The sequence below is a fragment of the Salmo salar genome, unplaced genomic scaffold, assembly GCF_905237065.1.
Source record: "Salmo salar unplaced genomic scaffold, Ssal_v3.1, whole genome shotgun sequence".
In the NCBI taxonomy this organism is placed as follows: Eukaryota; Metazoa; Chordata; class Actinopteri; order Salmoniformes; family Salmonidae; genus Salmo; species Salmo salar.
In genome coordinates, this window is record NW_025549666.1 from 461474 (window position 1) to 533562 (window position 72089).

Consider the following 72089-nt stretch of genomic DNA (forward strand, 5'->3'; position numbering starts at 1 on the left):
ATAGTTTTGATATGTCTTTATACATCAACATGTAGTTTATGTGGCCTGCTGTAATGAACCACTCTGGAAACTGTCTCTAGGCAACGCTGGTGATGTCAATGCAGATCAGACATGTCACCATGTTTAAATAGTAGATGATTGTGTGGGTTTTGGTTGGTAATCACCATCTCTGTCGGTATTGGATACGTCTTGTTTCTGTCAACTTCAACTAACAACTTTTAAAGCCTCCATTGATGTACAGTACTAATTTCCTGGAAGTTAATTTGGTAACACCCTACATAGCGCTCTCCTTCTGTAGTTCCCTCTGGGGCAGTTGAGATCTTTGTCTCTGATTGCATTCCAAATGGGACCCTATTCCCTACATATAGTGCACTACTTTAGACCAGGGCTGGCACCATATTCCCTACATATAGTGCACTACTTTAGACCAGGGCTGGCTCCCTATTCCCTACATATGGTGCACTACTTTTGACAGAGCCCTATGGGTAATAGGGCACCAATTTGGAACGTAGACTTGGTCTTAATTCATTACATTCAGCAACAAATTAGTTTGTCCCTCTAATCAAGAGCAGGAAGTAGTGATGTACTGTACTCTGGTTCCCCAGGAATGACATCTTTTCATCTTTTCCAGAACTTCTCACCATCCGTTTGTCGCCAAGATTACTGGTGACATTTGTTGAGCTGAGTTTCCTTCTTCCACCTCTTACTTTTCCACCGAATTGTTGATTCTACTCAATTTAAAGAATTGTGTCAGCCTTCAGCCCGCCTCACGAATGGTCTAGGTCACATCCAAACGGCGTCCTATTCCCTGTGTAGTGTACTACATTTGACGAGGACCAATAAGAAATAGGGTTCATTTTGGGATACACACCAGTCTGCTCATAGGGCCTACGGACATACCAGCATATTGGAAAAATATGGATGTAATTTTTCTGTCTCTGAAGTCCCTCTCCTTCCTCCATCCCTCCTACTCCTCTATGTGCTCAGTTTAGAAGGCATTAGCTCACTAACCAGGCATTTCAGTAGAAGCACATTTGAACAAACAAACGGCATGTCAAATGGCATGAGGTAACAAGCTCCGTTCTGGTTCTGCTGTGTTTATTTAACCAGTCTGTTTGGTATAGGAGTGGAGCGCTAGGCTAGCTATACGGCTAGCTACACTGTACTGAGAGAGGAGGGTTAGGTCATTGATTATTTAACCAGTCTGTTTGGTATAGGAGCAGAGCACTAGGCTAGCTATATGGCTAGCTATACTGTACTGACAGAGAGAAGGGTTAAGTAATATATTATTTAACCAGTCTGTTTTGTATAGGAGCAGAGCGCTAGGCTATCACAGCACAGAATCGTTTCACTCAAATTGAGTTTCTGTATTGAAAAAAATGTATAACTACCTTAGACAAACATCAACAAATGTGGGAGCCTGTTGACCTGGCTGAAAAATAAATAGTTGTTTTGGACAGTGTACTTAGGGGTCCTCAAGAGGGTCAGCAGGAAATGTGCTTTTACAGCTTGATTTCTGCTAATGCTGTTCTAGCAAGGCTGCTACTTCACAACCAGTCAGACCAAAGCTGCTACTTCACAATCAGTCAGACCAAAGCTGCTACTTCACAATCAGTCAGACCAAGGCTGCTACTTCACAATCAGTCAGACCAAGGCTGTTACTTCACAATCAGTCAGACCAAGGCTGCTACTTCACAATCAGTCAGACCAAGTCTGCTACTTCACAATCAGTCAGACCAAGGCTGTTACTTCACAATCAGTCAGACCAAGGCTGCTACTTCACAATCAGTCAGACCAAGGCTGCTACTTCACAATCAGTCAGACCAAGGCTGCTACTTCACAATCAGCCAGACCAAGGCTGCTACTTCACAATCAGTCAGACCAAGTCTGTTACTTCACAATCAGTCAGACCAAGGCTGTTACTGCACAATCAGTCAGACCAAGGCTGTTACTGCACAATCAGTCAGACCAAGGCTGCTACTTCACAATCAGTCAGACCAAGTCTGCTACTTCACAATCAGTCAGACCAAGGCTGCTACTTCACAATCAGTCAGACCAAGGCTGTTACTTCACAATCAGTCAGACCAAGGCTGTTACTTCACAATCAGTCAGACCAAGGCTGCTACTTCACAATCAGTCAGACCAAGGCTGCTACTTCACAATCAGTCAGACCAAGTCTGCTACTTCACAATCAGCCAGACCAAGGCTGCTACTTCACAATCAGTCAGACCAAGGCTGCTACTTCACAATCAGTCAGACCAAGGCTGCTACTTCACAATCAGTCAGACCAAGGCTGCTACTTCACAATCAGTCAGACCAAGGCTGCTACTTCACAATCAGTCAGACCAAGGCTGTTACTGCACAATCAGTCAGACCAAGGCTGCTACTTCACAATCAGTCAGACCAAGTCTGCTACTTCACAATCAGTCAGACCAAGGCTACTACTTCACAATTGAAATGTACTCCTCACTTAATCCAAATAACTTAGACTTAACGTTTGTTATGATATCGAGTTTAACGTTACTATTGTGCAGGATGCGAACAGGTGACTACAATGGATTAAAGTGAGCAAAAAATAAATCATTCTCAGATTTTTTTGTTGTTGAGTGCTCCAATTAGTTTTTACCTCAAATTAGTTATTTTTAACTTTTTTCTTGGTAAGCCATTTTCATGATTTTTGTCATTGTTGTTGAGCACCCCACCTTTCCTTAGTTTGCTGAAGCGTGAAGGACCACCTGAACTCTAATATCACTACTTAACACTGATATATGTGACCACATTGCTGGTGGATCTAATGGGTGTCCACAAGATCACAGTTGCAATGACTGATGGAAGGAGAGAGAGAGTGAGATGGAGAAAGAAAGAAGGAGAGAGACATACAGAGGAGAGACACACACAGAGAAAGACACATAGAGAGAGAGTGAGAGAGAGCGAGAGGGAGTGAAAGAGAGAGAGGGTGAGTGAAATAGAGAGAGTGAGTGAAATAGAGAGAGAGAGTGAATGTGTGAGAGAGAGAGCAAGTGAAAGAGAGTGAGAGAGAGTCAGAGAGTGAGTGAAAAAGAGAGTAAAAGATAGAGAGAGAGCAAGTGAAAGAGACAGTAAAAGAGAGAGACTCCGAGAGAGTGAGTGAAAGAGAGAGTAAAAGAGAGAGAGAGAGTGAAAGAGAGAGAGAGAGTGAAAGAGAGAGAGTAAAAGAGAAACAGAGCAGAGTCCCTGGGAGGTTTACACTTGCACACCAAACATTCCACACATTCATTTTGTGCCACCTTCTACTCACCTTGCCCTGTGAGGATGCCCAGATTAATCATGTTAAGAGTTAGACTTCGCCTTCCCTCATCGAGCTGCAACAGATAAATTACAGGCTGGCTTCAGACCCTGACTGACTGACAGGCCTAGACCAGAGGAGTCCTTCCATTCTTTATTTTATTTTTCCTTTATTCTTCCTGTGTTTCTGTCTCATCCTCTCCCCTTTCTTTACAGTTTACTTACACACTGTCCTCTCTCTCTTTCTCTTTCTCTCTCTCTCTCTCTCTCTCTCTCTCTCTCTCTCTCTCTCTCTCTCTCTCTCTCTCTCTCTCTCTCTTTATCTCCCTCTTTATCTCCCTCTCTCCCTCTGTCTCTCTCTGTCTCTCTGTCTCTCTCCCGCTCTCAATTCAAGGGGATTTATTGGCATGGGAAACATATGTTAACATTGTCAAAGCAAGTGAGGTAGATAATATACAAAAGTGAGTTAAACAATAAAAATTAACAGTAAACATTACACTCACAGAAGTTTCAAAAGAATAAAGACATTACAAATGTCATATTATGTATATATACAGTGTTGTAACGATGTACAAACGGTTAAAGTACAAAAGGGAAAATAAATAAGCATAAATATGGGTTGTATTTACAATGGTGTTTGTTCTTCACTGGTTTACCTTTTCTTGTGGCAACAGGTCACAAATCTTGCTGCAGTGATGGCTGTCACGTCCTGACCATAGTAAGTTGTTATTTTCTATGGTAGAGTAGGTCAGGGCGTGACAGGGGGGTGTTTGTCTGTTTTTGTATTTCTATGTTTAGTTTCTAGTTTTGTATTTCTAGGTTGGGTTTTGTTTGGCATGACCTCCAATTAGAGGCAGCCGGTTGTCATTGTCTCTAATTGGAGGCCATATATAAGTTGATGTTTGTCCCACTTGTGTTTTGTGGGTGATTATATTTTGTGAGTGTGTTTGTGCCTCCTGTGTCACGGTTTGTTTTGTTCCTTCAGTTTATTTTTGTATTGCATTAAGTTTCACTGTCCAATAAATATGTGGAACGAAACCGACGCTGCATTTTGGTCCGATCATTCGAACAGCCGTGACAATGGCGCACTGTGGGGTTTGTTTTCAAATTCTTTGTGGATTTGTGCAATCTGAGGGAAATATGTGTCTCTAATATGGTCATACATTGGGCAGGAGGTTAGGAAGTGCAGCTCAGTTTCCACCTCATTTTGTGGGCAATGGCGCACAATCGGGTTTGTTTTCAAATTCTTTGTGGATTTGTGCAATCTGAGGGAAATATGTGTCTCTAATATGGTCATACATTGGGCAGGAGGTTAGGAAGTGCAGCTCAGTTTCCACCTCATTTTGTGGGCAGTGTGCACATAGCCTGTCTTATCTTGAGAGCCAGCTCTGCCTACGCCGGCCTTTCTTAATAGCGAGGCTATGCTCACTGAGTCTGTACATAGTCAAAGCTTTCCTTAAGTTGGGGTCAGTCACAGTGGTCAGGTATCCTGCCACTGTGTACTCTCTGTTTAGGGACAAATAGCATTCTAGTTTGCTCTGTTTTTTTGTTAATTCTTTCCAATGTGTCAAGTAATTACCTTTTTGTTTTCTAATGATTTGGTTGGGTCTAAATGTGTTGCTGTCCTGGGGCTCTGTGTGTTTGTGTTTGTGAACAGAGCCCCAGGACCAGCTTGATTAGGGGACTCTTCTCCAGGTTCATCTCTCTGTAGGTGATGGCTTTGTTATGGAAGGTTTGGGAATCGCTTCCTTTTATGTGGTTGTAGAATTTAACGGCTCTTTTCTGGAGTTTGATAATTAGCGGTTATCGGCCTAATTCTGCTTTGCATGCATTATTTGGTGTTCTATGTTGTACACTGAGGATTTTTTGCAGAATTCTGCATGCAGAGTCTCAATTTGGTGTTTGTCCCATTTTGTGCATTCTTGGTTGGTGAGCGGACCCCAGACCTCACTGCCATAAAGGGCAATGGGTTCTATAACTGATTCAAGTATTTTTTGCCAGATCCTAATTGGTATGTTGAATTTTGTTCCTTTTGATGGCATAGAATGCCCTTCTTGCCTTGTCCCTCAGATCGTTCACAGCTTTGTGGAAGTTACCTGTGGTGCTGATGTTAAGGCCAAGGTATGTATAGTTTTTTATGTGCTCTAGGGCAACGGTGTCTAGATGGAATTTGTATTTGTGGTCCTGGCGACTGGACCTTTTTTGGCCACCATTATTTTGGTCTTACTGAGATTTACTGTCAAGGCCCAGGTCTGGCAGAATCTGTGCAGAATATCTAGGTGCTGCTGTAGGCCCTCCTTGGTTGGTGACAGAAGCACCAGATCATCAGCAAACAGTTGACATTTGACTTCAGATTCTAGTAGGGTGAGGCCTGGTGCTGCAGACTTTTCTAGTGCCAGCGCCAATTCGTTGATATATATGTTGAAGAGGGTGGGGCTTAAGCTGCATCCCTGTCTCACCCCATGGCCCTGTGGGAAGAAATTTGTGCTTTTTGCCTCTTTTAACCACACACTTGTTGTTTGTGTACATGGATTTTATAATGTCGTATGTTTTTCCCCCAACACCACTTTCCATCAATTTGTATAGCAAACCCTCATGCCAAATTGAGTCGAAGGCTTTTTTTTTTTAAATCAACAAAGCATGAGAAGACTTTGCCTTTGTTTTGGACTGTTTGTTTGCCAATTAGGGCATGCAGGGTGAGTACGTGGTCTGTTGTACGGTAATTTGGTAAAAAGCCAATTTGACATTTGCTCAGTACATTGTTTTCAGTGAGGAAATGTACGAGTCTGCTGTTAATGATAATGCAGAGGATTTCCCCAAGGTTGCTGTTGATGCATATCCCAAGGTAGTTATTGGGGTCAAATTTGTCTCCACTTTTGTGGATTGGGGTGATCAGTCCTTGGTTCCAAATATTGGGGAAGATGCCAGAGCTAAGGATGATGTTAGAGTTTTAGTATAGCCAATTTGAATTTGTTGTCTGTATATTTGATAATTTCATTGAGGATACCATCAACACCAAATGCCTTTTTGGGTTGGAGGGTTTTTATTTTGTCCTGTAGCTCATTCAAGGTAATTGGAGAATCCAGTGGGTTCTGGTAGTCTTTAATATTTGATTCTAAGATGTGTATTTGATCATGTATATGTTTTTGCTGTTTGTTCTTTGTTATAGAGCCAAAAAGATTGGAGAAGTGGTTTACCCATACATCTCTCTCTCTGTCTCTCTCTGATGTGCTGAAAGCATGTACCCAGGGTTTCCCAACACCGTCCATGTGACCCACTCACATCATTTTGCTTTCTATCCTTTACAACATACTGTAGAGGCATCACCAATCCATATACACACTCTGATCTAGGATCAGCTCACCCTTTCCTGATTCTAAACAATATGGAAAAATATGAACTGTCCTTAGATCAGCCGTTAGTAGAGTCAACTTTATCCAGTAATTTACCATAATGTGCACCAGCCGTATAATGATGTTATGCTGTAATTCTACAGAACAGCCAACTCTGAGGGTGTGTCACAAATAGCACGCTATCTGGTCAAACGAAGTGCACTACAAACTGTGAGGAAGTGTCCCAAATAGCATGCCATCTGGTCAAAAGAAGTGCACTTCATAGGGATTAGGGTGCCATTTGGGATGCATATGTAGACTGTTGATTGATGTTTACCTCTGACTTGGCCCTGACCTAGCCTAATCCCCAAGCCCATATGGGTGCAACATGAAATCAGGGCTTTTCCAGCTTAAAGCGTGGACTTCCTCAACACATAAAGACTTGATCAGCTCGCTCCGTGGTTGGGGAACGCATTTACTCTCTGTTCAAAGAGAGGAGTGGAGAGACTACTCTTAAATCCTTCAATGATAGACGCATACACACTCTGATCTAGTTGAGGTGTATAATGGACTTGATCCTCATAATTCCTGGGACAGTTGTGTATTCTCTGTCTGTACAAACACACACACTCACTCACACAGTGGTGCATTCTCTGTCCGTACAAGCAGATGAGGCCACAGCTGTTGAGACATAAATTTCCAAATTAATTCTCCAACCTCTAAACTGAAAGCCGTGAGTGTGGAATTCTGCCCGAATGACAGATGATTGTTCTTAAGGAGTGTGTGTGTGTGTGTGTGTGTGTGTGTGTGTGTGTGTGTGTGTGTGTGTGTGTGTGTGTATATACACGGCTCTATGGGCCTGCTGAGAGAGAACAGAAGTTTGCATACACTCAATTAGTATTTAGTAGCACTGCCTTTAAGTTGTTTAACTTGGGTCAAACATTTCAGTAGCCTTTCACAACCTTCACCCAAGTTTTGGCCTATTCTTCCTGACAGAGCTGGTGTAACTGAGTCAGGTTTGTAGGCCTCCTTGCTCACACACACTTTAACAGTTCTGCCCTCAAATTTTTCATAGGATTGAGTTCAGGGCTTTGTGATTGCCACTGCAATACCTTGACCTTGTTGTCCTTAAGCCATTTTGCCACAACTTTGGAAGTATGCTTGGGGTCATTGTCCATTTGGAAGACCCATTTGCGACCAAGCTTTAACTTCCTGACTGATGTCTTGAGATGTTGCTTCAATATATCCTCATAATTTTCCTGCCTCATGATGCCATCTATTTTGTGAAGTGCGTCAGTCCCTCCTGCAGCAAAGCACCCACACAACATCATGCTGCCAAGCCGTGCTTCACGGTTGGGATGGTGTTCTTCGGCTTGCAAGCATCCCCCTTTTTCCTCCAAACATAACGATGGTCATTATGGCCAAACAGTTCTATTTTTGTTTCAATCAGACCAGAGGACATTTCTCCAAAAAGTACAATCTTTGTCCCATGTGCAGTTGCAAACCGTAGTCTGCTATTTTATGGCAGTTTTGGAGCAGTGACTTCTTTCTTGCTGATCGGCCTTTCAGGTTATGTCGATATAGGACTCGTTTTACTGTGGATAAAGATACTTTTCTACCTGTTTCATCCAGCATCTTCACAAGGTCCTTTGCTGTTGTTCTGAAAGTACGTTCATCTCTAGGAGACAGAACACGTCTCCATCCTGAGCGGTATGACAGCTGCGTGGTCCCATGGTGTTTATACTTGCATACTATTGTTTGTACAGATGAACGTGGTACCTTCAGGTGTTTGGAAATTGCTCCCAAGGATGAACCATACTTGTGGAGGTCTACGATTTTTTTCTGAGGTCTTGGCTGATTGCTTGACGTCATGGGAAAATCAAAAGAAAAGAGGCACTGAGTTTGAAGGTAGGCCTTAAAAAACATCCACAGGTACACCTCCAATTGACTCAAATGATCAGAAGCTTCTAAAGCCATGACATCATTGTCTGGAATTTTCCAAGCTGTTTAAAGTCACAGTCAGCTTAGCGTATGTAAACTTCTGACCCACTAGAATTGTGATACAGTGAATTATAAGTGAAATAATCTGTCTGTAAACAATTGTTGGAAAAATGACTTGTGTCATGCACAAAGAAGATAGATGGCCTAACCGACTTGCCAAAACAATAGCTTGTTAACAAGACATTTGTGGAGTGGTTGAAAAACTAGTTTAATGACTCCAACTTAAGTGTATGTAAACTTCCAACTTCAACTGTACATGTACACCTCCTGGACAGGACGCTAGAGCCCACAGATGGGTTGGTTGTTTAGCAACAAAACCGACACAGGAGCAACTATGGGGAAAACAGATGTGGTTGGCTCAGATTGTAGACAACATGTAAACTTTATTTAATCTCCGATGTTTATTGAAAACCTAAATACATTTGTACAATGAGCACTTATTGTCTCTCAAATACATTGTTATAGTTGTTGGTTATTTAGCTAGCGAATTTTAGCCATATTAGCATTGACATGAAATCAGTCAATATACATCGAAACTAGACATTGTATCAAGAACAAGAACAAACTAGCTAGAACGAGCCACAGCTAACCCGTCTATAGAGGTCTGGTCAAAAGAAGTGCCCTTTAGAGCGGATAGGGTGCCATTTGGTACACAGCCCATTGGTAGTGTATCAGGAACACAGTGCATGCAGTATTCTGTAATAGCATGATTATTAGCCGACACACACCTGTGAGGTGATATGTTGTAAACAAAGCATTCTCTTGTAACACTAATAGAATACAATAGAATAAAATAGAATACAATAGAATAAAATAGAATACAATACAATACAATACAATATAATAAAATATAATATAATATAATACAATACAAAATAATATAATATAATGCAATATAATACACTACAGTATAATACAATACACTTGAATCCAATACTATACAATACAATATAATCAAATGAAATAGAATAGAATACAATACAATGCAATAGAATAGAATACAATAGGATATAATACAATACAATAAAATAGAATAGAATACAATAAAATACAATTAAATATAATATAATACAATAAAATATAATAAAATAAAATACAATACAATACAATAAAATACAATACAGTACAATAGAATATAATACAATCTAATATAAAACAGTACAATACAATAGAATACAATAGAATATAATATAATACAGTAGAATGCAATATAATAGAATAGAATAGAAACTATTCTGTAATACATGTGATAACCCAGTGCAGTGTATGAGTGTTCTGTAGTGTTCAACTCTGTATTGGATGACTTGAGGCATGTGAGGCTTTTTCTTCTTCTTTTTTGCCGAGCGGAACATTTACTGTAAAGACAGACTGATAAACAGAGAGGCCTCCTTCTCCTCCAGTAAATAATGGGTTTACAGCATGTCAATAACTCCACTCATCCTTCTTCCATCTCTCTCTTACTTAACCCCCCCTTTTTCTCTCTCTCACGCTGTGGTTTACTGCTGATGCAGGGGTGCACTCAGCCCTTGATGGGGAGGCTAGCTAGTAGCTAGGCTAATGGTAGCATGGGGGACAGTAAAGTGAGGAGGCCCTTGATGGGGAGGCTAGCTAGTAGCTAAGCTAACGGTAGTATGGGGGACAGTAAAGTGAGGAGGCCATTGATGGGGAGGCTAGCTAGTAGCTAAGCTAACGGTAGCATGGGGGACAGTAAAATGAGGAGGCCCTTGCTTTTACGATGATGTGAATGATGTAGCCGGGAGAGTAAAATGGAGAGAGAACAGCTTGTGTCTGTGTACAGCACTACAGTACATTCAGGGCGGGTGCATATACATTGGAACAAAGAGTAAAATCACTCTGGTGTAATTAAATGATATTGTGAGATTGACTGTGATTAGCAGCTGTGGAAGATGTAGTTTCCTCAAGTGTTTCACTGAGAGAAGGATCAGACAGAGTGAGAAACATGAAGAGGATTCCTGCCAGTTGAAATCGCTGCAGTACCTCAGATACACCAGGAGATGACAGTCAGAGACAGCTGTACTGGCCAGACCGCTTCAATCCGAGTTGAGGGAGAAGGACAGAGCGATATGGGCAGGTTAGTCCCGTTTGGCTGATAATCCCCTTATCGCGCAGAGGAAACAACAACAACACTAATAGTTAATGATAGCGGTGGGAATTATTTAGGAAAGAATGTGCTACGCTTCAGAACTAATGTGATAACACAACTCTGTGTGATAAATGGGTAGGGCAATGTATTGCTTTGCAAGGAGATTGGGGGGATCAAAGACTTTATTCAAAAACACATTCATCAACTTACTTTCTCCTCTAGTTAGTTTGACTTATAATTGACTTCAAAAAGGATAAAATAAAAGTGTTTTAGCTCGTTTTACTTCAGCCAGTGAAGTCCATTTTTGGCTTGTAGGTGAGGTTGGCACAATGGAATGGGGGGTCACCATGCTAAAGATACTAGATTACTACTTGTTGTACCCCCCAGCAATGTTCCCTCTAAACTCTGCGCATGCATGGGCGTGCAGTTGCTCCAGACTGCCAAGCAGAAATATCATCCCACAGAGAGATGCACAAGATTGAATTTCACTCAACTTTCTAAAGCAGTGGTCACCAATCAGTCATCGCGATCTCCAAGGCATTCCTAGGAGATCACCAAACATTTCTGTAAAAAACCCAACTATAAAGCCTTGTGTTCCTATTTTTCTATTTTATTTGTCTCTGTTGGAGGTAGGTGAACACCATGCACTGTAGGTTTACCACTGGCTAACAGCATGGCTCAGATTACCGTGTCTGCAGTAATGTAGCAGGCGTAAAACAAAGCAATGGCAAAACTGATATTTCAAAATGTTTAAAACCATGACTAGAGAGAGACTAGTCAATGAATCCAGCAAAGAGCTGAGTTCATGTTCTTACTCAGCACTGTCAACACTTTGTATTCAACACTTTTATAAGCCATAAAATGCGCGTTCTTCTATTTCCACTCAGCGCTACAACAAGCACTACAGCAGTAATGAATGAGTAGGAACCTGTTTATATGGGCCTGCGTTGTTGTTATTATTAGCAGCTTGGGTCTTTTTTTAATGTAGAGGAATATTTCACTTTCTCTGTTCATAGGAGTAACAACATGAATGTGTGCATGAGGCAGAAATAATGTGGTGCGACTCGAGTTTCACCATCAGCTGGAAGACGGTGTCCCTTTTTGGTCAGTGTCAGCGGAGGAAAGGGAGAGTGGAGAGATGTTGAGAGGAGTACTCTCAGTCTGCTGCTCTCTCTATCTGCTGAGACTGACCAGGAGATGCAGGCACCACCAGCCCAGTAAAATAAAAACCAAATTACTTAAAAGTATGCTCACTCAGCTGTGCCTGAGAAGTAATATAAAAACTGATCTATTACCGGTGTGATTATATAGCCTACCTCAAATTTAGAAATATCATTTTTAATTATATGTCCCAAACAACAATGCATTGGCAGATGTATTGGGCCTATAGCCTACTGCATAAACCTCATTGCTACAGTACTGTTTTAATTGGTTAATGTTGCATAGTTTTACGTTTTTTACGTCATGTTAAAAAAACTACGGCTTGCATTTTGACTCAGAAAGTGATCTTGACTCAGAAAAGGTTGGTGACCACTGTTCTAGAGTTTTCCCTGTTCCCTATCAATGTTTTCCTTTACTGTGGCAGTTTTGATCAAATCAACGCAATATTAGCCACTTTCAATGCAACATACTGAAACAAAACTAACGATGCGAGAGATTTTGTTGTAAGCAGGACGCATCGGAGTAGTATTCTATTGCATTGACATGCAAGACCGTACCGTACACAGACCGGTGTGGCATAAACAATCAGAGCCTATTTAAGCAATAAGGCCCGAGGGCATGTGGTATATTACCAATATACCACAGCTAAGGGCTGTTCTTAAGCACGACACAACGCGGAGTGCCTGGATACTACTGTTAGCCTTGGTATATTGGCCACATACCATAAATCCCAGAGGTGCCTTATTGCTATTATAAACTGGTTACCAATGTAAAAATAAATGTTTTGTCATTCCTGTGGTATACGTTCTAATATATCATGGCTGTCAGCCAATCTGCATCCAGGGCTCAAACCACCCAGTATATAAATGCAAATAGACCATTGCCATGGATCTGTGCCATTCACTTTGAACTGGACTGTGTTTACAGCATGAGTGGTCTTCAGTAGATGAGCTTGTTTTCAGATCAAAGCCAGAGCTGCATGTAGCCACGTTTGCACATTTGTTCATATCCTTTAATAGTTAGTGATTTATTAGTCCAGTTATAGATCATTTATAGTTAACAATAGGGGAGTGATTACTAGTTAGTTAGTTATTAGCCCAGTTATATATCATTAGTAGTCAACAATAGGAGAGTGATTGTTTCCTATAAGAGCACAAAACATGTACATTTCTAGACATCTCTGGAAAGCAAGTCAAGTAAATAGCTTTTTTTTGTCTTAAAGGGGCAGTGTTGTATTTTGAGACAGGATTGAATGGGCAGAGGGTAGCATAATTAATTTGTCTTATTCTTTGTAATAATGGTATGGGAATAATAATGCATTTGATTTTGTAAAGTGGTTTCTTGCATCAAACAACACAAGCAACACTTTCAGTCACCTCCATGTCTGAAGGACAACTGGATAAACAGGTTCATGTCAAGCCCTCTCTGTCTAATGGAATGTAGTCCTACATTGAACACCACACATTGGCTGCTTTTGTAGTCTGAATTTTAGAACAGCTATTTCCATGTTAAAATGTTATGGGATGCATTTTCTCCATTGTTCTTGATGGTAGGCCACTCTGATAGGTCTACATTATGATCAAATAGCCACACAAACTTGGCCTCTATTGTAACTGTATCTTAAAGCAGGTACAGCCTCAGTGTTCACAGTAAACACTCGCTGGAAGTTGTACAGAATTTTCACAACGTTTCTGCTCAGCAGACCTGAAATTTGCTCAGTGGCGAAAACAAATGAGAGGGAAGATTGCCCCCCAGATGCCATATAACCAAACTAGTTAACATGTTTTAAAACCACCAGGTACCAGGTACCCACCGGGCACAGACGTCAGTTCAATGTCTGGTTTTGACTTACATTTGGTTGAGTTGTCAACTAACATGGATTCAACGTGAAATCAACAAAAACATTTCACCATATCTTTGGATTTAGGTTAAAAGTAGGGTAAAAAAAAAAGATGAAATGCCCTTTACATTGATGACCTTTTTGCAAATCCAATCCAATTTCCAAGTTGATTCAGCGTTATCACATTGTTTTTGGGGGGTTGAAATGACGTGGAAACAACACTGATGCAACCAGTTTTTGCCCAGTGGGTACCCCCTTTTTCTGACAACCATTTAATGATCATTTTCTCCAGTGTATTATGTAAAGGGTTAACTCATTCCTTTCCCAGTCTTCTAACCACTATGTCTACGCAACAAATGTTGACTTTAACCCTCAATGAACTGTCCTTTGACTTTGTAAAATAAGTTGTCAGCAAATGTATCTGTCTTGCAGGCAGGTTTATCAGTTTTCAGTACTGACATCTATGTTTATGGCCCTGGAGCGAAAGCGGTACGCGAGAATGACAGTCTAGACTCTGCAGCTGTCTCAGGGTGAAGTCTTCTAAAAACTTCACTAAAACATGGCTGCCCTTCCTCTGGAGAAAACAAGCCATTGATGTCAATCCAAGTGTAAAGGCTGCATATCAGATTATACTTAACTCTTAGCTAGTGGGCCTGTGGTGTATCGTTTGTATGCAAGTTATCAGATCCCAGATTGATGTCTTTTCATGCATATAAACCTTCTGAATCCGTTGTAAGGTGTAATATTAACCGCCAATCAAGACTTACATTGCGAATCGTGCTCAAAAATGTTGACGGCATTGCATTCTCTATGCAGATTAAACATTTTGAATAGGAAACTTTAGACGTGATAAGTGATGCTGCAAAGACTGAGATACCGCAGAGAGATAAATATAGATGAACGCTACATTGTGTGGGTTGTGTGAATGTACATTCTCCAAGTAGTGTCTTGACAGGTCGGCTTAATCAATGTTGATGAAGACATGCGATGCACATCCATAGAACTTTCTATGAGGCTGATATAGGGTAGATATTTATTCATTATTCAACTCTTATATGTCTCTATTTGTCTCCATTTGTCTCATATTGGCTAAAGTGTGAGAAAGGTGGAGGGAGTCTTCCCGTTGCTAGTGTAGGGAGTCTTCCCATTGCTAGTGTAGGGAGTCTTCCCATTGCTAGTGTAGGGAGTCTTCCCATTGCTAGTGTAGGGAGTCTTCCCATTGCTAGTGTAGGGAGTCTTCCCATTGCTAGTGTAGGGAGTCTTCCCATTGCTAGTGTAGGGAGTCTTCCCATTGCTAGTGTAGGGAGTCTTCCCATTGCTAGTGTAGGGAGTCTTCCCATTGCTAGTGTAGGGAGTCTTCCCATTGCTAGTGTAGGGAGTCTTCCCATTGCTAGTGTAGGGAGTCTTCCCATTGCTAGTGTAGGGAGTCTTCCCATTGCTAGTGTAGGGAGTCTTCCCATTGCTAGTGTAGGGAGTCTTCCCATTGCTAGTGTAGGGAGTCTTCCCATTGCTAGTGTAGGGAGTCTTCCCATTGCTAGTGTAGGGAGTCTTCCCATTGCTAGTGTAGGGAGTCTTCCCATTGCTAGTGTAGGGAGTCTTCCCATTGCTAGTGTAGGGAGTCTTCCTATTGCTAGTGTAGGGAGTATTTCCATCACCTAGAAGCATATTATAGTAACTAAAAGAGTCAATAGCACCCCAACTTTCAGTGTTTTTTTTCACATGCTTTCTTTGCATGACCAGCAAAAAAAAAAAGCCTGAATCTCTCTCCATCTCTGTAGGAAATACCAGGCCTAAAGTCTGTTCCGAGACCTGGCCTGTTCCTCTCTCTGTAGGAAATACCAGGCCTAAAGTCTGTTCTGAGGCCTGGCCTGTTCCTCTCTCTGTAGGAAATACCAGGCCTAAAGTCTGTTCCGAGACCTGGCCTGTTCCTCTCTCTGTAGGAAATACCAGGCCTAATGTCTGTTCTGAGGCCTGTTCGCTCCTATTATGTCTAATTGAAGCAGAATGTGTCATTAGCTAATCAAGGGGGCATTTTCTCCCCGTTCAAAACATCCCAGGGCCTAGCAGACTCTCTTCAAAGAGCCCCATTTAACTTCAGTGGAAGGTAAACAGCGGCTCCCAAAAATGACGGTCTCCAAAGTTTAAAGCAACATCGTTTATCAATCTGCCAGGCCCTGCAGGTGTGACCTTGTTCCCACACTCTAATTGACAACCCTAGGCCATGTGTGTGTGTGTGTGTCTGTGTGTGTTTGTGTGGGGGGGACGCAATGTAAATGTCAACGCTATTGGCTTCTAGGAATGTGGGCATTCAAGGCAGAGTACAGTGGAGAGAGGACTATGTGGTGGAGGGTGAGAGAAGGGGGTGGAGAGAGAGGAACAGAGGGTATGAAAGAGAGAGAGAGAGTTTGAGAGGGATAGAGATGGTGGAGAGAAAGAGAGAGTGAGGAAGAGACAGAGAGAGAGGGAGAAAGAGCGCGCGAGAAGGATAGAGATGGGGAGAGAGAGACAGAGAGAGAGAGATGGAGAGAGAGATGGAGAGAGAGAGGGAGGGAGGGAGGGAGAGAATGAGAGAGAGAGAGAGAGAGAGAGAGAGAGAGAGAGAGGTTGGACAAACAGTGTTGAATTAGAGCTTGTGTTCTGGCATGGGTTAGTTACCAGGGTGACCTGCCATGGCAAAGATGGAAGCAAGAGGGTCTTCTGACTGTGTGTGTGTGTGTGTCAATTGACCACCCCAACCCCTCATCCACTTTTCGTTGTTTGTGTGTGTGAGAGTGTGTGTCAAAGTTCAAGGACGACACCCTGTCACAGGTGTGATGAACACCAAGGCCAAACATCCTTCTGGTACTGTTGACATTTTGATAAGAGGACAGGAAGTGAGGAGGGGATTGCTATACAAAGACTGCTACAACACTTGTTCTCTGTTACAATATTGGGTGTACTGCACCACACTACTCCACCCAGTCAATCCCACAACTATTGGATAACTGGAGAAAAAAAACATTATCCCTTCTTATAATCCTATCTGTATGGCAATATGGGGAGACCATGTCAATACCTCAGTCTCAATATGGTGAGATCATGTCAATACCCCAGTCTCAATATGGTGAGACCATGTCAATACCCCGGTCTCAATATGGTGAGACCATGTCAATACCCCAGTCTCAATATGGTGAGACCATGTCAATACCCCGGTCTCAATATGGTGAGACCATGTCAATACCCCAGTCTCAATATGGTGAGACCATGTCAATACCTCGGTCTCAATATGGTGAGACCATGTCAATACCCCAGTCTCAATATGGTGAGACCATGTCAATACCTCAGTCTCAATATGGTGAGACCATGTCAATACCCCAGTCTCAATATGGTGAGACCATGTCAATACCCCAGTCTCAATATGGTGAGACCATGTCAATACCCCAGTCTCAATATGGTGAGACCATGTCAATACCCCAGTCTCAATATGGTGAGACCATGTCAATACCTCAGTCTCAATATGGTGAGACCATGTCAATACCCCAGTCTCAATATGGTGAGACCATGTCAATACCCCAGTCTCAATATGGTGAGACCATGTCAATACCCCAGTCTCAATATGGTGAGACCATGTCAATACCCCAGTCTCAATATGGTGAGACCATGTCAATACCTCAGTCTCAATATGGTGAGATCATGTCAATACCCCAGTCTCAATATGGTGAGACCATGTCAATACCCCAGTCTCAATATGGTGAGACCATGTCAATACCCCAGTCTCAATATGGTGAGACCATGTCAATACCCCAGTCTCAATATGGTGAGACCATGTCAATACCCCAGTCTCAATATGGTGAGACCATGTCAATACCTCAGTCTCAATATGGTGAGACCATGTCAATACCTCAGTCTCAATATGGTGAGACCATGTCAATACCCCAGTCTCAATATGGTGAGACCATGTCAATACCTCAGTCTCAATATGGTGTGTTGACCCAGAGGGTGTGTTGACCCAGTACGTCACCGGCGCCAAGCTTCCTGCCATCCAGGACCTCTATACCAGGCGGTGTCAGAGGAAGGCCCTGAAAATTGTCAAAGACTCCAGCCACCCTAGTCATAGACTGCTTTCTCTGCTACCGCATGGCAAGCGGTACTGGAGTGGCAAGTCTAGGTCCAAGAGGCTTCTGAACAGCTTCTACCCCCAAGCCATAAGACTCCCGAACATCTAATCAAATGGCTACCCAGACTATTTGCACCCACAACCCCCTCCCCCCCACGCTGTTGCTACTCTCTGTTATTATCTATGCATAGCCACTTTAATAACCCAACTTGCATGTACATATTACCTCAATTACCTCGACACCAGCGCCCCTGCACATTGCCACATTGACTCTGTACCAGTACCCCCTGTATATAGCCTCCACATTGACTCTGTACTGGTACCCCCTGTATATAGCCTCCACATTGACTCTGTACCGGTTCTCCCTGTATATAGCCTCCACATTGACTCTGTACCTGTACCCCCTGTATATAGCCTCCACATTGACTCTGTACCTGTTCTCCCTGTATATAGCCTCCACATTGACTCTGTACCTGTTCTCCCTGTATATAGCCTCCACATTGACTCTGTACCGGTTCTCCCTGTGTATAGCCTCCACATTGACTCTGTACCGGTACCCCCTGTATATAGCCTCCACATTGACTCTGTACCGGTACCCCCCTGTATATAGCCTCCACATTGACTCTGTACCGGTTCTCCCTGTGTATAGCCTCCACATTGACTCTGTACCGGTACCCTCTCTATATAGCCTCCACATTGACTCTGTACCGGTACCCCTGTATATAGCCTCCACATTGACTCTGTACCGGTACCCCCTGTATATACCCTCCACATTGACTCTGTACCAGTACCCCTGTATATAGCCTCCACATTGACTCTGTACCGGTACCCCTGTATATAGCCCCGCTATTGTTATTTACTGCTGCTCTTTAATTATTTGTTGTTCTTATCGCTTAATTTTTTGTTGTTGGTATTTTCTTAATACTGTATTGTTGGTTCAGGGCTTGTTGGTAAGCATTTCACTGATAGGTCTACACCTGTTGTATTCAGCATTTCACTGATAGGTCTACTACACCTGTTGTATTCGGCGCATGTGACAAATACATTTAATTTGATTTGAATACAGTCAGACCATCTCAATACCTTGGTCTCTGTTTACATTCCTTGTGAGTGGCTGTACACATTAACTACTCTGTTAAACACACTTTCCCGACAAACACTATGTCAATCAATAGTGTCAGTGTGTGTGTGTGTGTGTGTGTGTGTGTGTGTGTGTGTGTTGTGTGTGTGTGTGTGTGTGTGTGTGTGTGTGTGTGTGTGTGTGTGTGTGTGTGTGTGTGTGTGTGTGTGTGTGTGTGTGGTCCATATATACTATATGAGACAGCAGCATTGTAATTTACCCTCGACCTGCTCTGCTGTTTCCATCCATCACCTTGGGTGGTGTTCACATGGCCTCATTAATCACACACACACACACACACACACACACACACACACCTTTACCCAAGGATTGCCAGGCTGATGAAACAGCATAAATGGAACGTTAATGACTAACCCTCCCATCCTGTGATGCCTCCTCAACATGAACCCCCCTTACTCCCCCATTAACTCCCCCTAATCCCCCATTAACTCCCCCTTACTCCCCCATTAACTCCCCTTACTCCCCCATTAACAACTCCCTACTCCCCTTACTCCCCATTAACAACTCCCTACTCCCCCTTACTCCCCCATTAACAACTCCATACTCCCCCTTACTCCCCCATTAACAACTCCCTACTCCCCCTTACTCCCTCATTAACTCCCCCTTACTCCCCCATTAACTCCTCCCTACTCCCTCTTACTCCCCCATTAACAACTCCCTACTCCCCCTTACTCCCCCATTAATTCCCCCTTACTCCCCCATTAACTCCCCCCTACTCCCCCATGAACTCCAACTTACTTCCCCTATTCCCCCTTACTCCCCCCATTAACAACTCCCTACTCCCCCTTACTCCCCCATTAACTCCCCCTTACTCCCCTATTAACTCCCCCTTACTCCCCCATTAACTCCTCCCTACTCCCTCTTACTCCCCCATTAACAACTCCATACTCCCCCTTACTCCCCATTAACTCCCCCTTACTCCCCCATTAGCTCCTCCCTACTCCCTCTTACTCCCCCATTAACAACTCCCTACTCACCCTTACTCCCCCATTAACAACACGCTACTCCCCATTACTCCCCCATTAACAACTCCCAACTCACCCTTACTCCCCCATTAACTCCCCCCTACTCTCCATGAACAGCTCCTCTCATCATCTACTACATACTGTACATAAACCTTCCAGGATGAGAAGAAGGCACCATTTATCATAATGTTCACTTGATCTCCACATTAGACAGGTTCTCTTAGAAAACTCATAGAACACAATTAGCTCCACTGAATCCTACTGTATTAGTCCTCTGGTCTCTGGCTCAGTGGACGGGGTCACTGGGTAGAGGAGAGGCTGTATTAGTCCTCTGGACTCTGGCTCAGTGGACGGGGTCACTAGGTAGAGGAGAGGCTGTATTAGTCCTCTGGACTCTGGCTCAGTGGACGGGGTCACTAGGTAGAGGAGAGGCTGTATTAGTCCTCTGGTCTCTGGCTCAGTGGACGGGGTCACTAGGTAGAGGAGAGGCTGTATTAGTCCTCTGGTCTCTGGCTCAGTGGACGGGGTCACTAGGTAGAGGAGAGGCTGTATTAGTCCTCTGGTCTCTGGCTCAGTGGACGGGGTCACTAGGTAGAGGAGAGGCTGTGTTAGTCCTCTGGTCTCTGGCTCAGTGGACGGGGTCACTAGGAAGAGGAGAGGCTGTGTTAGTCCTCTGGTCTCTGGCTCAGTGGACGGGGTCACTAGCTGGAGGAGAGGAGAGAAGGGAGAGAGCCTTGCCAGAACATGGGGTAGAATTAATGGACCTTGCTAACCCACAGACGTAAACCATGTGAAAACACTAGCTAATTACTAAGAAAACAATGAGAGTAAAGCGCAGCGACGTGCCAACGCACACTGGCCCTGGTCGATGTGTTTAATTGAACCAGAAGTGTTGGTACCAGAAGTGTTTTGTCGGGGTGGGGTGGGGGGACAACTTGATTTAGTCCTCTTCATTATTCAACAACGCTAGCGAACGAGCCACATCTGGGCCTGACTGTGAATGGGTTTGTAAATAAGCAAAAGTGGAAGAGATTTCTCCTCTCCTCTCCATGTATAATGAATAAGTTGTTTTATGAAGTTTGAAGAAATACATTATTTTCTGGTAACTAAGAGTCACAGGTCCAAACACCCATTTAGACTGTTAAAGTCCAGCTCTGAACACTGCCTGCATCCCTATTTCCTATGTAGTGCACTACTACCCACAGAGGCCTGGTCAAAAATAGTGCACTATGTAGGGAATTGGGTGCCATTTGGTAAGTAACCATTGCTAGCATTCTCCAATGTCTTTGGCATGCAGACATGCTAATAGCTAGCTGTACTGTAGCAGAGGTCACACGACTACAAGCACTGACCTCACCATAAAGGGATCGTATCGTTAGCGTCAGGGGACACATCTTATAAAAGCTTGGCTCAACCACAATGCAATTGCTCTCAAATGAGCCTCCAACAACGCTGTCTATTAAAACCAGTGTTTTTGATTCAGTGTTTTTTGATTCAGTGTTTTTGATTCAGTGTTTTTTGATTCAGTGTTTTTGATTCAGTGTTTTTTGATTCAGTGTTTTTTGATTCAGTGTTTTTGATTCAGTGTTTTTTGATTCAGTGTTTTTGATTCAGTGTTTTTTGATTCAGTGTTTTTTGATTCAGTGTTTTTGATTCAGTGTTTTTGATTCAGTGTTTTTGATTCAGTGTTTTTGATTCAGTGTTTTTGAATTGGGGATGGAAAGTTTATGTTTTGCTTCTTCCATGTATGATGAAGTTAACAATCTGAGAAGGAACTTGTACGTCCCCTGTGCTTTAAGCTCTTTACAGAATCAAAAAGCACTTTGTTGGAAATGACAAAGCCCATTGCCTGCAATCTCACTCAGTGATTATCTGAAAGTGTAGTGATTGGAATATGATTCTGTTGAACAGCACAGTCAATGTGTTGGTCCAGAACCATGTAGGTATTAGAATATGATTCTGTTGAACAGCACAGTCAATGTGTTGGTCCAGAACCATGTAGGTATTAGAATATGATTCTGTTGAACAGCACAGTCAATGTGTTGGTCCAGAACCATGTAGGTATTAGAATATGATTCTGTTGAACAGCACAGTCAATGTGTTGGTCCAGAACCATGTAGGTATTAGAATATGATTCTGTTGAACAGCACAGTCAATGTGTTGGTCCAGAACCATGTAGGTATTAGAATATGATTCTGTTGAACAGCACAGTCAATGTGTTGGTCCAGAACCATGTAGGTATTAGAATATGATTCTGTTGAACAGCACAGTCAATGTGTTGGTCCAGAACCATGTAGGTATTAGAATATGATTCTGTTGAACAGCACAGTCAATGTGTTGGTCCAGAACCATGTAGGTATTAGAATATGATTCTGTTGAACTGCACAGTCAATGTGTTGGTCCAGAACCATGTAGGTATTAGAATATGATTCTGTTGAACAGCACAGTCAATGTGTTGGTCCAGAACCATGTAGGTATTAGAATATGATTCTGTTGAACAGCACAGTCAATGTGTTGGTCCAGAACCATGTAGGTATTAGAATATGATTCTGTTGAACAGCACAGTCAATGTGTTGGTCCAGAACCATGTAGGTATTAGAATATGATTCTGTTGAACAGCACAGTCTATGTGTTGGCCCAGAGGGATCCATGTTATATGAGTCTGGGCTGAAGAGCAGCATGAACTTTATATCTCAAAGAGCTGACGTCATGGACAGGTCTCATTCCATTTGTCATAACAATGTGGTGTCAGGTCTTCATGACAAATCACTGACTATTGTTTCTCTTGACCTGCAGGGGTTTTCAGATGAGTTTTCATGACAGTTGAATTTACATCTGTGTTGTAATGGTTATGACTAGACTATATATGGTGTAATGGTTATGACTATGACTAGACTATATATGTTGTAATGGTTATGACTAGACTATATATGTTGTAATGGTTATGACTAGACTATATATGGTGTAATGGTTATGACTAGACTATATACGGTGTAATGGTTATGACTATGACTAGACTATATATGTTGTAATGGTTATGACTAGACTATATATGTTGTAATGGTTATGACTAGACTATATATGTCGTAATGGTTATGACTAGACTATATATGTTGTAATGGTTATGACTATGACTAGACTATATATGTTGTAATGGTTATGACTAGACTATATATGTTGTAATGGTTATGACTAGACTATATATGTTGTAATGGTTATGACTAGTCTATATATGGTGTAATGGTTATGACTAGTCTATATATGGTGTAATGGTTATGACTAGACTATATATGTTGTAATGGTTATGACTAGTCTATATATGGTGTAATGGTTATGACTAGTCTATATATGGTGTAATGGTTATGACTATGACTAGACTATATATGGTGTAATGGTTATGACTAGACTATATATGGTGTAATGGTTATGACTATGACTAGACTATATATGGTGTAATGGTTATGACTAGACTATATATGGTGTAATGGTTATGACTAGACTATATATGGTGTAATGGTTATGACTAGACTATATATGGTGTAATGGTTATGACTAGACTATATATGTTGTAATGGTTATGACTATGACTAGACTATATATGGTGTAATGGTTATGACTAGTCTATATATGGTGTAATGGTTATGACTAGTCTATATATGGTGTAATGGTTATGACTAGTCTATATATGGTGTAATGGTTATGACTAGTCTATATATGGTGTAATGGTTATGACTAGACTATATATGTTGTAATGGTTATGACTATGACTAGACTATATATGGTGTAATGGTTATGACTAGACTATATATGGTGTAATGGTTATGACTAGACTATATATGGTGTAATGGTTATGACTAGACTATATATGTTGTAATGGTTATGACTATGACTAGACTATATAAGGTGTAATGGTTATGACTAGACTATATATGTTGTAATGGTTATGACTAGACTATATATGTTGTAATGGTTATGACTAGTCTATATATGGTGTAATGGTTATGACTAGTCTATATATGGTGTAATGGTTATGACTAGACTATATATGTTGTAATGGTTATGACTAGTCTATATATGGTGTAATGGTTATGACTAGTCTATATATGGTGTAATGGTTATGACTATGACTAGACTATATATGGTGTAATGGTTATGACTAGACTATATATGGTGTAATGGTTATGACTATGACTAGACTATATATGGTGTAATGGTTATGACTAGACTATATATGGTGTAATGGTTATGACTAGACTATATATGGTGTAATGGTTATGACTAGACTATATATGTTGTAATGGTTATGACTATGACTAGACTATATATGGTGTAATGGTTATGACTAGTCTATATATGGTGTAATGGTTATGACTAGTCTATATATGGTGTAATGGTTATGACTAGTCTATATATGGTGTAATGGTTATGACTAGTCTATATATGGTGTAATGGTTATGACTAGACTATATATGTTGTAATGGTTATGACTATGACTAGACTATATATGGTGTAATGGTTATGACTAGACTATATATGGTGTAATGGTTATGACTAGACTATATATGGTGTAATGGTTATGACTAGACTATATATGTTGTAATGGTTATGACTATGACTAGACTATATATGGTGTAATGGTTATGACTAGACTATATATGGTGTAATGGTTATGACTAGACTATATTGTAAAGATTTTATCTTAGTAGGTTTAAGTGATCATTTTCACAGTCTCTCTCTCTCTCACTCACTCACTCACTCACTCACTCACTCACTCACTCACTCACCACTCACTCACTCACTCACTCACTCACTCACTCACTCACTCACTCACTCACTCACACATCATGCACGGCATACACATACAGTACCAGTCAAAAGTTTGGACACTCCTACTCATTCCAGGGTTCTTCATTATTTTTACTGTTTTCTACATTGTAGAATAATAGTGAAGACGTCAAAACTGAAACAACACATGGAATCATTTAGTAACCATAAAAGTGTTAACCAAATCAAAATATATTTTATATTTGAGATTCTTCAAAGTAGCCGTCCTTTGCCTTGATGACAGCTTTGCACACCCTTGGCATTCTCTCAACAAGCTTCATGAGGTAATCTCCTGGAATGCATTTCAATTAACAGGTGTGCCTTGTTCAAAATTAATTTGTGGAATTTCTTTCCTTCTTAATGCGTTTGAACCAATCAGTTGTGTTGTGACAAGGTAGGGTGGTATACAGAAGATAGCTCTATTTGGTAAAAGACCAGGTCCATATTATAGCAAGAACAGCTCAAATAAGCAAAAAGAAACAACAGTCCATCATTACTTTAAGACATCAGTCAATCCGGAAAATTTGAAGAACTTTGAAAGTTTATGCTTTTTATGCTTTTTTTACCTCAAAAATGAGTTGTTTGAGCACAGCATGTGGTGCTGTGTATGAATTACACTAGGCTTTAACAGCATGTGGTGCTGTGTATGAATTACACTAGGCTTTAACAGCATGTGGTGCTGTGTATGAATTACACTAGGCTTTAACAGCATGTGGTGCTGTGTATGAATTACACTAGGCTTTAACAGCATGTGGTGCTGTGTATGAATTACACTAGGCTTTAACAGCATGTGGTGCTGTGTATGAATTACACTAGGCTTTAACAGCATGTGGTGCTGTGTATGAATTACACTAGGCTTTAACAGCATGTGGTGCTGTGTATGAATTACACTAGGCTTTAGCAGAATGTGGTGCTGTGTATGAATTACACTAGGCTTTAGCAGAATGTGGTGCTGTGTATGATTTACACTAGGCTTTAACAGCATGTGGTGCTGTGTATGAATTACACTAGGCTTTAACAGCATGTGGTGCTGTGTATGAATTACACTAGGCTTTAACAGCATGTGGTTCTGTGTATGAATTACACTAGGCTTTAGCAGAATGTGGTGCTGTGTATGAATTACACTAGGCTTTAACAGCATGTGGTTCTGTGTATGAATTACACTAGGCTTTAGCAGAATGTGGTGCTGTGTATGAATTACACTAGGCTTTAACAGCATGTGGTGCTGTGTATGAATTACACTAGGCTTTAACAGCATGTGGTTCTGTGTATGAATTACACTAGGCTTTAGCAGAATGTGGTGCTGTGTATGAATTACACTAGGCTTTAACAGCATGTGGTGCTGTGTATGAATTACACTAGGCTTTAGCAGCATGTGGTTCTGTGTATGATTTACACTAGGCTTTAGCAGAATGTGGTGCTGTGTATGAATTACACTAGGCTTTAAAAGAATGTGGTTCTGTGTATGAATTACACTAGGCTTTAACAGCATGTGGTGCTGTCTATGAATTACACTAGGCTTTAACAGCATGTGGTGCTGTGTATGAATTACACTAGGCTTTAACAGAATGTGGTGCTGTGTATGAATTACACTAGGCTTTAACAGCATGTGGTGCTTTGTCGGTAGTGTATTATTTTAGTGTCTTTTCTTTATCTTCTGTTTAAGAAAGGGAAGATCTGAGTCATTTCAGTTTTTATAAAGATTATGTTTGTTTTGCTTTAATCATTGTTATCCTCTTGATATAGTACACACTGTAACAAGTAGTAAAGTGCTTTCAGCTTTTACTACAGAAACTTTACGAACCCTTTTATGGAGCAATTTCCCCTTAATTTGAAACATTTGGGTGTTATTAGCTCACTTGTTTACTTTTTAGTAAATAAAATAAACCTCGTTGTTTTCTTTTTTTTAACAGTGCCTGTAAAATTAGATCTGTCTTGTCAGTCACAGAGTAGCCCGATCTCTGCTTTCAGACAACAACAATATGGCTGTGTCCTTAATGGCACCCTTTTCCCTATATAGTGCACTATTGTTGACCAGAGCCTTATGGACACCGGTCAAAAGTAGTGCAGTAATTTAACCATGATGAATAGGGTACCATTTGAGACACATTCTATACTTTGTCTTTGTCATTTCCAAGGGCAGACAGATAGACCCCCTGGCCAGGGTGAGCTGAGCAGCATTCTGTAGTCTGTTAGGTGTAGTCCCTCCTGTTGTGCTGTTGCTGGACAGAGGCACAGCTGCTCTCCTTCAGAGCCCGGGGTATTTCACAGGATTCCGGGTCCATCTCTAATCCATTTGGGTGTCAGTTAGCCTAGTGGTTAAGAGTGTGCGGCCAATAACTGAAAGGACACTGGTTTAAATCCCAAGCTGACTGTAGAGGTCATGGGGTCATGTAAACTCTGAAAGAAAGTCTTTCCAGGTACATTAAAGGGATACTGTGAGATTCTGCATGTTTTTTGACTTACACAGAGTCAGAAGAGCTCGCGATACCATTTTTATCTCTCTGTGTGCAGTATGAAGCAGACCTGGGTAGAAAATAGGTGTATTTTCTTGTTTATTTGAAAATGCTAACTTTTCAAAAACGCAAATATAGTTTATATAGAGAATATAGTTTATATAGAGTTTATATAGAGACTATAGTTTATATAGAGTTTATATTGAGAAAATAGTTTATATAAAGAATATAGTTTATAGAGAGTTTATATAAAGACTATAGTTTATATAGAGTTTATATATAATATAGTTAATATAGAGAATATACTTTATATAGAGTTTATATAGAGACTATAGTTTGTAGAGAGAATATAGTTTATAGAGAGTTTATATAGAGAATATAGTTTATATAGAGTTTATATAGAGAATATAGTTTATATAGGGTTTATATATAGCCTATAGTTTATATAGAGACTATAGTTTATATAGAGAATACAGTTTATATAGAGTTTATATAGAGAATATAGTTTATATAGAGTTAATATATAGCCTATAGTTTATATAGAGTTTATATAGAGACTATAGTTTATATAGAGAATATAGTTTATAGAGAGTTTATATAGAGAATATAGTTTATATAGAGTTTATATATAGCCTATAGTTTATATAGAGTTTATATATAGCCTATAGTTTATATAGAGAATATAGTTTATATAGAGTTTATATAGAGAATATAGTTTATATAGAGTTTATATATAGCCTATAGTTTATATAGAGAATATAGTTTATATAGAGTTTATATAGAGAATATAGTTTATATAGAGTTTATATAGAGAATATAGTTTATATAGAGTTTATATAGAGAATATAGTTTATAAAGAGTTTATATAGAGAATATAGTTTATATATAGTCTATAGTTTATATAGAGAATATAGTTTATATAGAGTTTATATAGAGAATATAGTTTATATAGAGTTTATATAGAGAATATAGTTTATATAGAGTTTATATAGAGAATATAGTTTATAGAGAGTTTATATAGAGAATATAGTTTATATAGAGAATATAGTTTATATTGAGTTTACATAGAGATTATAGTTTATATAGAGTTTATATAGAGACCATAGTTTATATAGAGTTTATATAGAGACTATAGTTTATAAAGAACTTATATAGAGACTATAGTTTATATAGTTTATATAGAGAATATAGTTTATATAGAGAATATAGTTTATATAGAGTTTATATAGAGACTATAGTTTATAAAGAATTTATATAGAGACTATAGTTTATATAGAGTTTATATAGAGAATATAGTATATATTGAGTTTTCATAGAGGATATAATTTATAGAGTTTAAACTAAAACTAGTTGATATCTTTGATATTCAAATACAGGTCTCAGAAAAATATATTTTAAATTATTTTGCATACCTCTCAGAAAACCTAATAATATTTAAAAGGTATGCAAGTTATTTGAAAGCAAAATATTTATTTGATGGCTGCCAAATATTCGATGAAGAACCAAAAACTATAACAGTTAGTTGCATTAGTCTAAATATATAATCATTGGCACATGGTTTGGAGGGCTCTCAGATATGAATCTTAATATAGCCTAGAACTAAATCCCCTCAACATTAGAGTAGACCACTTTTGTAGTTTCAAAATGACTAACACATATATTTTCATAATGAGTGAGACATAAGTTAATACAGCAACACCTGACATCCAGTTCTTATACATGTGTATTAACCTAACATTTTCAGTGGCATGTTAAAAGTCATACAGTAGTTGAGCATCACAACGTATTTATACTTCTCTGTACAAAATATAGTTGGTTACCTGCTTTGACTTTCAGGAGACATTCAGGAGAATAGACATTTACAGGATGTTCAGACAGAAATGTATTGTGTAGATCAAATATGACAGTCAGATACTGTATATTGGAATAGTATAGGAACTTGTGTGTGCTCTAGTCATTCTATTTCTATCTTCAACATACAGTTCCAGATTCAGCCAATCCAATAGTTTCAGAAAAGTAGTCACTTTCTGAGATCTGTATTACAATAGTTTCAGAAAAGTAGTCACTTCCAGACATCTGTATTCAAATAGTTTTATAAAGTAGTCATATTTTGGGATGTGTATTCAAATCGTTTTGAAAAGTAGAACAGCAACATTCACCTTGTTACACGTGCATCCTAAAGGGCAGCAGCTGGTTATGAGATAGATAGAGAGAGAGAGCGATAGATCATCGTCCAGTTAGCTGCTAAGATATCCATGCCATCCTGGAGTCTGAAGACTATGACTGGCAGTCAGTATGTAGCTTGGAATACACAAACACAACATGGGTTTTAGAGGATGAACTACTTAGTTACACAACATGAGTATGAGAGGATGAGTACAGGTCACAAGGCAAAGAGTTAGCATACACGTGTGCATGCACACACACACACACGCACACACACAGTCATCCCTCATGCTGACACGGCATAGCCATGGCAATGGGGGGATAATATGTCAACAGTCAACTATACACTGCAAAGTGTGTGTGTGTGTGTGTGTGTGTGTGTGTGTGTGTGTGTGTGTGTGTGTGTGTGTGTGTGTGTGTGTGTGTGTGTGTGTGTACAGGATGTTTCTCCAATATATTATCAAAGCATCTCAACTGTTTCTCATGTGTTTATGCTACCCACTCACTCTTTCACTCATCATACGGAGAAACCTGTTTATTTTCCCTCCGCAATGTTCTGATTAGTATAATTAATATAATTAATCAGAGGAGTTGAGAGATCCCTGGTGTCTAAGGGACCTGATGTTTGGTTCGATGTTCTGATTAATATAATTCATGAGAGGAGTTGAGAGATCCCTGGTGTCTAAGGAACCTGATGTTTGGTTCGATGTTCTGATTAATATAATTCATGAGAGAAGTTGAGAGATCCCTGTGTCTAAGGGCAGCCAGGTCACCCGTGATATAAGTCAGTATTTGACGTCTATCCATGTCTGAGGACGCTGGGAGATGATGTGAAAACTGCCACTAGGGGCAACAGTGAGCACGGTTACCTTCAAGTAGTTTTCAGGTCAAGTAGGTTTCAGGTCAAGTAGGTTTCAGGTCAAGTAGATTTCAGGTCAAGTAGGTTTCAGGTCAAGTAGATTTCAGGTCAAGTAGGTTTCAGGTCAAGTAGATTTCAGGTCAAGTAGATTTCAGGTCAAGTAGAATTCAGGTCAAGTAAAAATCAGGTTAAGTTGGTTTTCAGGTCAAGTAGATTTCAGGTCAAGTTGGTTTCAGGTCAAGTAGTATTCAGGTCAAGTAGATTTTCAGGTCAAGTAGATTTCAGGTCGTGGTGGTGTGTAGTAGTGGTGGTGTGTAGAGTAGTAGCGGTGTGTAGAGTAGTAGTGATGTGTAGAGTAGTGGTGGTGTGTAGAATAGTAGTGGTGGTGTGTAGAGTAGTGGTGGTGTGTAGAATAGTAGTGGTGGTGTAGAGTAGTGGTGGTGTGTAGAATAGTAGTGGTGGTGTGTAGAATAGTAGTGGTGGTGTGTAGAGTAGTGGTGGTGGTGTAAAGTAGTGGTGGTGTGTTGTAGTAGTGGTGGTGTGTAGAGTAGTGGTGGTGTGTAGATTAGTGGTGGTGTGTAGAGTAGTGGTGGTGTGTAGAGTAGTGGTGGTGGTGTAAAGTAGTGGTGGTGTGTGTAGAGTAGTGGTGGTGTGTAGAGTAGTGGTGGTGGTGTAAAGTAGTGGTGGTGTGTTGTAGTAGTGGTGGTGTGTAGAGTAGTGGTGGTGTGTAGAGTAGTGGTGGTGGTGTAAAGTAGTGGTGGTGTGTTGTAGTAGTGGTGGTGTGTAGAGTAGTGGTGGTGTGTAGAGTAGTGGTGGTGTGTAGAGTAGTGGTGGTGTGTAGAGTAGTGTGGTGTGTAGAGTAGTGGTGGTGTATAGAGTAGTGGTGGTGTGTAGAGTAGTGGTGGTGGTGTAAAGTAGTGGTGGTGTGTTGTAGTAGTGGTGGTGTGTAGAGTAGTGGTGGTGTGTAGATTAGTGGTGTGTAGAGTAGTGGTGGTGTGTAGAGTAGTGGTGGTGTGTAGAGTAGTGGTGATGTGGGCACTGCCACTACTGCATTGAGACATTCAAAATCGCATCATTAAATATAATTGTAGCATCTCATCAGCACATCATTAAATATAATTATAGGATCTCTATGTTCACAAGTCTCTCTCATGCGTTTCTTCCTCTGTATACCCTCCCTCTCTCTCTTTCTTTCTCTCCCCATATCCCCCCTCTCTCTTTCTCTCCCCATATCCCCCCTCTCTCTTCCTCTCCCCATATCCCCCCCACAAAAGGGGAGTTCTCATGTTCTTAGGGGGACAGGGTATGCTCACTCTGGGGTCTGGGGACAGGGTATGCTCACTCTGTGGTCTGGGGACAGGGTATGCTCACTCTGGGGTCTGGGGACAGGGTATGCTCACTCTGGGGTCTGGGGACAGGGTATGCTCACTCTGGGGTCTGGGGACAGGGTATGTTCACTCTGGGGTCTGGGGACAGGGTATGCTCACTCTGTGGTCTGGGGACAGGGTATGCTCACTCTGTGGTCTGGGGACAGGGTATGTTCACTCTGGGGTCTGGGGACAGGGTATGCTCACTCTGGGGTCTGAGGACAGGGTATGCTCACTCTGGGGTCTGGGGACAGGGTATGCTCACTCTGTGGTCTGGGGACAGGGTATGCTCACTCTGTGGTCTGGGGACAGGGTATGCTCACTCTGGGGTCTGGGGACAGGGTATGCTCACTCTGTGGTCTGGGGACAGGGTATGCTCACTCTGGAGTATGGGGACAGAGTATGCTCACTCTGGGTATGCTGTGATTCCCCTCACCCTCTTTTCCCCTGTTTCATTTTCTTCTTCTGTCTTATTTCAGGTCTTTTTCTTCTTCCTCAGTAATGGTAGATTTGATGTCTTCCTCACTGTCTCTCAACCTCTGTCATGTTACTCTTCCTCACTGTCTCTCAACCTCTGTCATGTTACTCTTCCTCACTGTCTCTCAACCTCTGTCATGTTGCTCTTCCTCACTGTCTCTCAACCTCTGTCATGTTGCTCTTCCTCACTGTCTCTCAACCTCTGTCATGTTGCTCTTCCTCACTGTCTCTCAACCTCTGTCATGTTACTCTTCCTCAAAGTCTCTCAACCTCTGTCATGTTACTCTTCCTCACTGTCTCTCAACCTCTGTCATGTTGCTCTTCCTCACTGTCTCTCAACCTCTGTCATGTTACTCTTCCTCACTGTCTCTCAACCTCTGTCATGTTGCTCTTCCTCACTGCCTCTCAACCTCTGTCATGTTACTCTTCCTCAAAGTCTCTCAACCTCTGTCATGTTACTCTTCCTCACTGTCTCTCAACCTCTGTCATGTTACTCTTCCTCACTGTCTCTCAACCTCTGTCATGTTGCTCTTCCTCACTGTCTCTCAACCTCTGTCATGTTACTCTTCCTCACTGCCTCTCAACCTCTGTCATGTTACTCTTCCTCAAAGTCTCTCAACCTCTGTCATGTTACTCTTCCTCACTGTCTCTCAACCTCTGTCATGTTGCTCTTCCTCACTGTCTCTCAACCTCTGTCATGTTACTCTTCCTCACTGTCTCTCAACCTCTGTCATGTTGCTCTTCCTCACTGTCTCTCAACCTCTGTCATGTTACTCTTCCTCACTGTCTCTCAACCTCTGTCATGTTACTCTTCCTCACTGTCTCTCAACCTCTGTCATGTTGCTCTTCCTCACTGTCTCTCAACCTCTGTCATGTTACTCTTCCCTGCCTGCCGTATTCTTCCTGTCTTCCCTAGCAGACATTGGTAGGAGGTGCTTGGAAATACCCTTGTCTCCTTCTCTTTCTCCAGTGTCTTACTTTCCAACCAGATCGTTCTGTTTTTCCCCAGTAGATGTACTGTAGAATGGATGCATTCTTCTCCAAAGGGCAGCCTGAGGCTGTAAGGCAGGCATACTGTACCTGGCCCCAAGTCAGACCAGACCTACCCCACATCAGACCAGACCTACCCCAGACCAGACCAGACCTACCCCAGACCAGACCAGAGCTACCCCAGGCCAGACCAGAGCTACCCCAGGCCAGACCAGAACTACCCCAGGCCAGACCAGAGCTACCCCAGGGCCTGAGGCTGTAAGGCAGGCGTACTGTACCTGGCCCCAAGTCAGACCAGACATACCCTCACATCAGACCAGAGCTACCCCAGGCCAGACCAGAGCTACCCCACATCAGACCAGACCTACCCCAGCCCAGACCAGAGCTACCCCAGGCCAGACCAGAGCTACCCCAGGCCAGACCAGACCTACCCCGACCAGACCAGAGCTACCCCAGGCCAGACCAGAGCTACCCTAGGCCAGACCAGAGCTACCCTAGGCAAGACCAGAGCTACCCCAGGCCAGACCAGAGCTACCCCAGGCCAGACCAGAGCTACCCCACGCCAGATCAGAGCTACCCCACGCCAGACCAGAGCTACGCCACGCCAGACCAGAGCTACCCCACGTCAGACCAGAGCTACCCCAGGCCAGACCAGATCTACCCCCCATCAGACCAGAGCTACCCCAGACCAGACCAGACCTACCTCAGACCAGACCAGAACTACCCCAGGCCAGACCAGACCTACCCCAGACCAGACCAGAGCTACCCCAGGCCAGACCAGAGCTACCCCAGGCCAGACCAGAGCTACCCTAGGCCAGACCAGAGCTACCCCACGCCAGACCAGAGCTACCCCAGGCCAAACCAGAGCTACCCCAGACCAGACCAGAGCTACCCCAGGCCAGACCAGTCATACCCCACGCCAGAGAACCAACAAAGAAATAGAAAACATAGATTTCCCACCCTAGTCACACGCTGACCTAACCAAATAGAGAATAAAAGGGATCTCTAACATCAGGGCGTGACAGACATAAAACAATATAGAGGTATGATAGATATCTTTTTTTATATTTTAGTATACCCATTTTCATATTAATTTGAAATTTCTTTTATGAAGATTTCTCACAAAAAACAAGCGTGAAATGTCAACAGAGCACTGAGCGTATATCAAGCTTTTTATTTTCAAAGTCTTTCACATTTAATTCAACTCGTGTCATTCTAATTTAGCTTTTTGCGACTTGCGGAAACAGCTTTGAAGACGACAACCACAAAATTTAAAATCCTCAAAAGTTGTTACCTGCACCACTATCTCAACAGAGACAGTGCTTATTATGGGATGTATTAGGTTATATTATTATTATGGGATGTATTAGGTTATATTACAATTTTTTTTTTTACACATTTTTTATTTAAACTTTATTTAAATAGGCAAGTCAGTTAAGAACAAATTCTTATTTACAATGACGGCCTAGTTTATGAAATCTGACTTCTTGGCCATGATGTTAATGATAGGTCAGAGAAAAACCCCACTGAACCATTCAGAACATGAAGAATCATATTTGTCTTGGTCAAATGTATTTCATAACATATCATCACCAGAGAACAAGGTAAAACCTCCCAGACAGACAACATACACACAACACATTAACAGCCTGTTTTATCCCACCAGGAACACTGTTTTGGCTGGACAAATAAAGAGAAACTGGAGGGCTCCACACACAGGACTGAAGAATTGGTTTCTCAACCCTTCTTACTGTATTGCCTTCCATGGAACTGGGGTCTCAATCTTTCCAAAGTTCTTGGTCTGATTGCAATCTCCAGATGGATCGCTTGCAGTGGTCTGGTTTTCAATGAAGAGAAAAAACTAAAAGGTCCAAACGACAAATATCGCAAGCAGTAATCAGATATGCAGTATGACATTTTCTTTCTCGGAACCCAGAGAACATACGCACACACGCACGCACACACGCACGCACACACACACAGACACACAGACACACAGACACACACGCACACGCACACACGCACGCACACGCACACGCACACACACACACACACACACACACACACACACACACACACACACACCAAGTCATACGCCTTTTCCTCAAACAATCCTTCACTGTTCCCTCAAGTCTAGTAATTGGCTTCACCCAGACACCAACCCATGAGGCCTCGTCACAAATAATCAAAAAGTCCATTGATATTCAAGCAGTCATACAGATCCACAGTGTGACTGACTGACTGACTGACTGACTGACTGACTGATCACTATATAGGCATCACATGGGCTTCCAGATCCACAGTGTGACTGACTGACTGACTGACTGACTGACTGACTGACTGACTACTATACAGGCATCACATGGGCTTCCAGGTCCAGCAGTGTGACTGACTGACTGACTGATACTGGACTGACTGACTGACTGACTGACTGACTGACTACTATACAGGCATCACATGGGCTTCCAGGTCCACAGTGTGACTGACTGACTGACTGACTGACTGACTGACTGACTGACTGACTACTATACAGGCATCACATGGGCTTCCAGGTCCACAGTGTGACTGACTGACTGACTGACTGACTGATTGACTGACTGATTACTTTACAGGCATCACATGGGCTTCCAGATCCACAGTGTGACTGACTGACTGACTGACTGACTGACTGATTACTATACAGGCATCACATGGGCTTCCAGATCCACAGTGTGACTGACTGACTGACTGACTGACTGACTGACTGATTACTATACAGGCATCACATGGGCTTCCAGATCCACAGTGTGACTGACTAACTGACTGACTGGCTGATTACTATACAGGCATCACATGGGCTTCCAGATCCACAGTGTGACTGACAGGCTGACTGACTGACTGATTACTATACAGGCATCACATGGGCTTCCAGATCCACAGTGTGACTGATTAATTGACTGACTGAAGTTGGCTCCCATCATCTGTGTGTGATTTCAAGTTCAGGTCTTTTTTCCATATTTATCTGAATATGGGCTCAACATGAAAGAGCCTGCAGAACAAACGGCCAAATGGGTTTTGGATCATATAAATAATCCTGAGGCTTGCCTTTTAAATAAATATCTGATTCACTCAATATTAGCTCTCCAAGAGGCCTGTTTATTGTTGGACTGCCTGGGGGGTTCAATTGAGTAAGAAACCACTGTCATTATCGCCAAATCAAAGGCGTGTGATTTCAAAGGGAGCTTGACAGAGACTGCGACCGCACTTAACAAATAAATAGTCCCTCCCGTGTGTGTGTGTGTGTGTGTGTGTGTGTGTCAGTGTGTCACAGCGAATGGATCCAAACCCACTGTGGAACCATGGTACGATGGAACCAGGTGATTTCCTTTGATCAGACCGGTGGCCATTTTGTAACATACTATACCACAGCGGGATACGTTTTACCAAATCTAAAAAGGTAAATCAATCTAATTCCTTCTTTAACTCAAACTGTTGTAACGTAATACCAACTATAACAAGCTCGAATGTTATCGCAGCTCCACGGGACTGAAGACATTTGGTTTGTATTTGTTGCTTGGGTGGCTGTGTGAGATGACGTTATCCATTGTAAAAGCATGTGGCCGTGACATCAGAATAAGAGATGAAAGATGATGTCCTCTGTCGATTACAGCTGGGCTGTGTGTGTGTGTCTGTCGGGGGGTGTGTGTGTGTGTGTGTGTGTGTGTGTGTGTGTGTGTGTGTGTGTGTGTGTGTGTGTGTGTGTGTGTGTGTGTGTGTGTGTGTGTGTGTGAGTGAAAGTGTCAGAGATGGGGGGGGGGGGCTCAGCAGAACATTCTGGAAGTGATGACGTCAATGTGCTTGGAAAGCAGAACAAAATCCCTCCATAAAGAGATAATGGATTGAGAAATTGTCTGGAAAACAAACCAAGACTCCAAACATGAGTGATATCTGAGGCAGGATGAACACTTCCGTAGACTTGGGTTTAGTTTGTGTCACTAGGCACTTACCTACTTGTTTGAATGGTCATTTAACCTATTATAATCTAGAACCTAATATACTGAACAACAAAAAAAAGCAACATGCAACAATTTATATAATTTTACCGAGTTACAGTTCATATAAGGAAATCAGTCAAATGAAAGAAATGAATTAGGTCCTAATCTATGGATTTCACATGACTGGGCAGGGGTGCAGTCATGGGTGGGCCTGGGATGGCATAGGCCCACCCACTGAGGAGCCTGGCCCAGCCAATCAGAATTAGTTTTTACCCACAAAAGGGCTTTATTACAGACAGAAATACTTTTCAGCTACAAATATACATCTATATACAGTTGAAGTCAGAAGTTTACAGACACTTAGGTTGGAATCATTAAAACTCGTTTTTCAACCACTCCACACATTTCTTGTTAACAAACTAGAGTTTTGGCAAGTCGGTTAGGACATCTACTTTGTGCATGACAGAAGTAATTTTTCCAACAATTGTTTACAGACAGATTATTTCACTTATAATTCACTGTATCACAATTCCAGTGGGTCAGAAGTTTACATACACTAAGTTGACTGTGCCTTTAATCAGCTTGGAAAATTCCAGAAAATTATGTCATGGCTTTAGGAGCTTCTGATAGGCTAATTGACATCATTTGAGTCAATTGGAGGTGTGCCTGTGGATGTATTTCAAGGCCTACCTTCAAACTCAGTGCCTCTTTGCTTGACATCATGGAAAAATCAAAAGAAATCAGCCAAAAAATTGTAGACCTCCACAAGCCTGGTTCATCCTTGGGAACAATTTCCAAACTCCTGAAGGTACCACGTTCATCTGTACAAACAATAGTACGCAAGTATCAACACCATGGGACCACGCAGCCGTCATTCCGCTCAGGAAGGAGACGCGTTCTGTCTCCTAGAGATGAACGTACTTTGGTGTGAAAAGTGCAAATGAATCCCAGAACAACAGCAAAGGACACTGTGAAGATGCTGGAGGAAACAGGTACAAAAGTATATTTATCCACAGTAAAATGTGTCATATATCGACATAACCTGAAAGGCCGCTCAGCAAGGAAGAAGCCACTGCTCTAAAACCGCCATAAAAAAGCCAGACTACGGTTTGCAACTGCACATGGGAACATGGGAACAAAGATCGTACTTTTTGGAGAAATGTGCTCAGGTCTGATTAAACAAAAATAGAACTATTTGGCCATAATGACCATCGTTATGTTTAGAGGAAAAAGGGGGAGGCTTGCAAGCTGAAGAACAACATCCCAACTGTGAAGCACAGGGGTGGCAGCATCATGTTGTGGGGGTGCTTTGCTGCAGGAGGGACTGGTGCACTTCACAAAATAGATGGCATCATGAGGTAGGAAAATTATGTGGATATATTGAAGCAACATCTCAAGACATAAGTCAGGAAGTTAAAGCTTGGTCGCAAATGGGTCTTCCAAATGGACCATGACCACAAGCATGCTTCCAAAGTTGTGGCAAAATGGCTTAAGGACAACAAAGTCAAGGTATTGGAGTGGCCATCACAAAGCCCTGACCTCAATCCTGAAGAAAATGTGTGGGCAGAACTGAAAAAGTGTGTGCGAGCAAGGAGGCCTACAAACCTGACTCAGTTACACACCAGCTCTGTCAGGAGGAATGGGCCAACATTTACCCAACTTATTGTGGGAGGTTTGTGGAAGGCTACCCGAAACGTTTGACCCAAGTTAAACAATTTAAAGGCAATGCTACCAAATACTAATTGAGTGTATGTAAACTTATCACCCACTGGGAATGTGATGAAAGAAATAAAAGCTGAAATAAATAATTCTCTCTACTATTATTCTGACATTTCACATTCTAAAATAAAGTGGTGATCCTAACTGACCCAAAACAGGGAATTTTTACTGGGATTAAATGTCAGGAATTGTGAAAAACGGAGTAAATGTATTTAGCTAAGGTGTATGTAAACTTCTGACTTCAACTGTATATTATACTCCTTTTTCTCCCCAATTTTGATCTTGTCTCATCGCTGCAACTCCCCAACAAGCTCTGGAGGTGAAGGTTGAGTCATGAGTCACTTATCTCAATATATGGCTTCATGTCTCAATTTATGGCTCCTTGTCTCAATATATGGCTCCTTGTCTCAATATATGGCTTCTTGTCTCAATATATGGCTTCTTGTCTCAATATATGGCTTCTTGTCTCAATATATGGCTTCTTGTCTCAATATATGGCTTTGTCATGACGTTGGCCTCTTTTGGTACAGGGAGGACAGTTGACCCCTCCCTTTTGCACACAATCCACCCTGTGTGTAAAGGGTCGTAAAAACTCTAAAATTCCAGGAGAGTCTCTGGCCACATGGCCCATAGAGAGACACAGGAAATTCTTCCAACTCATAGAATTGGAGAGCCAAGCGACATTTTGTGTTCTGGAGAAGGTATGGAAGATTGGTGAAGAATCCAGCTACGAACTGATCCGCTTGGTACAATTTGGTGATACTCAGAAGAGACAATATAGCCATATTACCATAAAACTGTTTATATAATAGACTCAGTTTAAGACTTGCATCATATGGGTGTATGGAATGTATTAATAAGGATAAAGCTTTTGTAAGACATTGAGATGCTATGTACTGATGTAATGTGATAGAATTGTATTTCTGTAACCAAATCTAACTCAGTCATAGGCACGCCCCCAGGGACCCATACAGGACCAGGCGTCATTTGACAAGCTGTTCTATGGGCACTATAAAACACCCCCTGATTTACATTTCCCCAGACCAGGCCTACACTCCGTTGGCTAATAGGTTTTACCTTCCAATTCCTCTACTGAAAGTGAACCATACCACGTGGTTAACTTTTAGACTATCGATACTGACAGAATAAGAACAAGTCTTTGATATTAATTATTAGTCTGCAGCTAAGTAAATTATATCATTGAACGCGAAGACCAACGAAACAACCATTCGATGACGACATTAATGAATGTCGCTCTGAAAGATCCATTCTAACCAGAGAGAGAGAGAGAGAACGCGGACAAAACTTCCCAACAGAACCGAACTCTCCAACAAAGAACGACGACACACTGAGCGTAAATATATATTGATTGCAATTGTTCCCGAATGAGTGAGCCTTCAATTGTTAATATTAATGAACTCTGTGTAACTTCTGAGCCTGACCGTTTATGATCCATTGTTCAACAGGCCGACCTGCCTGTTTAGCCCACAAGGGCACATTCCGATACCAATCCTTTGTGACGATAATTACTGTTTGTATGTTTTTCTGTTAATTACTTAGTGTAGTAAATAAATGATTTTAAGACAATTGATGTATGGATGATTTTAGTAAAGACTGGGTTCGTGCAGATACAACAATTTACGACGTTTGGGATGAGACTGGACTAGAGGTAAATACACCATTGAAACTAGAAGATAATCGGCCTATACTGTAATATAATATAATTTTATAGTACAGGAAAGTTATATTAGGAAAATTATAGCTTTGTAATCTGAATATTCTCCTTGGTGCCCCGATCTCCTAGTTAATTACAATTAAACGATGAATCAGTTTAATTGCGTGATAATAATTACAGGGAGCTAATTGATAAACATATCTTCCGTTTAATGGTACCCCCAAAGACACGACAGCTTCATGTCTCAATATATGAATCCTTGTCTCAATGTATGGCTTCTTGTCTCAATATATGGCTTCTTGTGTCAGTATATGGCTTCATGTCTCAATATATGACTCCTTGTCTCAATATATGGCTCCTTGTCTCAATATATGGCTTCTTGTCTCAATATATGTCTTCTTGTCTCAATATATGGCACCTTGTCTCAATGTATGGCTTCTTATCTCAATATATGGCTTCATGTCTCAATAAATGGCTCCTTGTCTCAATATATGGCTTCTTGTCTCAATATATGGCTTCTTGTCTCAATGCTTCTATACATCCTTCCCTGTCCTTCAATTTCACCTTTACCCTGTGAACCTTTACTCTCTGAACCTTTACCCTCTGATCCTTTACCCTCTAAACCTTTACCCTCCCTTTACCCTCTAAACCTTTACCCTCTGAACTTTTACCCTCTGAACCTTAGTGTGTGTGTAGCTCCTTACCCGACACCCTAGACAACTTACAAATTTCATACCGCCCCCAATAGATCCACAGATGTCGCAATCGCCATTACCTAGCCTATCAAATCAAATCAAATTTTATTTGTCACATACACATGGTTAGCAGATGTTAATGCGCGTGTAGCGAAATGCTTGTGCTTCTAGTTCCGACCATGCAGTAATATCTAACAAGTAATCTAACCTAACAATTTCACAACAACTACCTTATACACACTCTTGTCCTATCTGGACAAGAGGAATACCTATGTAAGAATGCTGTTCATTGACTACAGCTCAGCCTTCAAACACCATAGTCCCTCCAAGCGCATCATTAAGCTCGGGTCCCTGGTTCTGAACCCCGCCCTATGCAACTGGGTCCTGGACTTCCTGACAGGCCGCGCCCAGGTGGTGAAGGTAGGCAACAACACCTCCACTACGCTGATCCTCAACACAGGGGCCCCACAAGGGTGTGTCCCACAAGGGTGTGTCCCACTAAGCCCAAACCAGATGGGATGGCATATCACAGCAGAATGCTGTGGTAGTCATGCTGGTTAAGTGTGCTTTGAATTCTTCACAAATCACTGATAGTGTCACCAGCAAAGCAACCCCACACCATCACACCTCCTCCTCCAGGCTTCACAGTGGGAACCACAAATGTGGAGATTATTCGTTCACCTACTCTGCGTCTTGCAAAGACACTGTGGTTGGAACCAAAAATTTCAAATTTGGACTCATCAGACCAAAGGACAGATTTCCACTGGTTTAATGTCCATTGCTCGTGTTTCTTGGCCCAAGCAAGTCTCTTCTTCTTATTGGTGTCCTTTAATAGTGGTTTCTTTGCAGCAATTCGACCATGAAGGCTTGATTCACACAGTCTCCTCTGAATAGTTGATGTTGAGATGTGTCTGTTACTTGAACTCTGTGAAGCATTTATTTGGGCTGCAATCTGAGGTGCAGTTAACTCTAATGAACTTATCCTCTGCAGCAGTGGTAACTCTGGGTCTTCCATTCCTGTGGCGGTCCTCATGAGAGCCAGTTTTGTCATAGCGCTTGATGGTTTTTGCGACTGCACTTGAAGAAACGTTCAAAGTTCTTAACATTTTTCGGATTGACTGACCATGTCTTAAAGTAATGATGGACTGTCGTTTCTCTTTGCTTATTTGAGCTGTTCTTGCCATAATATGGACTTAGGCCAAATAGAGCTATCTTCTGTATAGCACCCCTACCTTGTCAAAATGAAATAAATTCCACAAATTAACTTTTAACAAGGCACACCTGCTATTTGAAAAGCATTCCAGGCGACTACCTCATAAAGCTGGTTGAGAGAATGCCAAGAGTGTGCAAAGCTGTCATCAAGGCAAAGCGTGGCCAGTTTAAAGAATCAAAAATATTTTTTGGTTACTACATGATTCCTTATGTGTTATTTCATAGTTATGATGTCTTCACTATTATTATACAATGTACAAAATAGTAAAATAAAGAAAAACCCTGAAATGAGTAGATGTGTCCAAGCTTTTGACTGGTACTGTATACTGTATATTTATACTCCAGACTCCAATATTGCTCGTACTAATATTTATATATTTCTTAATTCCATTCTTTTACTTTTTAGATTTGTGTGTATTGTTAGATGTTACTGCACTGTTGGAGCTAGGAACAAAAGTGTTTCACTAAACCCGCAATAACATCTGCTAAGTATGTGTATGTGACCAGTGAAATGTGATTTCACTCCTTTCCAGGATATAGGAATGGGAAATAAAGTGTATAGCATGTGTGTGTTTTGAGAGGGGTCTCACCAGTGTTAGTATATACGTTTTGGTGGGTGTGTGTGTGTGTGTGTGTGTGTGTGTGTGTGTGTGTGTGTGTGTGTGTGTGTGTGTGTGTGTGTGTGTGTGTGTGTGTGTGTGTGTGTGTGTGTGTGTGAATATACGAGGTGTGTGTGGAGATGAGCTGTGCATGCCAGTGGGGAGAGCAGGTGCAGCTGTCTCTATAGCACCATGTCCCAGAATGTAGGGAACATCCTGACCCCCACCAACCTCATGCCATCTCAGCTTTCCCACCCACCTCTCTGCTCTTCTCCCTCCATATAACTAAAAACAGGCACATCTCTTGGTGCCAAAGATCAGCAGGGGTCCTCTGGAGCAAGAGTCAAAGGGCAAGACTGGGTTGGGCTTAATTACCAACAGGGAGGAGTCCTCGGTGAAGTTCCTCCACAGTTTAACATATCAGCTACAGTATACACATCATGTGATATACAGCTAGCTGACAGAATCAAGGAAACCCCAACATAAAGGTTCTTAATAGGTTGTTGGGCCACAACGAGCTGTCAGAACAGCTTTCTGGAACTCTATTAGAGCGAAACACCATTGGAAAACGCTGTCTCAGGCGTCGCTCCAGAATCTCCCATAAGTGTTCAATTGGGTTGAGATCTGGTGACTGAGACGGCCATGGTATATGGTTTACATCGTTTTCATGTTCACCATTCATTGACCCCTCGTGCCCTGTGGATGGGGGCATTGTCATCCACTCCCATCAGGGTTTAAATGATTCAACATAGGTTGAAGGTCCCTCAGAATGGCTGTGTATTTACTGGCGTTAATCTTTCCCTCTAAGGGGCTGAGCAGGCCAGGAAAATGAACCCACGCCATAACAGAGCCTCCAGAACACTCATTTACTCAAGTGTTTCCATTATTTTGGCACTACCTGTAGGTGGTGTTCCCCTGCTCAGATGTTGCTGATGCCATCAGATCTTACAACACCTGGATAGGTATTTTACATATCAGTTAACCACATCATATGTTATAGCATTCTGGTACCAGACGGCACAGCCGATGACGTGGCGCGCAACCATTCGTTGAGCAGGGGAACACGACTCATGTGATGCACACACTAAAAAACTATTGTTCTATATAGTGCCAAACAAGGGTTCTTTGGCTTGTAATCATAGCGGAACCCTTTTTGATGCTATATGGAACCTTTTTTTGAAGGTTCTATAAAGAACCCTTTCATAAGATTCTAAGAAGAACCATTAAAAAACAAGGTTCCACAGATCCACTGATGTTTCAGGCCTAAGTCAAGATTCTACCCTTTTGGTTCCAGGTAGAACTCTCTTGGGTTCCATGTAGAACACTTTCCACAGAGTGTTCTACATGGAAGCCAAAAGGGTTCTACCTGGAACTAAAAAGGGTTCTTCTATGGGGACAGTCAAAGAACCCATTTGGAACCCTTTTTTTCTAAGAGTGTGTGATATTCCTTGTGTACCATTTTCCAGGTCATTGTTCCTAACGGCAATTTGTTTTGAATTACTCAGTTTGTACTTGGTGACTAACCTGGCTTGAATAAAGGTCAAATAAATGTGGAATAAGTTTTTTTATTTAACTAGGCAAGTCAGTTAAGAACAAATTCTTATTTATAATGACGGCCTACCAGGGACCAGATGGTTAACTCCCTTGTTCAAGGGCAGAACGATAGATTATTTAATTGTCAGCTCGGGGATTCAACCCAGCAAACTTTCAGTTACTGGCCCAACGTCTTAACCACTAGGCTACCTGCCGGACCAGTTGTATGGCTGTTATTGGGCCTTCACATGTCACATAGCTCCCTCCTCCTTCACATGTCACATAGCTCCCTCCTCCTTCACATGTCACATAGCATCAGGTTAATGCTCTTTAGATCTCCTGACATGATGCAGTACAGTAACATCAGGTTAATGCTCTTTAGATCTCCTGACATGATGCAATACAGTAACATCAGGTTAATGCTCTTTAGATCTCCTGACATGATGCAGTACAGTAACATCAGGTTACTGCTCTTTAGATCTCCTGACATGATGCAGTACAGTAACATCAGGTTAATGCTCTTTAGATCTCCTGACATGATGCAGTACAGTAACATCAGGTTACTGCTCTTTAGATATCCTGACATGATGCAGTACAGTAACGTCAGGTTAATGCTCTTTAGATCTCCTGACATGATGCAGTACAGTAACATCAGGTTAATGCTCTTTAGATCTCCTGACATGATGCAGTACAGTAACATCAGGTTAATGCTCTTTAGATCTCCTGACATGATGCAGTACAGTAACATCAGGTTAATGCTCTTTAGATCTCCTGACATGATGCAGTACAGTAACGTCAGGTTAATGCTCTTTAGATCTCCTGACATGATGCAGTACAGTAACGTCAGGTTAATGCTCTTTAGATCTCCTGACATGATGCAGTACAGTAACATCAGGTTAATGCTCTTTAGATCTCCTGACATGATGCAGTACAGTAACATCAGGTTAATGCTCTTTAGATCTCCTGACATGATGCAGTACAGTAACGTCAGGTTACTGCTCTTTAGATCTCCTGACATGATGCAGTACAGTAACATCAGGTTACTGCTCTTTAGATATCCTGACATGATGCAGTACAGTAACATCAGGTTAATGCTCTTTAGATCTCCTGACATGATGCAGTACAGTAACATCAGGTTACTGCTCTTTAGATATCCTGACATGATGCAGTACAGTAACATCAGGTTACTGCTCTTTAGATCTCCTGACATGATGCAGTACAGTAACATCAGGTTACTGCTCTTTAGATCTCCTGACATGATGCAGTACAGTAACATCAGGTTAATGCTCTTTAGATCTCCTGACATGATGCAGTACAGTAACGTCAGGTTACTGCTCTTTAGATCTCCTGACATGATGCAGTACAGTAACGTCAGGTTAATGCTCTTTAGATCTCCTGACATGATGCAGTACAGTAACATCAGGTTAATGCTCTTTAGATCTCCTGACATGATGCAGTACAGTAACATCAGGTTACTGCTCTTTAGATATCCTGACATGATGCAGTACAGTAACATGAGGTTAATGCTCTTTAGATCTCCTGACATGATGCAGTACAGTAACATCAGGTTACTGCTCTTTAGATCTCCTGACATGATGCAGTACAGTAACGTCAGGTTAATGCTCTTTAGATCTCCTGACATGATGCAGTACAGTAACATCAGGTTAATGCTCTTTAGATCTCCTGACATGATGCAGTACAGTAACATCAGGTTAATGCTCTTTAGATCTCCTGACATGATGCAGTACAGTAACATCAGGTTAATGCTCTTTAGATCTCCTGACATGATGCAGTACAGTAACATCAGGTTAATGCTCTTTAGATCTCCTGACATGATGCAGTACAGTAACATCAGGTTAATGCTCTTTAGATCTCCTGACATGATGCAGTACAGTAACATCAGGTTACTGCTCTTTAGATCTCCTGACATGATGCAGTACAGTAACATCAGGTTAATGCTCTTTAGATATCCTGACATGATGCAGTACAGTAACATCAGGTTACTGCTCTTTAGATCTCCTGACATGATGCAGTACAGACAACTCCTGCACTTCTTTCATCCCAAGTCAAGCGCTGAGCTTATGTTCATTAACTATTTTTTTATTTTTTATTTTACCAGGCAAGTCAGTTAACAACAAATTCTTATTTTCAATGACAGCCTAGGAACAGTGGGTTAACACCTTACAGAGCACTAGTTCCTAGTGATTTAAACACCTTCCTGACCCAGTAGTTTAACACCTTACAGAGCACTAGTTCCTGGTGATATAAACACCTTCCTGACTCAGTAGTTTAACACCTTACAGAGCACTAGTTCCTATGGTGATATAAACACCATCCTGACCCAGTAGTTTAACACCTTACAGAGCACTAGTTCCTATGGTGATATAAACACCTTCCTGAACCAGTAGTTTAACACCTTACAGAGCACTGGTTCCTGGTGATATAAACACCTTCCTGACTCAGTAGTTTAACACCTTACAGAGCACTAGTTCCTATGGTGATATAAACATCATCCTGACCCAGTAGTTTAACACCTTACAGAGCACTAGTTCCTATGGTGATATAAACACCTTCCTGACCCAGTAGTTTAACACCTTACAGAGCACTTGTTCCTGGTGATATAAACACCTTCCTGACCCAGTAGTTTAACACCTTACAGAGCACTAGTTCCTATGATGATATAAACACCTTCCTGACCCAGTAGTAACACCTTACAGAGCACTAGTTCCTGGTGATTTAAACACCTTCCTGACTTAGTAGTTTAACACCTTACAGAGCACTAGTTCCTATGGTGATATAAACACCTTCCTGACTCAGTAGTTTAACACCTTACAGAGCACTAGTTCCTGGTGATATAAACACCTTCCTGACCCAGTAGTTTAACACCTTACAGAGCACTAGTTCCTGGTGATTTAAACACCTTCCTGACTTAGTAGTTTAACACCTTACAGAGCACTAGTTCCTATGGTGATATAAACACCTTCCTGACCCAGTAGTTTAACACCTTACAGAGCACTAGTTCCTGGTGATATGAACAGACGTTTTTGTACATTGATTGCAACAATGACATAATGACTCATGCGTCAATAATCATGCTGCGTATCTTTTTGAAAATCTTCAGAAAGTGATGCTAAGCAATGATACCATGTTGGATATAAAGTGTTTGTTCCAACCTCATATTAATTCTCCAGCTCTTGTATCTTCCCCTGCCCCATATACACCACGACGAGCCAGTAATGAGCCAGGAGTTCAGCTCCCCCCGTACACAGACCACCAGTCCTGAGGCCCTGCTATACAGGCTTTTAATGAACTACTAGGACGAAGGCCAAGGTTTTCATTCCAGGTTTTCATTCCACTTCATTTAGCCTGTGTGTGATCCAGCTCATCTAGCTCGACGTGGGTATGGTATATTTTCAGATTATATATATATATGTATTACCTAACCTCTCCACGTTCCCTTCTAACTTCAAATGGACAGAATCTGTCTGAAGTATCAAACATTCCTTTATTCAGAAACACTAATGAGCACAGAGTAGCCAAAATGTTATCCATTTCACACACACACACACACACACACACACACACACGCACGCACGCACACACATGCTCGCACACACACACACACACACACACACACACACACATACACACACACACACACACACACACACACACGCACACACACACATGCTCGCGCACACACACACACACACACACACGCTCACGCACACACACCTTTACATCCGACTACTTTATTACCTTCCCAACGTTGCTGAGATAATTAGTTGATTACTTCACCACCATGGGGGATCCATGCTCTTTTCATCATGGAGGTGCGTGTAGAGTTGCATCACCTGATTGGAGCCCGGCGGCATCAGACACCCCTACCGGACACTCCCATCACTACAGAACGTACCAGGGGTCACCATCAGAAACGGCACTATACTGTACTGAGAGGAGCAGGCATGAGACAGACTGTACCAGGGAGAGACTGACTAACGCCAGGCGTACACAGTCTAGAAGACTTTAAGAATCTAACATCACTGAGCTTCTCACATTAAACAACGGTCTTTCCTGTAGTTTGTTGTGTTGTTGCCAACGTGGTGGTGCACACACTAAACGATGTGACTCAGACAGGAAGTCACACACTACACGATTATTCACTTGGTTAACATAGCTACGATAAGCTGTGGCTCAAAGCAGCCTTATAAACGTTCAGTCAGACATTCACACAGCCATTCATAGTTGAAATATCCAGCCAATACATTTTGAATTAAAAAACATTGCTTGTGAGCTTCAAACATTTGACACTGGCTTTGGTTAAAGGAAAGTAGAAACACATACCAGTAGCAGTCATTAGTCCTGCTCTAGTCTATATATTCATACCAGTAGTAATCATTAGTCCTGCTCTAGTCTATATATTCATACCAGTAGTAGTCATTAGTCCTGCTCTAGTCTATATATTCATACCAGTAGTAGTCATTAGTCCTGCTCTAGTCTATATATTCATACCAGTAGTAGTCATTAGTCCTGCTCTAGTCTATATATTCATACCAGTAGTAGTCATTAGTCCTGTTCTAGTCTATATATTCATACCAGTAGTAGTCATTAGTCCTGCTCAAGTCTATATATTCATACTAGTAGTAGTCATTAGTCATGCTCTAGTCTATATATTCATACCAGTAGTAGTCTTTAGTCCTGTCTAGTCTATATATTCATACCAGTAGTAGTCATTAGTCCTGCACTAGTCTATATATTCATAGTAGTAGTAGTCATTAGTCCTGTCCTAGTCTATATATTCATTCCAGTAGTAGTCAATAGTCCTGCTCTAGTCTATATATTCATACCAGTAGTAGTCATTAGTCCTGCTCTAGTCTATATATTCATACCAGTAGTAGTCATTAGTCCTGCTCTAGTCTATATATTCATACCTGTAGTAGTCATTAGTCCTGCTCTAGTCTATATATTCATACCAGTAGTAGTCATTAGTCCTGCTCTAGTCTATATATTCATACCAGTAGTAGTCATTAGTCCTGCTCTAGTCTATATATTCATACCAGTAGTAGTCTTTAGTCCTGTCTAGTCTATATATTCATACCAGTAGTAGTCATTAGTCCTGCACTAGTCTATATATTCATAGTAGTAGTAGTCATTAGTCCTGTCCTAGTCTATATATTCATTCCAGTAGTAGTCAATAGTCCTGCTCTAGTCTATATATTCATACCAGTAGTAGTCATTAGTCCTGCTCTAGTCTATATATTCATACCAGTAGTAGTCATTAGTCCTGCTCTAGTCTATATATTCATACCTGTAGTAGTCATTAGTCCTGCTCTAGTCTATATATTCATACCAGTAGTAGTCATTAGTCCTGCTCTAGTCTATATATTCATACCAGTAGTAGTCATTAGTCCTGCTCTAGTCTATATATTCATACTAGTAGTAGTCATTAGTCCTGCTCTAGTCTATATATTCATACCAGTAGTAGTCATTAGTCCTGCTCTAGTCTATATATTCATACCAGTAGTAGTCATTAGTCCTGTTCTAGTCTATATATTCATACCAGTAGTAGTCATTAGTCCTGCTCTAGTCTATATATTCATACCAGTAGTAGTCATTAGTCCTGTTCTAGTCTATATATTCATACCAGTAGTAGTCATTAGTCCTGCTCTAGTCTATATATTCATACCAGTAGTAGTCATTAGTCCTGCTCTAGTCTATATATTCATACCAGTAGTAGTCATTAGTCCTGCTCTAGTCTATATATTCATACTAGTAGTAGTCATTAGTCCTGCTCTAGTCTATATATTCATACCAGTAGTAGTCATTAGTCCTGCTCTAGTCTATATATTCATACCAGTAGTAGTCATTAGTCCTGCTCTAGTCTATATATTCATACCAGTGGTAGTCATTAGTCCTGTTCTAGTCTATATATTCATACCAGTAGTAGTCATTAGTCCTGCTCTAGTCTATATATTCATACCAGTAGTAGTCATTGGTCCTGCTCTAGTCTATATATTCATACTAGTAGTAGTCATTAGTCCTGCTCTAGTCTATATATTCATACCAGTAGTAGTCATTAGTCCTGCTCTAGTCTATATATTCATACCAGTAGTAGTCATTAGTCCTGCTCTAGTCTATATATTCTGGTGGATGTGAAACAACGTCATCATCTCTCTGGCTTCTTCTCTAATTGACGTCTAATTGGCTGTTGCTGATTACTGTTCTCAAAACGTGTAGTTGCACATCTAACACCTCAAGAGCATTCCAGATTTTCTGCAAATAAAATCAAATATGTTGAAAATATCAGGACGTCTGGGACGGCTCAAAGATTATGTCTCTGATCTGGTCACATTCAGCAGCGTCGGTGACGGCCGCGGGCCCCGAGTCGGCAACGACATGCGGATTTAGTCTCCGATCTCAAAGCCTTGCCTGGGATAGCTATATTAGGGCCCAAATTGTGTAGTGTACACACTGCTTAACCTTATTGTAACCCTCTGTTCTTTGTCAGTGGAGGGGAAGGGAGAGGAACGAGACATAACACATAGAAACAACATATCGGTTTAGCCACCACCAACTTCATGGTGATGAATGTGTGAATAAGTGTCTAGTCTGCATGTCAGAGAACAAACAACCCAACTCAGCTCAAAATCAATCAGCAGAGAGAGAGAGAGCTCAGATACAACAACCGTTGCAAGGAGTCTGGTTTGTTTCGTTTGTGTGTGTGTGTGTGTGTGTGTGTGTGTGTGTGTGTGTGTGTGTGTGTGTGTGTGTGTGTGTGTGTGTGTGTGTGTGTGTGTGTGTGTGTGTGTGTGTGTGTGTGTGTGTGTGTGTGTTTCTGTGTTTCTGTGTGAAATATGCGTGTTGACCTGCATAGTGCCATTTTACAAGCAATAAACCAGGCCCTGGTGCTACCCACCACTTTCCACTGTGAAGAGACAGAGCGGAGACTCTGACACATTTTACAAGCCTCAGGAAAGCTACCATTCATAAAACATTATTGCGCTTGAGTTGAGCTATAATCACAGCTGTGGTGTGGTGTAGAATGATGTCAGCTGGCACCTCTGTTTTCAGAACAGATGAATTAGCAATACAGCAATATGGACCTCTTTACCACAGTGGTGTAGAATGATGTCAGCTGGTACCTCTCTGTTTTCAGACCAGATGAATTAGCAATACAGCAACATGGACCTCTTTACCACAGTGGTGTAGAATGATGTCAGCTGGTACCTCTCTGTTTTCAGACCAGATGAATTAGCAATACAGCAACATGGACCTCTTTACCACAGTGGTGTAGAATGATGTCAGCTGGTACCTCTCTGTTTTCAGACCAGATGAATTAGCAATACAGCAACATGGACCTCTTTACCACAGTGGTGTAGAATGATCAGTTAGCCAGACCTCTTTACCACAGTGGTGTAGAATGATGTCAGCTGGTACCTCTGTTTTCAGACCAGATGAATTAGCAATACAGCAACATGGACCTCTTTACCATGGTGGTGTAGCGTGATCAGTTAGCCAGACCTCTTTACCACAGTGGTGTAGAATGATCAGTTAGCCAGACCTCTTTACCATAGTGGTGTAGAATGATCAGTTAGCCAGACCTCTTTACCATAGTGGTGTAGAATGATCAGTTAGCCAGACCTCTTTACCATAGTGGTGTAGAATGATCAGTTAGCCAGACCTCTTTACCATAGTGGTGTAGAATGATCAGTTAGCCAGACCTCTTTACCATAGTGGTGTAGAATGATCAGTTAGCCAGACCTCTTTACCATAGTGGTGTAGATGTTTGGTTTTTTTACATTTCCTCATCTCCCATCTAATGCAACTAGACCCGATGCTCCTCCCTCTTTTTCCCCTGCCCCGCTACAAATTTCTCCCTGCAGGCGGTCCCTGAGTCCGAGGTGCTAAAGGAGCTCTTTAAGCTACACCCTTTCTTCTTTAAGGTTGCTGCTTCTATAATCACCATAATCTCAGACTTTTTTAACCTGTCTCTTCTCTCTGGTGAGGTCCCCATTGCTTGGAAGGCAGCCACGTTTTGTCCTTTATTTAAAGGGTGAGATCAAGCTGATCCTAACTGTTATAGGCCTTTTTCTATTTTGCTCTGTTAATCAAAAGTGTTGGCAAAACTTGGCAATAATCAACTGACTGGCTTTCTTGATGTCTATAGTATTCTCTCTGGCATGCAATCTGGTTTCCGTTCAGTTTATGGATGTGTCACTGCAACCTTAAAGGTCCTCAATAATGTTACCATTGCCCTTGATTCTAAGCAATATTGTGCTGCTATTTTATTGACTTGATACGATAGACCATTCCATTCTTGTTGGCGTATTGGTGTCTCTGAAGGGTCTTTGGCCTGGATTGCTAACTACCTCTCTCAAAGAGTGCAGTGTATAATGTCAGAACATCTGCTGTCTCATCCACTGCCTGTCACCAAGGGTGTACCCCAAGGCTCGATCCTAGGCCCCACGTTCTTCTCAATTTACATCAACAACATAGCTCAGGCAGTAGGAAGCTCTCTTACCTATTTATATGCAGATGATGGAGTCTTATATTCGGCTGGCCCCTCCCCGGATTTTGTGTTAAACGCTCTACAACAAAGCTTTCTTAGTGTCCAACAAGCTTTCTGCCCTTAACCTTGTTCTGAACACCTTCAAAACTAAGGTCATGTGGTTTGGTAAGAATAATGCCTCTCTTCCACAAGGTGTGATTATTACCTCTGAGGGTTTAGAGCCTGAGGTAGTCACCACATACAAGTACTTGGGACTATGGCTAGACGGTACACTGTCATTCTCTCAGCACATATCAAAGCTGCAGGCTAAAGTTAAATATAGACTTGGTTTCCTCTATGTAATCACTCCTTTTTCACCCCAGCTGCCAAACTAACCCTGATTCAGATGACCATCCTACCCATGCTAGATTACGGAGACATCATTTATAGGTCGGCAGGTAAGGGTGCTCTCGAGCGGCTAGATGTTCTTTACCATTCGGCCATCAGATGTGGGGGGTGCTTCCTCTGCTGTTTCCTGAAGTCCATGATCATCTCCTTTGTTTTCTTGACATTGAGTGTGAGGTTATTTTCCTGACACCACACTCCGAGGGCCCTCACCTCCTCCCTGTAGGCCATCTCATCGTTGTTGGTAATCAAACCTACCACTGTAGTGTCGTATGCAAACTTGATGATTGAGTTGGAGGTGTGCATGGCCACGCAGTCATGGGTGAACAGGGAGTACAGGAGAGGGCTGAGAATGCACCCTTGTGGGGCCACAGTGTTGAGGATCAGCAGGGTAGAGATGTTGTTTCCTACCCTCACCACCTGGGGGCGGCCCGTCAGAAAGTCCAGAACCCAGTTGCACAGGGTGGAGTCGAGACCCAGGGTCTTGAGCTTAATGACAAGTTTGGGGGTTACTATGGGTTAAATGCTGAGCTGTAGTCGATTAACAGCATTCTTACATAGGTATGCCTCTTGTCCAGATGGGTTAGGGCAGTGTGCAGTGTGATTGTGATTGCATCATCTGTGGACCTATTGGGGCGGTAAGCACATTGTAGTGGGTCTAGGGTATCAGGTAAGGTGGAGGTGATATGATCCTTGACTAGTCTCTCAAAGCATTTCATGATGACAGAAGTGAGTGCTATGGGGCGATAGTCGATTAGCTCAGTTACCTTAGCTTTCTTGGGAACAGGAACAATGGTGGCCCTCTTGAAGCATGTGGGCGCAGCGGGGACAGGGACAGGGTTTGATTGAATATGTCCGTAAACACACCAGCCAACTGATCTGCACATGCTCTGAGGATGCGGCTAGGGATGCCGTCTGGGCCGGCAGCATTGCAAGGGTTAACACGTTTAAATGTTTTACTCACGCTGGCCACGGTGAAGGAGAGCCCATAGGTTTTGGTAGCGGGCCATGTCAGTGGCACTGTATTGTCCTCAAAGCGAGCAAAGAAGTTGTTTAATTAGTCTGGGAGCAAGACGTCGGTGTCCATGACGGGACTGGTTTTCTTTTTGTAATACGTGATTGTCTGTAGACCCTGCCACATACGTATCGTGTTTGAGCCGTTGCATTGCGACTTTACTTTGTCTCTATACTGATGCTTAGCTTGTTTGATTGCCTTGCGGAGGGAATAGCTACACTGTTTGTATTCGGTCATGTTTCCGGTCGCCTTGCCAGGATTAAAAGCAGTGGTTCCGTGGAATCCGATTGGTCGGACCAGCGTTGAACAGACCTGAACACGGGTGTTTCCTGTTTTAGTTTCTCTATAGGCTGGGAGCAACAAAATGGAGTCGTGGTCAGATTTGCCGAATGGAGGGCGGGTGAGGGCTTTGCATGTGTCGTGGAAGTTAGAGAAGCAATGATCCAGAATGCTGCCAGCTCGAGTTGTGCATTCTATATGCTAATAAGATTTAGGGAGCCTTGTTTTCAGTTTAGCTTTGTTAAAATCCCCAGCTACAATAAATGCAGCCTCAGGATATATGGTTTCCAGTTTACATAGAGTGCAGTGAAGTTCTTTCACGGCCATCGATGTGTCTGCTTGGGGGGGGGAGGGGTATTCATGGCTGTGATTATACCATTGTACATGTTTTGTGCTGCTACCATGTTGTGTTGCTACCATGTTGTGCTGCTACCATGTCGTGTTGCTACCATGCTGTGTTGTCATGTGTTGCTGCCATGCTATGTTGTTGTCTTTGGTCTCTCTTTATGTAGTGTTGTGTTGTCTCTCTTGTCATGATGTGTGTTTTGTCCTACATTTTTTATTTTATATTTTTAATCACAGCCGACATCACCGCAGGAGGCCTTTTGCCTTTTGGTAGGCCCTCATTGTAAATAAGAATGTGTTCTTAACTGACTTGCCCAGTTAAATTAAATAAAGGTTAACTAAAAATAAAGAAATGAATAAAATATGTTTGCCTTGTTCAATGTTTAGTATCCAAGTGGAAATTATACAATATATTTTTTTGGCCCATGCTTTTAAATATCATCTGTATCGATTTCAAATCACAAAGACAAAATTTTCTGCCTTTAGATTGATAGAGTAGGACAGCAACAGATGGAGAGTGAAAGAATGGAAAGACAAACATGAAAGAGTTGACATGAAAGAGAGTGACAGAGATCACCAGAGAAAGTGACAGAGTGACAGAGATCACCAGAGAAAGTGACGGAGACAGAGATCACCAGAGAAAGTGACAGAGACAGAGATCACCAGAGAAAGTGACAGAGACAGAGATCACCAGAGAAAGTGACAGAGACAGAGATCACCAGAGAAAGTGACAGAGACAGAGATCACCAGAGAAAGTTACAGAGTGACAGAGATCACCAGAGAAAGTGACAGAGTGACAGAGATCGCCAGAGAAAGTGACAGAGACAGAGATCACCAGAGAAAGTGACAGAGATCACCAGAGAAAGTGACAGAGATCACCAGAGAAAGTGACAAAGACAGAGATCACCAGAGAAAGTGACAGAGTGGCAGAGATCACCAGAGAAAGTGACAGAGATCACCAGAGAAAGTGACAGAGATCACCAGAGAAAGTGAAAGAGATCACCAGAGAAAGTGACAGAGATCATCAGAGAAAGTGACAGAGACAGAGATCACTAGAGAAAGTGACAGAGATCACCAGAGAAAGTGACAAAGACAGAGATCACCAGAGAAAGTGACAGAGTGACAGAGATCACCAGAGAAAGTGACAGAGTGACAGAGATCACCAGAGAAAGTGACAGAGATCACCAGAGAAAGTGACAGAGATCACCAGAGAAAGTGACAAAGACAGAGATCACCAGAGAAAGTGACAGAGACAGAGATCACCAGAGAAAGTGACAGAGATTACCAGAGAAAGTGACAAAGACAGAGATCACCAGAGAAAGTGACAGAGACAGAGATCACCAGAGAAAGTGACAGAGACAGAGATCACCAGAGAAAGTGACAGAAATCACCAGAGAAAGTGACAGAGATCACCAGAGAAAGTGACAAAGACAGAGATCACCAGAGAAAGTGACAGAGACAGAGATCACCAGAGAAAGTGACAGAGATTACCAGAGAAAGTGACAAAGACAGAGATCACCAGAGAAAGTGACAGAGATCACCAGAGAAAGTGACAGAGACAGAGATCACCAGAGAAAGTGACAGAGATCACCAGAGAAAGTGACAGAGACAGAGATCACCAGAGAAAGTGACAGAGATCACCAGAGAAAGTGACAGAGATCACCAGAGAAAGTGACAGAGATCACCAGAGAAAGTGACAAAGACAGAGATCACCAGAGAAAGTGACAGAGTGACAGAGATCACCAGAGAAAGTGACAGAACCAGAGAAAGTGACAGAGATCACCAGAGAAAGTCAAGACAGAGATCACCAGAGAAAGTGACAGAGATCACCAGAGAAAGTGACAGAGACAGAGATCACCAGAGAAAGTGACAGAGATCACCAGAGAAAGTGACAGAGACAGAGATCACCAGAGAAAGTGACAGAGATTACCAGAGAAAGTGACAAAGACAGAGATCACCAGAGAAAGTGACAGAGATCACCAGAGAAAGTGACAGAGATCACCAGAGAAAGTGACAGAGACAGAGATCACCAGAGAAAGTGACAGAGAACAGAGAAATGACAAGACAGAGATCACCAGAGAAAGTGACAAAGACAGAGATCACCAGAGAAAGTGACAGAATGACAGAGATCACCAGAGAAAGTGACAGAGTGACAGAGATAACCAGAGAAAGTGACAGAGTGACAGAGATCACCAGAGAAAGTGACAGAGATCACCAGAGAAAGTGACAGAGATCACCAGAGAAAGTGACAAAGACAGAGATCACCAGAGAAAGTGACAGAGACAGAGATCACCAGAGAAAGTGACAGAGATACCAGAGAAAGTGACAGAGACAGAGATCACCAGAGAAAGTACGAGACAGAGATCACCAGAGAAAGTGACAGAGACAGAGATCACCAGAGAAAGTGACAGAGACAGAGATCACCAGAGAAAGTGACAGAGACAGAGATCACCAGAGAAAGTGACAAGACAGAGATCACCAGAGAAAGTGACAGAGACAGAGATCACCAGAGAAAGTGACAGAGATCGCCAGAGAAAGTGACAGAGACAGAGATCACCAGAGAAAGTGACAGAGATCACCAGAGAAAGTGACAGACAGAGATCACCAGAGAAAGTGACAAAGACAGAGATCACCAGAGAAAGTGACAGAGTGACAGAGATCACCAGAGAAAGTGACAGAGTGACAGAGATCACCAGAGAAAGTGACAGAGATCACCAGAGAAAGTGACAGAGATCACCAGAGAAAGTGACAGAGATCACCAGAGAAAGTGACAGAGACAGAGATCACCAGAGAAAGTGACAGAGATCACCAGAGAAAGTGACAAAGACAGAGATCACCAGAGAAAGTGACAAAGACAGAGATCACCAGAGAAAGTGACAGAGATCACCAGAGAAAGTGACAGAGTGACAGAGATCACCAGAGAAAGTGACAGAGTGACAGAGATCACCAGAGAAAGTGACAGAGATCACCAGAGAAAGTGACAGAGATCACCAGAGAAAGTGACAAAGACAGAGATCACCAGAGAAAGTGACAGAGACAGAGATCACCAGAGAAAGTGACAGAGATTACCAGAGAAAGTGACAAAGACAGAGATCACCAGAGAAAGTGACAGAGACAGAGATCACCAGAGAAAGTGACAGAGACAGAGATCACCAGAGAAAGTGACAGAGATCACCAGAGAAAGTGACAGAGATCACCAGAGAAAGTGACAAAGACAGAGATCACCAGAGAAAGTGACAGAGATCACCAGAGAAAGTGACAGAGACAGAGATCACCAGAGAAAGTGACAGAGATCACCAGAGAAAGTGACAGAGACAGAGATCACCAGAGAAAGTGACAGAGACAGAGATCACCAGAGAAAGTGACAGAGATCACCAGAGAAAGTGACAAAGACAGAGATCACCAGAGAAAGTACAGGACAGAGATCACCAGAGAAAGTGACAGAGACAGAGATCACCAGAGAAAGTGACAGAGATCACCAGAGAAAGTGACAGAGATCACCAGAGAAAGTGACAAAGACAGAGATCACCAGAGAAAGTGACAGAGACAGAGATCACCAGAGAAAGTGACAGAGTGACAGAGATCACCAGAGAAAGTGAAATGACAGAGATCACCAGAGAAAGTGACAGAGATCACCAGAGAAAGTGACAGAGATCACCAGAGAAAGTGACAGAGACAGAGATCACCAGAGAAAGTGACAGAGATCACCAGAGAAAGTGACAGAGACAGAGATCACCAGAGAAAGTGACAGAGATCACCAGAGAAAGTGACAAAGACAGAGATCACCAGAGAAAGTGACAAAGACTGAGATCACCAGAGAAAGTGACAGAGACAGAGATCACCAGAGAAAGTGACAGAGATCACCAGAGAAAGTGACAAAGACAGAGATCACCAGAGAAAGTGACAGAGATCACCAGAGAAAGTGACAGAGACAGAGATCACCAGAGAAAGTGAAGAGACAGAGATCACCAGAGAAAGTGACAAAGACAGAGATCACCAGAGAAAGTGACAAAGACAGAGATCACCAGAGAAAGTGACAGAATGACAGAGATCACCAGAGAAAGTGACAGAGTGACAGAGATCACCAGAGAAAGTGACAGAGATCACCAGAGAAAGTGACAGAGATCACCAGAGAAAGTGACAGAGATCACCAGAGAAAGTGACAAAGACAGAGATCACCAGAGAAAGTGACAGAGACAGAGATCACCAGAGAAAGTGACAGAGATTACCAGAGAAAGTGACAAAGACAGAGATCACCAGAGAAAGTGACAGAGATCACCAGAGAAAGTGACAGAGACAGAGATCACCAGAGAAAGTGACAGAGATCACCAGAGAAAGTGACAGAGACAGAGATCACCAGAGAAAGTGACAGAGATCACCAGAGAAAGTGACAAAGACAGAGATCACCAGAGAAAGTGACAGAGACAGAGATCACCAGAGAAAGTGACAGAGATTACCAGAGAAAGTGACAAAGACAGAGATCACCAGAGAAAGTGACAGAGATCACCAGAGAAAGTGACAGAGACAGAGATCACCAGAGCAAGTGACAGAGATCACCAGAGAAAGTGACAAAGACAGAGATCACCAGAGAAAGTGACAAAGACAGAGATCACCAGAGAAAGTGACAGAATGACAGAGATCACCAGAGAAAGTGACAGAGTGACAGAGATCACCAGAGAAAGTGACAGAGACAGAGATCACCAGAGAAAGTGACAGAGATCACCAGAGAAAGTGACAGAGACAGAGATCACCAGAGAAAGTGACAAAGACAGAGATCACCAGAGAAAGTGACAGAGACAGAGATCACCAGAGAAAGTGACAGAGATTACCAGAGAAAGTGACAAAGACAGAGATCACCAGAGAAAGTGACAGAGATCACCAGAGAAAGTGACAGAGACAGAGATCACCAGAGAAAGTGACAGAGATCACCAGAGAAAGTGACAAAGACAGAGATCACCAGAGAAAGTGACAAAGACAGAGATCACCAGAGAAAGTGACAGAATGACAGAGATCACCAGAGAAAGTGACAGAGTGACAGAGATCACCAGAGAAAGTGACAGAGTGACAGAGATCACCAGAGAAAGTGACAGAGATCACCAGAGAAAGTGACAGAGATCACCAGAGAAAGTGACAAAGACAGAGATCACCAGAGAAAGTGACAGAGACAGAGATCACCAGAGAAAGTGACAGAGACAGAGATCACCAGAGAAAGTGACAGAGATTACCAGAGAAAGTGACAGAGACAGAGATCACCAGAGAAAGTGACAGAGATCACCAGAGAAAGTGACAGAGACAGAGATCACCAGAGAAAGTGAGACAGAGATCACCAGAGAAAGTGACAAGACAGAGATCACCAGAGAAAGTGACAGAGACAGAGATCACCAGAGAAAGTGAAAGACAGAGATCACCAGAGAAAGTGACAGAGACAGAGATCACCAGAGAAAGTGACAGAGATCACCAGAGAAAGTGACAAAGACAGAGATCACCAGAGAAAGTGACAAAGACAGAGATCACCAGAGAAAGTGACAGAATGACAGAGATCACCAGAGAAAGTGACAGAGTGACAGAGATCACCAGAGAAAGTGACAGAGTGACAGAGATCACCAGAGAAAGTGACAGAGATCACCAGAGAAAGTGACAGAGATCACCAGAGAAAGTGACAGAGACAGAGATCACCAGAGAAAGTGACAGAGACAGAGATCACCAGAGAAAGTGACAGAGACAGAGATCACCAGAGAAAGTGACAGAGATCACCAGAGAAAGTGACAAAGACAGAGATCACCAGAGAAAGTGACAGAGACAGAGATCACCAGAGAAAGTGACAGAGATCACCAGAGAAAGTGACAGAGACAGAGATCACCAGAGAAAGTGACAGAGATCACCAGAGAAAGTGACAGAGACAGAGATCACCAGAGAAAGTGACAGAGACAGAGATCACCAGAGAAAGTGACAAAGACAGAGATCACCAGAGAAAGTGACAAAGACAGAGATCACCAGAGAAAGTGACAGAATGACAGAGATCACCAGAGAAAGTGACAGAGTGACAGAGATCACCAGAGAAAGTGACAGAGTGACAGAGATCACCAGAGAAAGTGACAGAGATCACCAGAGAAAGTGACAGAGATCACCAGAGAAAGTGACAAAGACAGAGATCACCAGAGAAAGTGACAGAGACAGAGATCACCAGAGAAAGTGACAGAGACAGAGATCACCAGAGAAAGTGACAGAGATTACCAGAGAAAGTGACAAAGACAGAGATCACCAGAGAAAGTGACAGAGATCACCAGAGAAAGTGACAGAGACAGAGATCACCAGAGAAAGTGACAGAGATCACCAGAGAAAGTGACAAAGACAGAGATCACCAGAGAAAGTGACAGAGACAGAGATCACCAGAGAAAGTGGACAGAGATCACCAGAGAAAGTGACAGAGACAGAGATCACCAGAGAAAGTGACAGAGATCACCAGAGAAAGTGACAGAGACAGAGATCACCAGAGAAAGTGACAGAGATCACCAGAGAAAGTGACAGAATGACAGAGATCACCAGAGAAAGTGACAGAGTGACAGAGATCACCAGAGAAAGTGACAGAGTGACAGAGATCACCAGAGAAAGTGACAGAGATCACCAGAGAAAGTGACAGAGATCACCAGAGAAAGTGACAAAGACAGAGATCACCAGAGAAAGTGACAGAGACAGAGATCACCAGAGAAAGTGACAGAGACAGAGATCACCAGAGAAAGTGACAGAGATTACCAGAGAAAGTGACAAAGACAGAGATCACCAGAGAAAGTGACAGAGATCACCAGAGAAAGTGACAGAGACAGAGATCACCAGAGAAAGTGACAGAGATCACCAGAGAAAGTGACAGAGACAGAGATCACCAGAGAAAGTGACAGAGATCACCAGAGAAAGTGAAAGACAGAGATCACCAGAGAAAGTGACAGAGACAGAGATCACCAGAGAAAGTGACAAAGACAGAGATCACCAGAGAAAGTGACAGAAGACAGAGATCACCAGAGAAAGTGGACAGAGATCACCAGAGAAAGTGACAGAGATCACCAGAGAAAGTGACAGAGACAGAGATCACCAGAGAAAGTGACAGAGATCACCAGAGAAAGTGACAAAGACAGAGATCACCAGAGAAAGTGACAGAGACAGAGATCACCAGAGAAAGTGACAGAGATCACCAGAGAAAGTGACAAAGACAGAGATCACCAGAGAAAGTGACAGAGATCACCAGAGAAAGTGACAGAGACAGAGATCACCAGAGAAAGTGACAGAGATCACCAGAGAAAGTGACAAAGACAGAGATCACCAGAGAAAGTGACAGAGCAGAGACACCAGAGAAAGTGACAGAACAGAGATCACCAGAGAAAGTGACAAAGACAGAGATCACCAGAGAAAGTGACAGAGTGACAGAGATCACCAGAGAAAGTGACAGAGATCACCAGAGAAAGTGACAGAGATCACCAGAGAAAGTGACAAAGACAGAGATCACCAGAGAAAGTGACAGAGACAGAGATCACCAGAGAAAGTGACAGAGATTACCAGAGAAAGTGACAAAGACAGAGATCACCAGAGAAAGTGACAGAGATCACCAGAGAAAGTGACAGAGACAGAGATCACCAGAGAAAGTGACAGAGATCACCAGAGAAAGTGACAGAGACAGAGATCACCAGAGAAAGTGACAAAGACAGAGATCACCAGAGAAAGTGACAGAGACAGAGATCACCAGAGAAAGTGACAGAGATTACCAGAGAAAGTGACAGAGACAGAGATCACCAGAGAATGTGACAGAGATCACCAGAGAAAGTGACAGAGACAGAGATCACCAGAGAAAGTGACAGAGATCACCAGAGAAAGTGACAAAGACAGAGATCACCAGAGAAAGTGACAAAGACTGAGATCACCAGAGAAAGTGACAGAATGACAGAGATCACCAGAGAAAGTGACAGAGTGACAGAGATCACCAGAGAAAGTGACAGAGTGACAGAGATCACCAGAGAAAGTGACAGAGATCACCAGAGAAAGTGACAGAGATCACCAGAGAAAGTGACAAAGACAGAGATCACCAGAGAAAGTGACAGAGACAGAGATCACCAGAGAAAGTGACAGAGACAGAGATCACCAGAGAAAGTGACAGAGATTACCAGAGAAAGTGACAAAGACAGAGATCACCAGAGAAAGTGACAGAGATCACCAGAGAAAGTGACAGAGACAGAGATCACCAGAGAAAGTGGACAGAGATCACCAGAGAAAGTGACAGAGACAGAGATAACCAGAGAAAGTGACAGAGATCACCAGAGAAAGTGACAAAGACAGAGATCACCAGAGAAAGTGACAGAGACAGAGATCACCAGAGAAAGTGACAGAGATCACCAGAGAAAGTGACAGAGACAGAGATCACCAGAGAAAGTGACAGAGATCACCAGAGAAAGTGACAAAGACAGAGATCACCAGAGAAAGTGACAAAGACTGAGATCACCAGAGAAAGTGACAGAATGACAGAGATCACCAGAGAAAGTGACAGAGTGACAGAGATCACCAGAGAAAGTGACAGAGTGACAGAGATCACCAGAGAAAGTGACAGAGATCACCAGAGAAAGTGACAGAGATCACCAGAGAAAGTGACAAAGACAGAGATCACCAGAGAAAGTGACAGAGACAGAGATCACCAGAGAAAGTGACAGAGATTACCAGAGAAAGTGACAAAGACAGAGATCACCAGAGAAAGTGACAGAGATCACCAGAGAAAGTGACAGAGACAGAGATCACCAGAGAAAGTGACAGAGATCACCAGAGAAAGTGACAGAGACAGAGATCACCAGAGAAAGTGACAGAGATCACCAGAGAAAGTGACAAAGACAGAGATCACCAGAGAAAGTGACAGAGACAGAGATCACCAGAGAAAGTGACAGAGATCACCAGAGAAAGTGACAGAGACAGAGATCACCAGAGAAAGTGACAGAGATCACCAGAGAAAGTGACAGAGATCACCAGAGAAAGTGACAAAGACAGAGATCACCAGAGAAAGTGACAAAGACAGAGATCACCAGAGAAAGTGACAGAATGACAGAGATCACCAGAGAAAGTGACAGAGATCACCAGAGAAAGTGACAGAGATCACAAGAGAAAGTGACAGAGACAGAGATCACCAGAGAAAGTGACAGAGATCACCAGAGAAAGTGACAAAGACAGAGATCACCAGAGAAAGTGACAGAGACAGAGATCACCAGAGAAAGTGACAGAGATTACCAGAGAAAGTGACAAAGACAGAGATCACCAGGGAAAGTGACAGAGATCACCAGAGAAAGTGACAGAGACAGAGATCACCAGAGAAAGTGACAGAGATCACCAGAGAAAGTGACAGAGACAGAGATCACCAGAGAAAGTGACAGAGACAGAGCACCAGAGAAAGTGAAAGAGATCACCAGAGAAAGTGACAAAGACAGAGATCACCAGAGAAAGTGACAGAGTGACAGAGATCACCAGAGAAAGTGACAGAGTGACAGAGATCACCAGAGAAAGTGACAGAGTGACAGAGATCACCAGAGAAAGTGACAGAGATCACCAGAGAAAGTGACAGAGATCACCAGAGAAAGTGGCAAAGACAGAGATCACCAGAGAAAGTGACAGAGACAGAGATCACCAGAGAAAGTGACAGAGATTACCAGAGAAAGTGACAAAGACAGAGATCACCAGAGAAAGTGACAGAGATCACCAGAGAAAGTGACAGAGACAGAGATCACCAGAGAAAGTGACAGAGATCACCAGAGAAAGTGACAGAGACAGAGATCACCAGAGAAAGTGACAGAGATCACCAGAGAAAGTGACAAAGACAGAGATCACCAGAGAAAGTGACAGAGACAGAGATCACCAGAGAAAGTGACAGAGATTACCAGAGAAAGTGACAAAGACAGAGATCACCAGAGAAAGTGACAGAGACAGAGATCACCAGAGAAAGTGACAGAGATCACCAGAGAAAGTGACAGAGACAGAGATCACCAGAGAAAGTGACAGAGATCACCAGAGAAAGTGACAAAGACAGAGATCACCAGAGAAAGTGACAAAGACTGAGATCACCAGAGAAAGTGACAGAATGACAGAGATCACCAGAGAAAGTGACAGAGTGACAGAGATCACCAGAGAAAGTGACAGAGTGACAGAGATCACCAGAGAAAGTGACAGAGATCACCAGAGAAAGTGACAGAGATCACCAGAGAAAGTGACAAAGACAGAGATCACCAGAGAAAGTGACAGAGACAGAGATCACCAGAGAAAGTGACAGAGATTACCAGAGAAAGTGACAAAGACAGAGATCACCAGAGAAAGTGACAGAGATCACCAGAGAAAGTGACAAAGACAGAGATCACCAGAGAAAGTGACAGAGATCACCAGAGAAAGTGACAGAGACAGAGATCACCAGAGAAAGTGACAAGACAGAGATCACCAGAGAAAGTGACAGAGACAGAGATCACCAGAGAAAGTGACAGAGATCACCAGAGAAAGTGACAAAGACAGAGATCACCAGAGAAAGTCACAGAATGACAGAGATCACCAGAGAAAGTGACAGAGTGACAGAGATCACCAGAGAAAGTGACAGAGTGACAGAGATCACCAGAGAAAGTGACAGAGATCACCAGAGAAAGTGACAGAGATCACCAGAGAAAGTGACAAAGACAGAGATCACCAGAGAAAGTGACAGAGACAGAGATCACCAGAGAAAGTGACAGAGATTACCAGAGAAAGTGACAAAGACAGAGATCACCAGAGAAAGTGACAGAGATCACCAGAGAAAGTGACAGAGACAGAGATCACCAGAGAAAGTGACAGAGATCACCAGAGAAAGTGACAGAGACAGAGATCACCAGAGAAAGTGACAGAGATCACCAGAGAAAGTGACAAAGACAGAGATCACCAGAGAAAGTGACAGAGACAGAGATCACCAGAGAAAGTGACAGAGATCACCAGAGAAAGTGACAAAGACAGAGATCACCAGAGAAAGTGACAGAGACAGAGATCACCAGAGAAAGTGACAGAGATCACCAGAGAAAGTGACAAAGACAGAGATCACCAGAGAAAGTGACAGAGATCACCAGAGAAAGTGACAGAGACAGAGATCACCAGAGAAAGTGACAGAGATCACCAGAGAAAGTGACAGAGACAGAGATCACCAGAGAAAGTGACAGAGACAGAGATCACCAGAGAAAGTGACAGAGATCACCAGAGAAAGTGACAAAGACAGAGATCACCAGAGAAAGTGACAGAGTGACAGAGATCACCAGAGAAAGTGACAGAGATCACCAGAGAAAGTGACAGAGATCACCAGAGAAAGTGACAAAGACAGAGATCACCAGAGAAAGTGACAGAGACAGAGATCACCAGAGAAAGTGACAGAGATTACCAGAGAAAGTGACAAAGACAGAGATCACCAGAGAAAGTGACAGAGATCACCAGAGAAAGTGACAGAGACAGAGATCACCAGAGAAAGTGACAGAGATCACCAGAGAAAGTGACAGAGACAGAGATCACCAGAGAAAGTGACAGAGATCACCAGAGAAAGTGACAAAGACAGAGATCACCAGAGAAAGTGACAGAGACAGAGATCACCAGAGAAAGTGACAGAGATCACCAGAGAAAGTGACAAAGACAGAGATCACCAGAGAAAGTGACAGAGACAGAGATCACCAGAGAAAGTGACAGAGATCACCAGAGAAAGTGACAGAATGACAGAGATCACCAGAGAAAGTGACAGAGTGACAGAGATCACCAGAGAAAGTGACAGAGACAGAGATCACCAGAGAAAGTGACAGAGATCACCAGAGAAAGTGACAGAGACAGAGATCACCAGAGAAAGTGACAGAGATCACCAGAGAAAGTGACAAAGACAGAGATCACCAGAGAAAGTGACAAAGACAGAGATCACCAGAGAAAGTGACAGAATGACAGAGATCACCAGAGAAAGTGACAGAGTGACAGAGATCACCAGAGAAAGTGACAGAGTGACAGAGATCACCAGAGAAAGTGACAGAGATCACCAGAGAAAGTGACAGAGATCACCAGAGAAAGTGACAAAGACAGAGATCACCAGAGAAAGTGACAGAGACAGAGATCACCAGAGAAAGTGACAGAGATTACCAGAGAAAGTGACAAAGACAGAGATCACCAGAGAAAGTGACAGAGATCACCAGAGAAAGTGACAAAGACAGAGAACACCAGAGAAAGTGACAGAGATCACCAGAGAAAGTGACAGAGATCACCAGAGAAAGTGACAAAGACAGAGATCACCAGGGAAAGTGACAGAGATCACCAGAGAAAGTGACAGAGACAGAGATCACCAGAGAAAGTGACAGAGATCACCAGAGAAAGTGACAGAGACAGAGATCACCAGAGAAAGTGACAGAGACAGAGATCACCAGAGAAAGTGAAAGAGATCACCAGAGAAAGTGACAAAGACAGAGATCACCAGAGAAAGTCACAGAATGACAGAGATCACCAGAGAAAGTGACAGAGTGACAGAGATCACCAGAGAAAGTGACAGAGTGACAGAGATCACCAGAGAAAGTGACAGAGATCACCAGAGAAAGTGAAGACAGAGATCACCAGAGAAAGTGACAAAGACAGAGATCACCAGAGAAAGTGACAGAGACAGAGATCACCAGAGAAAGTGACAGAGATTACCAGAGAAAGTGACAAAGACAGAGATCACCAGAGAAAGTGACAGAGATCACCAGAGAAAGTGACAGAGACAGAGATCACCAGAGAAAGTGACAGAGATCACCAGAGAAAGTGACAGAGACAGAGATCACCAGAGAAAGTGACAGAGATCACCAGAGAAAGTGACAAAGACAGAGATCACCAGAGAAAGTGACAGAGACAGAGATCACCAGAGAAAGTGACAGAGATTACCAGAGAAAGTGACAAAGACAGAGATCACCAGAGAAAGTGACAGAGACAGAGATCACCAGAGAAAGTGACAGAGATCACCAGAGAAAGTGACAGAGACAGAGATCACCAGAGAAAGTGACAGAGATCACCAGAGAAAGTGACAAAGACAGAGATCACCAGAGAAAGTGACAAAGACAGAGATCACCAGAGAAAGTGACAGAATGACAGAGATCACCAGAGAAAGTGACAGAGGACAGAGATCACCAGAGAAAGTGACAGAGTGACAGAGATCACCAGAGAAAGTGACAGAGATCACCAGAGAAAGTGACAGAGATCACCAGAGAAAGTGACAAAGACAGAGATCACCAGAGAAAGTGACAGAGACAGAGATCACCAGAGAAAGTGACAGAGATTACCAGAGAAAGTGACAAAGACAGAGATCACCAGAGAAAGTGACAAAGACGAGATCACCAGAGAAAGTGACAGAATGACAGAGATCACCAGAGAAAGTGACAGAGTGACAGAGATCACCAGAGAAAGTGACAGAGTGACAGAGATCACCAGAGAAAGTGACAGAGATCACCAGAGAAAGTGACAGAGATCACCAGAGAAAGTGACAAAGACAGAGATCACCAGAGAAAGTGACAGAGACAGAGATCACCAGAGAAAGTGACAGAGACAGAGATCACCAGAGAAAGTGACAGAGATTACCAGAGAAAGTGACAAAGACAGAGATCACCAGAGAAAGTGACAGAGATCACCAGAGAAAGTGACAGAGACAGAGATCACCAGAGAAAGTGACAGAGATCACCAGAGAAAGTGACAGAGACAGAGATAACCAGAGAAAGTGACAGAGATCACCAGAGAAAGTGACAAAGACAGAGATCACCAGAGAAAGTGACAGAGACAGAGATCACCAGAGAAAGTGACAGAGATCACCAGAGAAAGTGACAGAGACAGAGATCACCAGAGAAAGTGACAGAGATCACCAGAGAAAGTGACAAAGACAGAGATCACCAGAGAAAGTGACAAAGACAGAGATCACCAGAGAAAGTGACAGAATGACAGAGATCACCAGAGAAAGTGACAGAGTGACAGAGATCACCAGAGAAAGTGACAGAGTGACAGAGATCACCAGAGAAAGTGACAGAGATCACCAGAGAAAGTGACAGAGATCACCAGAGAAAGTGACAAAGACAGAGATCACCAGAGAAAGTGACAGAGACAGAGATCACCAGAGAAAGTGACAGAGACAGAGATCACCAGAGAAAGTGACAGAGATTACCAGAGAAAGTGACAAAGACAGAGATCACCAGAGAAAGTGACAGAGATCACCAGAGAAAGTGACAGAGACAGAGATCACCAGAGAAAGTGACAGAGATCACCAGAGAAAGTGACAGAGACAGAGATAACCAGAGAAAGTGACAGAGATCACCAGAGAAAGTGACAAAGACAGAGATCACCAGAGAAAGTGACAGAGACAGAGATCACCAGAGAAAGTGACAGAGATCACCAGAGAAAGTGACAAAGACAGAGATCACCAGAGAAAGTGACAAAGACAGAGATCACCAGAGAAAGTGACAGAGACAGAGATCACCAGAGAAAGTAAAGACAGAGATCACCAGAGAAAGTGACAGAGATCACCAGAGAAAGTGACAGAGACAGAGATCACCAGAGAAAGTGACAGAGATCACCAGAGAAAGTGACAAAGACAGAGATCACCAGAGAAAGTGACAGAGACAGAGATCACCAGAGAAAGTGACAGAGATTACCAGAGAAAGTGACAAAGACAGAGATCACCAGAGAAAGTGACAGAGATCACCAGAGAAAGTGACAGAGACAGAGATCACCAGAGAAAGTGACAGAGATCACCAGAGAAAGTGACAGAGACAGAGATCACCAGAGAAAGTGACAGAGACACCAGAGAAAGTGAAAGAGATCACCAGAGAAAGTGACAAAGACAGAGATCACCAGAGAAAGTGACAGAATGACAGAGATCACCAGAGAAAGTGACAGAGTGACAGAGATCACCAGAGAAAGTGACAGAGTGACAGAGATCACCAGAGAAAGTGACAGAGATCACCAGAGAAAGTGACAGAGATCACCAGAGAAAGTGACAAAGACAGAGATCACCAGAGAAAGTGACAGAGACAGAGATCACCAGAGAAAGTGACAGAGATTACCAGAGAAAGTGACAAAGACAGAGATCACCAGAGAAAGTGACAGAGATCACCAGAGAAAGTGACAGAGACAGAGATCACCAGAGAAAGTGACAGAGATCACCAGAGAAAGTGACAGAGACAGAGATCACCAGAGAAAGTGACAGAGATCACCAGAGAAAGTGACAAAGACAGAGATCACCAGAGAAAGTGACAGAGACAGAGATCACCAGAGAAAGTGACAGAGATTACCAGAGAAAGTGACAAAGACAGAGATCACCAGAGAAAGTGACAGAGATCACCAGAGAAAGTGACAGAGACAGAGATCACCAGAGAAAGTGACAAGACAGAGATCACCAGAGAAAGTGACAGAGATTACCAGTGAAAGTGACAAAGACAGAGATCACCAGAGAAAGTGACAGAGATCACCAGAGAAAGTGACAGAGACAGAGATCACCAGAGAAAGTGACAGAGACAGAGATCACCAGAGAAAGTGACAGAGACAGAGATCACCAGAGAAAGTGACAGAGATCACCAGAGAAAGTGACAGAGACAGAGATCACCAGAGAAAGTGACAGAGATCACCAGAGAAAGTGACAAAGACAGAGATCACCAGAGAAAGTGACAGGACAGAGATCACCAGAGAAAGTGACAGAGACAGAGATCACCAGAGAAAGTGACAGAGGACAGAGATCACCAGAGAAAGTGACAGAGATCACCAGAGAAAGTGACAGAGATCACCAGAGAAAGTGACAAAGACAGAGATCACCAGAGAAAGTGACAGAGACAGAGATCACCAGAGAAAGTGACAGAGATCACCAGAGAAAGTGACAGAGATCACCAGAGAAAGTGACAGAGATCACCAGAGAAAGTGACAAAGACAGAGATCACCAGAGAAAGTGACAGAGACAGAGATCACCAGAGAAAGTGACAGAGATTACCAGAGAAAGTGACAAAGACAGAGATCACCAGAGAAAGTGACAGAGATCACCAGAGAAAGTGACAGAGACAGAGATCACCAGAGAAAGTGACAGAGATCACCAGAGAAAGTGACAGAGACAGAGATCACCAGAGAAAGTGACAGAGATCACCAGAGAAAGTGACAAAGACAGAGATCACCAGAGAAAGTGACAGAGACAGAGATCACCAGAGAAAGTGACAGAGATTACCAGAGAAAGTGACAAAGACAGAGATCACCAGAGAAAGTGACAGAGACAGAGATCACCAGAGAAAGTGACAGAGATCACCAGAGAAAGTGACAGAGACAGAGATCACCAGAGAAAGTGACAGAGATCACCAGAGAAAGTGACAAAGACAGAGATCACCAGAGAAAGTGACAAAGACAGAGATCACCAGAGAAAGTGACAGAATGACAGAGATCACCAGAGAAAGTGACAGAGTGACAGAGATCACCAGAGAAAGTGACAGAGTGACAGAGATCACCAGAGAAAGTGACAGAGATCACCAGAGAAAGTGACAGAGATCACCAGAGAAAGTGACAAAGACAGAGATCACCAGAGAAAGTGACAGAGACAGAGATCACCAGAGAAAGTGACAGAGATTACCAGAGAAAGTGACAAAGACAGAGATCACCAGAGAAAGTGACAGAGATCACCAGAGAAAGTGACAGAGACAGAGAACACCAGAGAAAGTGACAGAGATCACCAGAGAAAGTCGACAGAGATCACCAGAGAAAGTGACAAAGACAGAGATCACCAGAGAAAGTGAAAAGACAGAGATCACCAGAGAAAGTGACAGAGACAGAGATCACCAGAGAAAGTGACAGAGATCACCAGAGAAAGTGACAGAGACAGAGATCACCAGAGAAAGTGACAGAGATCACCAGAGAAAGTGACAAAGACAGAGATCACCAGAGAAAGTGACAAAGACTGAGATCACCAGAGAAAGTGACAGAATGACAGAGATCACCAGAGAAAGTGACAGAGTGACAGAGATCACCAGAGAAAGTGACAGAGTGACAGAGATCACCAGAGAAAGTGACAGAGATCACCAGAGAAAGTAGACAGAGATCACCAGAGAAAGTGACAGAGACAGAGATC